Raw genomic sequence first — 72089 nt, 5'->3', positions numbered from 1 at the left:
GACAGGGAGAGGGAGAGTGGGAGAGGGGGAGAGACGGAGAGAGGGAGAGAGGGAGTGGGCTCATGATATCTTTAGAACGGAGAAAAAAATGCCAGCAGCACAAAATGATCCAAAAAGATAGCTCTGGGAATGCCAAAAATGGCTGGTCTTAAAATTATGTCACAGATTTCAAAAAGTCTCCCTAGGTGTCCAAAGGCCATTAGAATGGCACCTGTTGCCTAGAGGGGCGGGTCAGGGCCGGTCCTAGCTCCTTAACGATGCTGGGGTAATTAATTGCAATGGAAAGAGATCAGGTACTTCTCCCTCACCCCAGCATCTATCTTTTCATTTTTTGAATAAGTAGAGATAATTGAAATAATACCACAACCAACCCTGATTTCTCTTTACCTGCAATCAACACTGGTTAATATTTTGTCACATCCTCTCTCTCTCTTCCAAGGTAGATAGATAGATGATAGATAGATAGATAGATAGATAGATAGATAGATAGATAGATAGATAGACAGATAGATAATAGATAGAGATAGGTATACCTTCCCTATTCCATTTGAAAGTTGAGATCTGTATGGCCTGGCACGGTGGCTGACACCTGTAATCCCAGCACTTTGGGAGGCCGAGGTGGGCGGATCACGAGGTCAGGAGATCGAGACCATCCTGGCTGACAGGGTGAAACCCCGTCTCTACTAAAAATACACAAATTAGCTGGGCGTGGTGGCGGGCGCCTGTAGTCCCAGCTACTCAGGAGGCTGAGGCAGGAGAATGGCGTGAACCCGGGAGGCGGAGGTTGCAGTGAGCCAAGATCGCACCACTGCACTACAGCCTGGGTGACAGAGCGAGACTCCGTCTCAAAAAAAAAAAAAAGAAAAAAAAAAAAGAAAAGAAAATAAGAAAGAAAGTTGAGATCTGTAAAACTCTCTCCCCAACTTGAAAGTCGCAGATATGACATTACTCCATGTCATACCTAAGAAAATTGACATTAACATGCTGTCATATGCTAGTCTACATTCGAATTTTCCCCAATTGGCCTTAAAATGTCTTTTATAGTTGCTTTTAGTTTTTATTCTAAGTTTTTTATTGCCCATTTTTTAAATTTGGGAAGCCTGTGAAAAATATTTTAATAATTAGAAACTCCTAAATCACATTTAAGTTCTATCTTCTTAACATTTTGTAATATTATGAGCCTATACACCTAATTTGTTATAGTTTTCCAAAGTTTTATTTCTCTCCGGGTACCTTTTTCAGATCTCCAGGCCAAGGCTGTGTTATCATACACTCTACACGATCAGACAGAACCAGGTCCATGCACATTTGTGTTTTCCACAATGTTTAAAATCAAATAGGCCTGTTTTAACTTCCTGAATTTCTGCTTCTTGTACTGCTGAAATGACTAGTTTGAAATAATTCAAATTGCTACAAATATTTATAGAAATTTTCTTAAATAATATTTATCCAGTGGTGGTAAGTTTGGTAAAATGAGCTGTTTGTCACATCCTTGTTCCTAGAACTGTATACATTGTGCTTGAATATGTGTGACTTTAAACTGTTCTTCTTTTTTTTTTTTTTCTTTTTCTTTGACACAGAGTTTTGCTCTTGTTGCCCAGGCTGGAGTGTAATGGTGTGATCTCAGCTCACCGCAACCTCTGCCTCCCTGGTTCAAGCGATTCTTCTGCCTCAGCCTCCCGAGTAGCTGGGATTACAGGCATGCACCACCACGCCTGGCTAATTTCGTATTTTTAGTAGAGATGCGGTTTCTCCATGTTGGCCAGGCTGGTCTCGAACTCCCAACCTCAGGTGATCTGCCTGCCTCGGCCTCCCAAAGTGCTAGGATTACAGGCGTGAGCCACCAAGCCTGGCCTAAACTGTTCTTTTATCAAAAATATTTAGACTTTCCTAGGTGTTGATTTGTAAATTAATCTTAATAGGTTAATTAGAATAGGTTCTAAATACTTTAGGTGGAGGGTTTGTTCTTCCTTTGGTCCACTATGTTTTCCAGTGTTGTGTTCTTAAGCAATGTGTCTTATTCCAGCATCCTGTCAATTATGCAAGGTCCAGGGTCCCATCGTTTAACCTTGCATTTTGTAAAAGACATGTCTCTAGCTATAAATATAGGTAAGTGGAGACTAGTCTTGTTAAATTTTGGTAAATAGGGAGTTGAGCTGACCATGTAACCTTATTCCATGACCCACTGGATGGTTGGGTCATGGAGAAACACTAATTAGACACACCTGGGTCTGTTTTTGTGACTTTATCCATATTTATTTTAGTTCCTAGTGTTTCCCACCAGTCAATTGATTTAAATTGTATAGTGTCTCTACATCTTTGAAATAAAAGTTTGGATCATTCTGAATTTCCACTGGGCACATTGGAAAAACAACTTGATTTTGTACATATTTGGTTTTTCTAGTAAATTTGTCTAATATGTCATGTTTTTTGGTTCTTTTTATGTAAATAATGTGCTAATAATCTCTGTCATTTTGTGTGTGATTGTAAATGGTCCAAATACTGGGGTGAGCTAGATTGTAGCAGATTATAGGTCTGTAGTCTGTGAGTACATGTGAATATTAATTGTCCCCAAAAATCACATGTAATATTCACATGTACAAACAAAAGTTTTGTTGTAATTCATTAAAACAATACTTGTATCCAGCAGTGTCCAGGACCACCATGAGTTCCTGGAAGATGTTGACCCCCAGCAAACAATAAATTTAGTAGGAATTTTGTATGTTGTTGTAGCTACTGTGATGATTAGGAATTGGTGTGGTTTTCACGGTTGTGTCCAAAATGACCCTGTTTTAGTTTCTGTTACACGCCATCATAGAGTGAAGTTTCCAGTTATGATGACATCTCTGTCTATGTTTTCTAGAAACTCTTTGCCTAAATGTGGTTTGTGTATATTGTAGCCAAGCTTGCCATGGCTCACTGCAGCCTTGACCTCTGAGGCTCAAGTGATCCTCACACTTCAGCCTCGCCAGCAGCTGGGACTACAAACATGCACACAAATTTATTTAATATGTATACACAGGTGCCTTCAGAATAAAGACCCAGCCTCCCAATGCCTTACAGAAGCTTATATACCATCTTGAGGTTACAGAAATAATGGGGGCTTGGATCCTGGTAAAACAGGTTATGGGAGGGGGAGAAGAATTCTATTTAAGGAGCAATAAATGATTACTAGGGAGAATGATTGGATCAGAGAACAGAAATTAACTTGGAAATAGTTCTCTTTGGAATTTAAATAATCCTTGGCTGCAGTCATTATCTTGAGAAAGGATGTGTTACTATGATGGCTAATAGAGGGTGAATGAGAAAGGTGATAAAACCAGTTGAGAAACTACACAAATTTGTAGCCATGTTGTCTCAAGTGAATAAAGTATTTAATTATTCTGCTGATGGCTAGAAGTGATGTTGAGGTTAAAAATATGGGGTTAGTGGCAAGTAAAATTGGATTGAAGTACACTTTCCTTTAATTTTATGGAGAATATTAATGCAATGACTAAAAGAAACAGTGTAGCACCGATATTGCAGAAAGTGTGGTAACAAATCTAGGTCTAGTGAGAATTTGGAGAAAGGTTGGAGATTGGGGTAATTGTAACTTTCCTCTTTTTTTCTCTAGTCCAGTAAGTATTTCGGTGTCCATTGGCCACGATGTCCTGTTGGGAGATCATGTTGTCATTTAGATTAGTGCTCACCTTTGAGTTACACTATTTGTATCATTGTTTTCCATATCTTTTTTTTTTTTTTTTGAGACGGAGTCTCGCTCTGTCGCCCGGGCTGGAGTGCAGTGGCGCAATCTCGGCTCACTGAAGCTCCACCTCCCGAGTTCAAGCGAGTCTCCTGCCTCAGCCTCCCGAGTAGCTGGGACTACGGGGACCGCCACCACGCCCAGCTAGTTTTTGTATTTTTTGTAAAGATGGGGTTTCACTATGTTGGCCAGGCTGGTCTCGAATTCCTGACCTAGTGATCCGCCCGCCTCGGCCTCCCAAAGTGCTGGGATAACAGGAGCGACCCACCACATCCCGCTTCTATATCCTTTATGACCATAAAGGTAGTTGATTAAGGTAAGAGTGGGGGTTGCTTTTATAAAGCCTTTCTCTCTTATTTAGATTAAAACACCCCGGGTTAAGAGCTTGTTGGAATGTGCTCGTTTAGTCTAAGGTTTTAAGTTCTCTTTTCGGTCGTCCATTTAATCTCTCCTTATATTCTGCTGCACTGGGATTATAAGGGACTTGGAAATTCCATTGTATAACCCATTTATCTGCTAATGCTTCTGTAGTCTTTGATGTAAAATTAGTTTCCTGGTTACTTTCAATTATTTTAGAAGCTCCATAGTACACTGCCCAATTTTCTATGGCTAAGATGGTGTATTTGGCAAATGGGTGGCTCGCCACTATTGCTATGCCAATCTCTGTATATGTATCCACTGTTGTTACAGCATATTTTTGTGGGTTGGAGTGATTTAATGGTCCTATAAAATCTATCTGTAGACAGAAGTTAAAGGTGTTGGGTTTGTGTGTATCTATGCTTTAGTGTATCCATATTTCTCCAGGTTAGTTTTACATTGCTCACAATTAGTTATATGCCTTTTAAATTTGATGTCTTGTCACCTTTTGATTTCTGTCTTAACAGCCACCTCAACAGTGAGTGTGTGCCTAAATGTCCTTTCTGCTTATGTAATTATAAGAATGTTTGTAGAGTGTAAGCTGCTCACAGCACCTGTTTAATTTTAAATTCATCTTGCTTTTTTATTATGGCTACTGGGGGTACTTGGGGTATCTCCCATTCATAGTCTGATTTTCTTCTGAGTTGTAGAGGTGGCGATGAATGTCTTCATGAGTTGTGTGGATTTCAGTGTAGCTTTAATTTGGGTACATTTTGTGTGTCAATGGTTATGTTCCTTGTAAATTCATCTAATTATCTATTAAATTGGTGGCCTTTGAATGATCTTTTTATTTTTTGTTTTTTGAGATAGGATCCTTCTCTGTCACTCAGCCTTGAGTGCAGTGGCATGATCTCAGCTTACCACAGCCTCAACCTTCTGGGCTCAAACTATTCTCCTGCCTCAGCCTTCCAAGTAGCTAGGACTACAGGTGTGTGCCACCATGTATGGCTAATTTTTTTTCTTATCTTTCATAGAGACAAGGGTCTTGCTATGTTGCCCAGGCTGGTCTTCAACTCCTGTGCTTAAGCAATCTTCTCACTTCAGCCTCCTGAAGTGTTGAGATTACAGGCATAAGCCAATGTGCCCGGCCTAAGTTATCTTTTTGGTATGCTGATATGTGTCATAAACATCTTAATTCTGTTTGATTATTTATATAGTTCCTCTCAGTAAGATTCGGACCATCTGTCATTGTCATTAATTTAAAAATTATTTTGTTTCCATTTGTGTGATTATGGGGCTATGTTGTTGTGACTGCTCATGAATTTGTAAATATATACACATATACATATTCTTTTGATTTGCTGATACTGAGTGTCCAAATGCTCTAACAACTGCAATCAGTTCTGCATGCTGTGGAGAGAGTAATTCATTTGACTCCTTCAGGATTATATGGTCCTGGAGTCTGAGTGCTGCTGCTGTTCATTGGGTCTGGCCTTTGGGTCATGGAAGCTGATCCTTCCGTAAACCAGGTGTTAGGCAAGACATTAAACCAGACCAGGACCCATTTTCCTATATTGTCACAGATTTTTCTTGTCTTCAGAATAAATTCTGGCAAGTCTATTTTTGTCTTGTGAATCTGCTCCATGAGAAGACCTGGTTGACCCTCAAAGCCAGTGTCTCCACCCTGGATGTATCCATTCTGTGTGAGCAGTTTTGGACCAATTTGGATACCTGTCAGTTTTCCAGGACTCAATTTTATCCAGTGAAGAAAAGGCATATGACATTTTTTGTAATGTTGTTGTTGCCAGTCAGATGCTTAGTGTTTGTTAGGGCTTCATGTGTAAGCCGTATGTATTTTTGAATGGGCTGTATTTGTTGTTCGAGTATGGGAATTTTGTTATCTGAAATCCAACCAGTAGGAAAGATTTAGAATCTAATTTCTATGTCTGTAATGATTATGTTCTATATTCATCACTCATCAGAACTTTCAACCCAAGTTGTGAATCTGAAGATGGGTAATGCAGTGTTTGAAATGTGCTAATGTAGTCTTTGAGTGTTTCAAGTTCTTGTCCCTATGTGAAGTCTTGGGATTTTCTAGATATATTGGTTCCAAGATGACGTTTAAGTAAGGTGTATGCTGTCTCCAATATCCAGATAAAACTGTTAGTCTTTGTTCCTCCTGTTTGTTTTTGTCAGCTTAAGGGCTTTTATTTTATCTATTACTGTGGTTGAGATTTTTCTCCCTTCTGATGACCGTCGAACTCCTAAAAATTTGCAGTTGGTGTCTGGGCTTGTGTTTTTATCTATATTAATAGTCTATCCCAATAATCTTAAATGTGTTATTAATTGGGATTTTTTCCTGTTTAATTTGTTTCTAGTCATTATTTACCATTATGATGTTATCTGTGTATAATATTATTAGTGACTTGTAGCATGATGTGTCCCCCACCAGGTTACTTAAGGGTATGTGTCTGCTGCCTGAACCCTGAAGGCTGAGCAGTGAGCCAAAGCCATGGTGCCCAGCCTAGGAGCAGGTGTCCCTGAGAGCCCAAACATCCCATGGAGTATCTGAGAACCTTCCGAGAAAAACAGTCTCATTGCTTAAACACAGCAGGCAAAGAGCCAGAAAATTAGCTTAAGCAGTTTAGAAATGAGAGGTGGTGTGGATCTCTAGAGCTATCCTACCACCATCTGGGAGTCCCTGTATGTAAGTCCAAATACATTCATTTACTTCTCAAGCTGGACTTGTCCAGGTCATTCTTTGGTTTCTTGGTTTCTTTCCAGTTTGGGGGATGCACATAACAGTCCCAAGTTTTTCTTGTTATAGATGTATATTTTGATTGGTCTATGTGTGATGACAAAATGGAGTGAACTATTACCGAACTATTTAGATATCCCTGTGGTAATGTTTTGAATTGGTATTGTTTACCTTCCCATGTAAAGTTGTTATATTCCTGGCTTTCTTTATTTATTGGTGTGGCAAAGAACACATCTGACATGTCTGTGATTGTATAGTATTTGTCATTATGATTAATGATCTTACTAACTAGCTCTTCTACATCTGGTAATGCTCTTGGCATTTTAGTTGAGACTTTATTTAAATTTCTATAGTGAATAGTTAATCTATAGCTCCTGCTTCTTTTTAAGACAGGCCATACTGAACTATTAAAGTTATTTGAAATGACAATTATAATAATATCTTCCTTGAGGAGTTCTACAATCTTTGCTGTTATTTCTTTAAGTCCTTTCTTTAATGAGTACTGTTTGGTGCATGTAGCCTGCTGTGGTGTAGACAGTGTTATGGACTCCATTTTAATTTGTACTAGGTTAGAAAATTTTAGTTCCTTTAGTTTCCTTTAATATAAGTTAAAAAGATTTGGAATAAAATTCATTCCTGTAATGTCTTATAATTTGGGTAAGCAGTAAAAAGTGCAGGGTATAGCTGTAGAGTCATAGAGCAGTATAGAAGCAGAGGCAAGAAAGCTTCAAGTGTATTTACCTCTGAGTCCTTCTGTATGAATGTTTATTGTGGGATCTGGCCAGCAGCCCGCAACGCAATGGGGCTCTCTCTTTGTTCCCAGGCAGATCGGCAGGTTGAGAAATAATAGACACACACAAGATAGTGAAAGCTTGGTCCAGGGGGGTCACCGCGTTCTGGTCCCGCGGTGCCAACAATGCACTGGATATACCAACATTTATTATTAAGTTTAGTGAGGGCAGGGGTAGGTTAGTGAGGGATTTAGGTCATTTGATTATGAGGTGAGATAGTCACATGGGGATGAAGTAATTCTTTAACATAACATCTGTATGCAGAAGTACCGTATACAGAGATAAGAATTTACAATATAGTGTGTGCATCAGTAATTTCTAACACAGCCTTAAAACAGAAACACAGTATTTCCATAACCTATGATTAGCAAGATATTAATCAGCAGTAACAGTTGCAGCAAAAGCTGGTTACAAACAATCCATAGAAACAGGACATGAAGCTAGACAATCAGTTAGACCAGAAATTCTCAGAAGGGAGTATGCCTTAACCCTAAAGAGGCCTAGAAGAGCTGTGGCAAGATGAGGGCGTTTATAGCCCTGTCTTATCCGTATGGACAGGCACCCCTCATGCGTCTGTTTATAGGCTCTCCACAAGGGTTGCATTCCATTCCCAGAGCTATGAACATCTGTTTTCCTGGGATAGGAATCTTAGTGATGTGAAACCTCCATGACTGCACATCCATTCATAGGATCTCTGCAGGGGGAAGCACATCATGCACTGTTGGCTCATTCTGGCAGTCCAACCTGGCATTATCTTTACACAATCCTGCATGCAATTTTGTGTTTACAATAATCAGGAGCATTTCATCTTTTATTCCATAGCAATAGTTTCAGGGGGTCTCCCTACAAATGTTTATGTCAGAATGTGGTGCATTATATTTTAGAAAGCTTACTTGTGATCCACAGCCTTAAAAAAATGGTATGTATGTATATATTTGTCAATTTATATATAGCTAATTGTTCATATGGTCTGTTATCCCCAGGTTTGAGTGTTATATAGCCTGCACCTGGAGGGTTTCTAGTTTTTAAAGAATTTGTTTGTTTGTTTGTTTGTTTGTTTGTTTGTTTTTTGAGACAGAGTTTCACTCTTGTTGCTCAGGCTGGAATGCAATGGCGGGATCTCGGCTCACCGCAAACTCCGCCTCCTGGGTTCAAGTGATTCTCCTGCCTCAGCCTCTCGAGTAGCTGGGATTACAGGCATGTGCCACTATGCCTGGCTAATTTTGTATTTTTAGTAGAGATGAGGTTTCTCCATGTTGGTCAGGCTGGTCTCAAACTCCCAACCTCAGGGGATCCGCCTGCCTCGGCCTCCCAAAGTGCTGGGATTACAGGCGTGGGCCACTGCACCCTGTCCTTTGCCCATTTTTAAATGGAGTTATTTGTTTTTTGCTTGATGATTTGTTTCAGTTTCAGTTCCTTATAGATTCTGGATATTAGGCCTTTTTCAGATGTATAGTTTGTGAAAATTTTCTCCCAACCTGTCTGTTCACTCGGCTGATAGTTTCTTTTTCTTTTTTTGTTTTTGAGACAGAGTCTCGCTCCTGTCACCTTGCACCCAGGCTGGAGTGCAGTGGCACGATCTCGGCTCACTGCAACCTTAGCCTCCCAGGTTCAAGCAATTCTCCTGCCTCAAGTAGTTGGTACTACAGGCGCCCGCCACCATGCCCAGCTAATTTTTTTGTATTTTTAGTAGAGACTGGGTTTCACCATGTTAGCCAGGATGGTCTCGATCTCCTGACCTCGTGATACACCCGCCTCGGCCTCCCAAAGTGCTGGGATTACAAGCGTGAGCCACCACGCCCGGCCCTAGTTTCTTCTACTGTGCAGAAGCTCTTTAGTTTAATTAGGTCCCACCTGTCAATTTTTGTTTTACTTGCAATTGCTTTTGAGCACTTAGTCATAAATTATTTGCTAAGGCTGATATCCAGAAGAGTATTTCCCAGGTTTTCTTCTAGGATTTTTATAGTTAGAGGTCTTATATTTAAATATTTAATCCATCTTGAATTCATTTTTGTATATAGTAAAAGGTAGGGTCCAGCTTCATTCTTCTGCATATGGCTAGTAAGGCACAAAATTTGAGTTAAGCTGTGTTAATAAAAAAAACCAAACTCGGTAAAATATTTTAAAGTGGTTTATTCTAAGCCAATATAAGTGATTTCAGCCCAAGGAAACCAGTCTCAAGGAGTCTTGGGAAAGTGCCCTTGAGGTGATCAGATTAGTTTTTCATTTTTGTTTTTGTTTTTGGTTTTTTTTTGAGACAGAGTCTCGCTCCGTAGCCCAGGCTGGAGTGCAGTGGCGTGATCTCGGCTCATTGCAACCTTCGCCTCCTGGGTCCTGGTTCAAGCAATTCTCCTGCCTTAGCCTTTTGAGTAGCTGGGATTACAGGCACACACCACCATGCCCAGCTAATTTTTGTATTTTTAGTAGAGACGGGGTTTCACCCTATCAGCCAGGATGGTCTTGAACTCCTGACCTCGTGATCCTCCCACCTCATTATAGTTTTTTAAAAACACATTTTAGGGAGGCAAGAGTTACAGGCAAAGACATAAATCAATACATGGAAGGTGTACATGGGTTTGGCCTGAAAAGGTGGGCTATCTTGAAGCAGGGGCTTATGGGTTATAGATAGATTCAGAGATTCTTTAATTTCAATTGAATGAGTAAAGCTCTGTCTAAAACTTGGAGTCAGCAGAAAGAAATGTTTTAAGTTAGGATAATAATTCTATGTAGCAAGATTAATGACCCGCAGGTGTGCCTTAAGTCATGCCTCGCATGGTCTTAGGTCTTGTTTATAATTTGATATCTCATTACCACAATGAGTCTGTTTTGTCAATCTTATGATCTCTATTTTCAGATGAATCCTGGTCAGTTTTTGTGCCTCAAATTTAAAAGGAAGAGGGTAAAATGAGGTGTATCCTACTTCCCATCTCATAGTGGCCAGAACTCAGTTTTTTAAGTGAGACTGCAGACTTTTTTTGCAGTCCCCTTGGCCACAAGGGGTCTCTTCTGTCATTGGAGGACTTAGGATTTTATTTTATTATCATTTTTTTAGAGGCAGGATCTCACTCTTTTGCCCAGGGTGGAGTGCAGTGGCATAATCATAGCTCACTGTAACCTTGAACTCCTGGCCTGAAGTGATTCTCTCACTTCAGTTTCTTGAGTAGCTAGGACTACAGGCATGAGCCATGATGTCTGGCTAATTTTTAATTTTTTTTTTTTTTTTTTTTTGTAGAGATGGGGTTTTGCTACGTTTCCCGGACTGGTCTTGAACTCCTAGCCTTAAGTATCCTCTCACCTCAGCCTCCTGCATGGCTAGGACTACAGTTGTGTGACCCCATGCTCAGCTAAAAATTTTATTTTTAGTTTACATTTGTTACATCAGGAATAGAAAATTAATATGGTACCCAACAGAGCCACAATTATTTTAATTTCAAAACCCAGTCTTGGTTCAGAAGCTAGACCTCCTTCGAATTAGACATGGGACTAATGAATGCACCCCCTAACCAACTCTATCCCACTTAAAGATGGTGAGGGTAGGGACCCCAGGAGAAACAGTGCTTGACGAAGACAATCTTAACAGTTCTATAACCCCCACACTCATCCCGTTCTTTATATATTTGAAGCTGACCATAAGAGAGGAATCACGGACCAGTTCCCTGGCCATTTCCTTCCTAAATTCTGCATTGAGAGATCTGTGGTATCTGATGTATCTAAATTGGCAATTCAAAGTAAAGCAGAGATGCATTTGAATAACCTGCTACACATGCAAATAGTTGCTAAATAAACACATGCAGGCCTTGAGATGGAACTATGTATCACATTTTCACATCTGCCATTAGAACATAATGTCTTCCTTCTACAAAGCAAACTTTCCTACCCTGTCAGTTTACTCCTCAATAATTTGTCTAAAGGTGTTACAAGGATACAAATCATGAATGAAAAAAAAAAACAAAAAAACGTGTCTTATGATATTTTGTACAAATAATGGTTACCAAAGAAAGGCCTTGCTGATGTTAACTCTGGTTTGTACCAACTTGCCCCATGTCCAAACGAGGAAAGTGATGAAGACAGATCACAGTATAGTTTCCAAAACCAGAAAGTTATCACTGATACAATGCAATTGACTAAAATACAGGCCTTATTCAAATTTCTCCAGCTTTCTTACTAATGTCTAGTCCAGGATACCACATTGCATTTGATTGACACATCTTAATCTCTTTCCATCTCTGATGATTCCTCAGTCTTTCCTTGTCTTTTTTTGACCTTGACACTTGTTAGGAGTTCTACTCAGTTGTCTTGTTGAATGGCCCTGAGTTTGAGTTTGTTGGCTGCTTGTTCATTATTAAATAACTTCTGTGGCACTCATGCATTTGGCAAGAGTGCCACAGAAGTTATATTGTATGCTTCCTAGAGCATTATATCAGGAGGCATATAATACCAATCCATCTTGTTAGTAATGATGTTATTCTTAATTAGCAAAAATGAGTTTTCAGTTAGGAGATGATGGGAGCGAAACACACCAAACCAGTAGAATGCTCCAGTCTGCACAAGAAACTGGCTTGATGGAAGGCAATGGCTTTGTAAAAAATTAAATTTTAATTTTAGATTCAGGGGGTACTTGTGCAGGTTTATCATTAGGTTGTTGCAAAAGTGACTGTGATTTTTGCCATTACATTCAATGGCAAAAACCACAAACACTTTTGCACCAACCTAATACAAGGGCAGATTGTGTGATGATGAGCTTTGGGCTTCTCTTGATCCCATCACCCAAATAGTGGACATAGTACTCAATAGGAAGTTTTTCAGCCCTTGCTCCTCTCTCTCCCTCCCTCCTTTTGGAGTCCCCAGTGTCTGTTGTTCCTAACCTTATGTCCATGTGGACCCAGAGTTTAGCCCCCACTACTAAGTGAGAACACATGATACTTGCTTTTCTGTTTCTGTGTTAATTCACTTAGGATAATGACCTCCAGCTGCATACATGTTGCTGCAAAGGACATAATTCTATTCTTTTTTTATGGTAGTGTAGTACTCCATGGTATATATGTACCACAGTTTCTTAATGCAATCCACCGTGGATGGTCATCTAGTTGATTCTATGTCCATGCTATTGTGAATAGTCCTGCAATAAACTAATGAGTGCAGGTGTCTTTTTGGTAGAACAATATATTTACCCTTGAATATATACCCAGTAATGGGATTCATGGGTTGAATGGTAGTTCCAGGTTCCTTGAGAAATCTCCTAACTGCTTTCCACAGGGGCTGAACTAATTTACATTCCCACATAAGTATTCCCTTTTCTCTACAGCCTTGCCAGCATCTGTTATATTGTTACTTTTTAGTAATACTCATTCTGACTGGTGTGAGATGATATCTCATTGTGGTTTTGATTTGTATTTCTCTGATGATTAGTGATGTTGAACTTTTTTTACATATTGGTTGGCTCTATGTCTTCTTTTGAAAATTGTCTATTCATGTCCTTTGCTCATTTTTTAATGGAGTTATTTGTTTTTTGCTTGTTGATTTGTTTCAGTTCCTTATAGATTCTGGATATTAGACCTTTGTCAGATGTATAGTTTGTGAATATTTTCTCCCATTCTGTAGGTCATCTGTTTATTCTGTCAATAGTTTCTTTTGCTGTGCAGAAGCTCTTTAGTTTAATTAGGCCCAACTTGTCAATTTTTGTTTTTGTTGCAATTGCTTTTGAGCACCTAGTCATAAATTATTTGCCAAGGCAAATGTCCAGAAGTGTATTTCCTAGATTTTCTTCTAGGATTTTTTATAATTTGAGGTCTTACATTTAAATCTTTAATTCATCTTATTTTTTGTATATGGTGAGAAGTAGGAGTCTAATTTCATTCTTCTGCATATGGTTAGCCAGTTTTCCCAGCACCATTTATTGAATAGGGAGTCCTTTTCCCATAAGCACTGGCTTTGATGCATTCTAAGTGTTTCTTACTTTTGACAATGACTTATAATAGCAACAATAACAAGAATGATAAAAATAAAAAATGAAAGACATGGGGTGGTAACTGTGGCTCATGCCTGTAATCACAGCACTTTGGGAGGCCAAAGTGGGCGGATCATGAAGTCAGGAGTTCGAGACCAGCCTGGCCTCCCAAAGTGCTGGGATTACAGGCATGAGCCCCTGCACCTGGCCTGAATCCTTAAAAACTCTTACTCTGCAAAAGAGTGCAGCTTCTGCCCTAACTAGGTCAGAAGTCCCCACGGGTTTGTTTTCTGAAATAAACCTGTCTACTGTCGAGCCACCCTTCATCTTTCTCTCCTCTTTCTTTAATTCTTACAGGTACTATTATTGTGTTCAAGTTTTTATATGAAGAAACAGATGCAATGGGATTAGGAATCTTGCCCAAGGTCACAAAGTTCCTATGAGCCAGTGTCAAGATGCAAGTTTAGGCTGCCTGGCTCCTGACTATTCTACACAAACCATGTGGTCTCTTACCAGTCCAAGGGCTACAGAATTAATCCATGTCATGAAGGGACCCAGCCCACTTACAATCACTAACCCCACACACTACATGCACCACACACATACCACATCATACACATTATACACACGCCACACATACCACACATCACAGATACACACATGCACCACACACACCAACACTGACCCCCACACACACCCACACCCAGCTACACTACAGACCACACACATTACACATTATACACTACACACCTCTCACACCACACATCACAGATACACACATGCACCACACACCACACACACAACATACACCACACACACCCACACACACTGCACACCTCCCCACACATCCACAGCCCCCCATCACACTGCAGATGCTATGCATCACAGATACACACATGCACCACACACCACACCTCCCCACACCTCACACACACACCCCACTCACAAACACTACACCTCCCACCCCCCACACACCCACACCTCTCTACACACCACAGACATCACACATCACAGATACACACATTCACCACCCACCACACACCCACAATATACACGCAGTCATGCACATACCACTCACAAATCACTCACAAACTGACGCATGCACAGTAACAGAGACATACTCTTATAGTTACATAACTGAAGAAAAGTTATGCAAACAAAATTTGTCTCTGTCAGATGTGTTGCTCCAAGATTTTGTTTTGTCTTTCATTTTATTTTTTAGAGTGCTGGACACTGCCCACTACATTAATGGTTCTCTCAAGGTGGGGCAGCCCTGCCTGTAGCCGACTAGACTGAGATAACAGTAATCGCCTCTTCTCTACAAATCCAATTTGACGCCAGACAACAGAGGGAACTGGGTGGGTGAGGACAGTGTAGACTGGCTGTGCTATAGATATTTTTGAGAAAATTTGTGATTGTGAGTGGGGCATATGGGTTATACTTTTTGGGTTTCATGATATAAATTTTCAGAATGCTTGATTCAATGATTTGTCATCTCTTTTGCTTAATAAGAGATATATACTTTGATGAAGAGCTACAGGAGAATGTCTAAAGTACTTTTAAGAAATATTTTTGGGCCAGGCACAGTGGTGCACACCTGTCATCCCAGCCCTTTGGGAGGCTGAGGCAGGTGAATTGCATGAGCCCAGGAGTTCAAGACCAGCCTGGGTAACATGGCAAGACCTCATCTCTACTAAAAATTTAAAAATCAGCCAGGCACAGATGCCTGTATTCCTAGGTACTAGGGAGGCTGAGGCAGGAAGATGGCTTGAGCCCTGGAGGTTGAGGCTGCAGTGAGCCAAGATTGAGCCACTGCATTCCAGCCTGGGCAACAGAATGAGAGCCTGTCTTTTTAAAAAAAAAAAAAAAGTGTTTTTGAAGAAAAGTCCAATCTCTTGTAAATAAAGTCTTCACAGTTAATTTACACTTTCTAGGTAATGACTAACACAATGAAAACTAAGCTCTTTATGAAGTCTTTGCAGTAAAGGGTTGATTCAGCAGAAAAAAAGGCCTTGCCTGTGTCAACCCCAAATAACCAAAAGGATCAGAATCTAGTTTAAAGAGAGTTTATTCAAGCACAAAGTTGAGGACAGGCCTGCCTGGGAAGCACAGATTCCGAAGAATGGAAGTCAGTGCTCCAAACTGTAGAATTTGAGATTGGTGATATAAACAAAGCATGGGGAAGTTTAACAGACTTTCAACATCTTTCTATATAACGGTTAATGCATAGTTACAACAATCTGAGTAGGTCAAGGTAGTCTTGTTCCTTCCTTCCCTCCCTTCCTCCCTCCCTCCCTCCCTTCCTTCCTTCCTTCCCTTCCTTCCTTCTTTCCTTTCCTCCTTTTACTTTCTTTCTTTCTTTGAGAGGCATATTTAGCATTCTACCCTGAAGATGTACGGTCATAGAGGGACTTGGGTGTCATCTGGTCTGAGTTAGGTACAGGACAATAAAGGGGCAGTTAATTAAAAAAAAACAAAAACAGTGATTGGAAGGAGGCGAGAAGGTCTGGTTTCTGGTCTCCTAGTCATTTATAGAACAAGAATAAAAATGAAGAGAGTTAAGCTGTAATCTAAGAAGCACAATTGTAAACATTCTATGTGATTCAATCTCGGGGACTTAACTTCTCCTTTGGCATAATATATTTAGAGGGTCCTGAAATTTTATTTTCTTTCACACCTGGCCATTAACAGGCTACCTTTGAGCTCTTGGAATATCCTGCCTGATAAAAGTGTTTTTATTTACTTGCAGCTTGGGCTACCCCAGACAGTCTATGTGAACAATATGATTTATGGTGTGGGCCTTGGCTCATGCAGTACCAGCTTGACCTTTGGATGGGTTGGAGACTTAGGTTAACCACTCAGGTAGTCAATCATGTCTATTTGACTCACCTCTGAGGGAAACTCTGGACACCCAGGCTTCAGTGTCCTTCCCTGGTTGACAGTTGTCTATATGCATTGTCATACATTGTTGCTTGGAGAACTAAGAACTGTCTATACAACTGCACAGGGAAAAGACAACTGGAAGTCTGTTGTGGTCTTTTCTGGATACTATATATGTTTTACCTTTGGTCATTTATTTTTCCCAGCTTTATTGAGGTATAATTGGTATCCAGAAAATGGCACATAATTAATGTATACAATTTGGACATAGGTGCATACTCATGTTACCATCACCTCAGTAAAGGCAATGAACACATCCAACAATTTCAGAAGTTTCCTTTTATCCCTTTGTTGTTGTTTTTGATAAAAACATTCAACATGAGAAAAATCCTCTAACATTTTTAAGTGCACAATACCTTATTGTTAACTTATGCACTATGTTGTACAGCAGTTCTTCGGAACTTATTTTATGTAACTGTAACTTTATATCCATTGAATACCAACTCCCCATATCCCTCTCCCCCATCTCCTGGTAACCAGGATTCTATTGCCTACTTTTATATGTTTGACTATTTTAAATACCTCATATGAGAGGAATCAGGCAGTATCTGTCATACTGTAACTGACTTATTTCATTTAGTATCATGTCTTTCAAGTCCATCTCAATGACTGCAAATGGTAGGATTTCCTTCTTTTTAAAGAGCTGAATAATATTCTGTTGTCTGTATGTTTGTGTATACACATGTGCATTTTCTTTATCCACTCATCTCTCAATGGACATTTGGGCTGTTTCCATATCTTGGCTATTGTGGATAATGCTACTATCAACGGGAGTGCAAATACCTCTTCAAGATTCTAATGTTTATTCTTTTGGCTACATACCCACAAGTGTTATTGCTGGATTATTTGGCAGTTCTAGTTTAATTCTTTTTTTCAGGAAACTCCACTCTATTTTCCATAATAGCTGTATCAATTCACATCTCCACTAACAATGTATAAGGGTTCCCTTTTCATTACATCTTTGACAATATTCTTTTCTTTTTTGCTGATTAATTAAAGACATTCTAACAGGTATGAGATGATATTTCATTGTGGTTTTGATTCCTGTTTCTCTGATGATTAGTGATGTTGAGCATCTTTTTATATGTCTGCTGGCCACGGCCATTTGTAGGTCTTTGGAGAAATGTGTGTACTCAGGTCGTTTACTCATTTTTATATCAGGTTATTTTTGTTTTTGCTATTTATAGAAATTCCTTATGTTGGAAATTAACCTATCATCAGATATGTTCTTTGAAAATATTTTCTCTCATTCTTTGGGTTGTCTTTTCATTTTATGGGTTGTTTCCTTTGTAATGCTGAAACTTTTTAGTTTGATATAGTCCCACTTGTCTATTTTTGCTTTTTTTTTTTTTTTTTTTTTTGCCTGTCTTTTTGCTGTCAGATATGTGAAATAATTGCCTGGACCTAGAAAAGTCAAGGAGCTTTACTTCTATGTTTTCTTCTAGGATTTTTAGGGTTATATAACTTATGTTTTAGTGGTTAATCCATTTTGAGTTAATTTTTGTGTATGGTGTGACAAGACTCCGATTACATGCTTTTGGATGTGGATATACAATTTTCCCTATTTATTGAAGAGACTATCATTTTCCTATTGTGTATTCATGGCACTCTTGTTAAACATCAGCTGACAATGTATGCATGGGTAACTTTGCTGATTTTAACCTGTATTCTTTCACTTTAACAAGTCAAAACTCACTGTAATGAATATACACATTTTCTTTTTTCTTTTTCCTTTTCTTCCCTCCCTCCCTCCCTTCCTCCTTTCTTTCTTGCTTGCTTGCTTTCCTTTCCTTCCTTCCCCTTCCCCTTCCTCTTCTCCTTCATTCCTTCCTTTTCTCTCTCTCTCTTTCTTTCTTCTTTCTTAGATGAGGTCTCACTCTGATTGTGTCACTGGCTGGAGTGCAATGACACAATCATAGCTCACTGCAACCTCAAACTCCTGGGCTCATGTGATCCTCCTGCCTCAGCCTCCTGAGTAGTTGGGACTCCAGGTGTGCATGGCCTGCATCTGGCTATTTTGTTGTTGTTGTTGTTTTAATTTTTGTAGAGATGGGATCTTGCTATGTTGTCCAGGCTGGTCCCTAACTTCTAGTCTCAAGCTATCCTCCACCTCAGCCTCCCAAAGTGTTGGAATTATAGGCTTGAGCCATCACACCCAGCCTATAACAAGTTTTCTGAGTTCTGTAAGTCCTTCCAGCCAATCACTGAACCTGAGAGTGGTCTTTGGGTCAACCAACAACAGGCTGATGTTTGGGAACTTAACAAAGAGAAAGAAGCCAGAGAAGTGTGACTGTGGCCACAGTCTGGTTTTCCTCTGATTTCACAGGGACCAGTCCTGCCCACAGAGTGCTAGGCCTCCTCTTTGGTGGTGAGTGGCCCCCATATTTGTGGCTATACTGCCAGCCCAACCTGGCACACAAAGAGGAGGAAGGACAAAGAGGAGGAAGGTCTGAGTAGCAAGGGGTCTGCTGCTCAAGGAAGCAAGACTACCTTTAAGAATTGGCTCCTGTTCTGTTCCCCAATCCAATCATCCTCATGTCTGGTGCTGTTAGACATTTAAGGAACTAAATATCTTAATGATATTTAAGGCTTGCAGGGTATTTTTTTTTCTTCATTATTTTGGAGGAAACAGGTAGTTCTTGGTTACATGGATAAGTTCTTTAGTGGGATTTCTGAGATTTTGGTGCACTAAGATTTTGGTACCTGAGCAGTGTACACTGTACCCAATGTATAGATTTTTTTTTTATAGCTATCTTGAATTTTTTTTTTTTTTTTTTTTTTTTTTTTTTTTTTTTTAGTATTTATTGATCATTCTTGGGTGTTTCTCAGAGAGGGGGATGTGGCAGGGTCATTGGATAATAGTGGAGAGAAGGTCAGCAGATAAACACATGAACAAAGGTCTCTGGTTTTCCTAGGCAGAGGTCCCTGTGGCCTTCCACAGTGTTTGTGTCCCTGGGTACTTGAGATTAGGGAGTGGTGATGACTCTTAATGAGCATGCTGCCTTCAAGCATCTGTTTAACCAAGCACATCTTGCAATGCCCTTAATCCATTTAACCCTGAGTTGACACAGCACATGTTTCAGAGAGCACGGGGTTGGGGGTAAGGTTATAGATTAACAGCATCCCAAGGCAGAAGAATTTTTCTTAGTACAGAACAAAATGGAGTCTCCTATGTCTACTTCTTTCTATACAGACACAGTAACAATCTGATCTCTCTTTCTTTTCCCCACATTTCCCCCTTTTCTTTTCCACAAAACCGACATCGTCATCATGGCCCGTTCTCTATGGTCACTGACTCTTCGGAGCTGTTGGGTACACCTCCCAGATGGGGCAGCTGGGCAGAGGCGCTCCCCACCTCCCAGATGGGGTGGCCGGGCAGAGGCACTCTTCACATCCCGGACGCGGCGGCCAGGCAGAGGCGCTCCTCACATCCCAGACGATGGGCGGCCGGGCAGAGGCGCTCCTCACTTCCCAGATGGGGTGGCAGCCTGGCAGAGGCTGCAATCTTAGCACTTTGGGAGGCCAAGGCAGGCGGCTGGGAGGTGGAGGTTGCAGCGAGCCGAGACCACGCCACTGCACTCCAGCCTGGGCAACATTGAGCATTGAGTGAGCGAGACTCCGTCTGCAATCCCAGCACCCCGGGAGGCCGAGGCGGGCAGATCACTCAAGGTCAGGAGCTGGAGACCAGCCCGGCCAACACTGCGAAACCCTGTCTCCACCAAAAAGACAAAAACCAGTCAGGCGTGGCGGCGGCTGCCTGCAATCCCAGGCACTTGGCAGGCCAAGGCAGGAGAATCACGGGAGCCCGAGATAGGGAGGTTACAGCGAGCCAAGATCACGGCAGTACAGTCCAGCCTCGGCAACAGAGGGAGACCATCGAAAGAAAGAAAGGAAGAAAGGAAGGAAGGGAGGGAGGGAGGGAAGGGTTTTGTTTTGTTTTTTAGACAGAATCTTGCTCTGTCACCAGGCTGGAGTGCAGTGGCGTGATCTTGGCTCACTGCAACTTTCACCTCCCAGGTTCAAGCGATTCTCTTGCCTCAGTCTCCCAAGCAGCTGGGACTACAGGCACGTGCCACCACGCCCAGCTAATTTTTGTATTTTTAGTAGAGACAGGGTTTCACCATGTTGGCCAGGATGGTCTCGATTGCTTGACCTCGTGATCCGTTCGCCTCGGCCTCCCAAAGTGCTGGGATTACAGGCCTGAGCCACTGCACCCGGCCCACTGTATAGTCTTTTATCCATCACTCCCCTCCAACCCTTCCCCCTGCCCCGAGTCCCCCAAGTCTGTTATATCATTCTTGTGCCTTTGCATCCTCATAGCTTAGCTCCCTTATAAGTGAGAGCATACAATATTTGATTTTCCATTCCTGAGTTACTTCATTTGGAATAATGGTCTTCAACTCCATCCAAGTTGCTGCAAATGTACGGCTTGCAGTTTTATGCAGTTTTAAATAGGCTCCCTGGTTCTCAGGCCGTTGACTCAAATTGGAATTACAACACTGGCTTTCCTGGGTCTCCAGCTTGCAGACAGCAGATTTTGAAACCTCTTAGTCTCCATAATCCATAAGCCAATTTCTCATAAATCTTTTCATATATATATGTATATATTGTCTTGGTTCTCTTTATCTGGAAAACTCTAACTCTCACAATCACGCATACATTTATCATTCCTTATGGATATTCTTTTTGTTTTAGAGATGGGGTCTTGCTCTGTCACCTAGGTTGGAGTGCAGTGGCACAATCACAACTCATGGCAGCCTCAAGCTCCTGGGCTCAAGCAATCTTCCTGCCTCAGCCTCCTGAGTAGCAGCACACCTATAGCTCCAGCTGCTTCTAATCGGCCATCTTGGCCCCTCCCTCCTACAAAAAACTTTTAGAGGGAAGGGACAAAATTACTGATTAGAAGCAGCTGCAGTCTTCAGTGCTCACCAAGAAGAATGAAAATGGTAAGTGCATTCTATACCTTCAACTGAGGTATCCAGTTGATATTGGATGCTGGCTAGGCAGTGACCCATGGAGAGCAAGGAAAAGCAGGGTGGGGTGACAGCCCACCTGGGAGCTGCATGGAGCAAGGGGATCACCCACTCCCAGGCCAGGGAGGCGGTGAGGGATTGCACTACCCCACCCAGGAAATCACACTTTTCCCATGGATCTTTGCAACTCATAGATCAGGATGTAAAAAGTAAAGTAGAGGTTCCTCTTCAAAGATTTTCCTCCCCATTTAATTAGGAATAAATAGTAACTTCTCTTAGAAGCAAAATTTATTCAAAGACCTGTGCTAACATTCTTAAATATCTGCTAGCCATGGTAAAGAAATCAGTGTACTTTATGTCACAATTTAGCCTAAATATTTGCCCTAGCATGCTTATACTGGTCCAAGCAAGCATTAGGTCATAGCCTGTTCCTCTTCCTTATGTGAAGGTGTTTTTACCTTTCTCAGCATTCCACAAGTTACTTCCTCCTTCCTTTGTTCCCCTCTACTTTTGCCTCTTTAAAAAAGTTCTAAGTTGCTAGCCAATCGGAACAAATATAGGATGTGAGGTCCCGTTCCAGCCAATGGAAACCAGACACAGCAGTAGGGTGGATGCATCAGGTTATAAATGACCCTGTCTTCTTTGTTTGGTGTACTCTCATGGCAAAACTGCTGGCAAGCATACCTTTTCTGCAGTAAGTAAAAATGGCCTTGCTGAGTAAATTAAATTTATGTTTAAGTGCTATTTCTTTACAGCACTGGGGAACAAGCATTTCAAACAAGGAGATTCCCTCTTGAGCCTATGCCACCAGGGCCTTGGGTCCCAAGCACAGAGCTGTGCAGACCTGGTGGCCACTCCAGTCAGCAGCTGCTCGGGAAGGCACAGAGATGCAGGAGTTTTTGCATACTGAAGCTTGAAAATTCCTGTGAGGCAGGAGATCTGTCTGTTCCTGTAGGAAGGGGGCTGAAGCCAGGAACCCAAGAGGCATCTTTCAGTGGGCTCCAATCCCACAAAACCTTACCAGCTAAGACCCACTGGCTTAGAAATCCCCATGGGCCAGTGGCAGCAGACTGGAGACTGCCTGAGATGACCGAGTTCCTGGGGAAAGGGGCAGCCGCCATCTCTGCAGCTCCAGTTGGCTATTTTGCCCTCCTAATGCTGGGGAGACTGGGTGGTTTGGACTGGGAGGGATTCCCCACAGTGGAGCTCAGCAGCTACAGCAGGTTGTGGCCAGATTGCTTCTTTACATGGGATCCCGACCCATTCCTCCTTACTGGGTGAGGCCTCCCTGTGGGAATTTCAGCAACTCCAGCCAGGGTTTTATGGACAGAACTCTGATCTCCCTGGGATGCAGCCCCTTGGGGGAGGGGCAGCCACAGTCTCTGCAGTTCAGCTGACAGCCTTTCCTGCCTGCTGGCTTTGGAGAGTCTGGGCAGTCCAGATGAGGGGGGTTCTCCCCAACAGTGTACCAACTCCACCAAGGGGCAGCCAGACTACTTCTTCAAGCAGGTCTCCAATCCTATTCCTCCTGACTGAATGAGACCTCCCAACAGGGGTCGCCGGACACCTCCAGGAGCCTTTGGGCTTGAATCAGGTCAATGTTCCTCTGGGAAGGAGCAGGCTGCCACCTTTGCTCTCCTGACCTCATGATCCACCCACCTCGGCCTCCCAAAGTGCTGGGATTACAGGCGTGAGTCACCGCACCCAGCTCAAAATTTTTAAAGAAAAGAATTTCAAACTCAGAATTTCATATCCAGCCACACTAAGCTTTATAAGCAAAAAAGAAATAAGACCCTTTTCAGATGAGCAAATGCTGAGGGAATTCATCACCACCAGGCCTGCCTTACAGGAGCTCCTGAAGGAAGCACTAAATATGGAAAGGAAAAACTGTTACCAGCCACTACGAAAACACACTGAAGTACACAGACCAACAACACTATGAAGCAACTACATAAACAAATCTACAAAATAACCAGCTAGCATCATGATGACGGGAACAAATTCACAAAGAAAAACATTAACCTTAAATGTAAATGGGCTAAATGCTCCAATTAAAGGACACAAAATGGCAAACTGGATAGAGTCAAGACCCATCAGTATGCTATATTCAACAGACGCATCTCACATGCAGAGACACAAATTGGCTCAAAATAAAGGGATGGATGAAAATGTACTAAGCAAATGGAAAACAAAAAAGCAGGGTTTTTTTGTAGTTTCTGACAAAACAGACTTTAAACCATCAGAGATTAAAAACACAAAGAAGGGCATTACATAATGGTAAAGGGTTCAATTAAACAAGAGGAGTTAACTATCCTAAATATATATGCACCCAATGCTGGGGCGCCCAGATTCTTAAAACAACTTCTTGGAGACTTACAGAGAAACTTAGACTCCCCTACAATAATAGTGGGAGACTTTAATACCCCACTGAAAATATTAGACAGATTAAAGAGACAGAAAATTAACAAAAATATTCAGGACCTGAACTCAGATCTGAATCAAGTGGATCTTATAGATATCTACAAAACTCTCCACCCAAATTCAACAGAATATACGTTCTTCTCATCACCACAAAGAACTTACTATAGTTGAACATGTAATCTGAAGTAAAACACTCCTCAGCAAATGCAAAAAACTGAAATCATAAAAAAGTTTCTCAGAACACAGTGCAATCAAATTAGAACTCAAGATTAAGAAACTCACTCAAAACCACACCACTACATAGAAATTGAAAAACCTGATCCTGAATGACTCCTGGGTAAATAATAAGGCAGAAATCAAGAAGTTCTTTGAAGCCAATGAGAACAAAGAGACAACATACCAGAATCTCTGGAATGCAGCAAAAGCAGTGTTAAGAGGAAAATTTATAGTACTAAATGCCCACATCAAAAAGCTAGAAAGAGCTCAAGTCAATACCCTAACATCACAAATAAAAAACTATCCCCAAAGCTAGCATAAGACAAGAAATAACCAAGATCAGAGTAGAAATAAAGGTGATAGAGACATCAAAAACCCTTCAAAAAATCAGCAAATCCAGGAGCTGTTTTTTTGGAAAAAAAAAAAGTAAAATAGATAGACTACTAGCTACATTAATACAGAAAAGAAGGAGAAGAATCAAATAGATACAATTAGAAACAATAAAGGGGATATCACCACTGACGCCATGGAAATATGAACAACCATCAGAAAATACTACAAACACCTCTATGCAAATAAACTAGAAAATCTAGAAGAAATGGATAAATTGCTGGATATATACACCCTCCCAAGACTGAACCAGGAAGAAGTTGAGTCCCTGAATAGACCAATAATGAGTTCTGAAATTGAGGCAGTAATAAATAGCCTACCAAAAAAAAAAAAAAAAAGCCCAGGATCAGAAGGATTATAGCTTAATTCTACCAGAGGTATAAAGAGGAGCTGGTAACATTTCTTCTGAAACTATTTCAAACAACTGAAAAGGAGGGACTCCTCCCTAACTCATTTTATGAGGAAAGCATCATCCTGTTACCAAGACCTGGCAGAAATACAACAACAACAAAAAAACAGAAATCAGGCCAGTATCCCTGATGAATATCAATCCAAAAATACTCAGTAAAATACTGGCAAACTGAATCCAGCATCACATCAAAAAGTTTATCCACCATGATCAAGTTGTCTTCATCCCCAGGATCCAAGGTTGGTTCAACCTATACAAATCAATGTATGTAATTCATCACATAAACAGAACTAAAGACAAAAACCACATGGTTGTCTCAATAGAAGCAGAAAAGATCTTTGATAAAATTCAACATCCTTCATGTTAAAAACTCTCAATAAACTAAGTATTGAAGAAAATACCTCAAAATAATAAGAGCCATAGATGACAAACCCACAGTCAATATCATACTTAATAGTCAAAAGGTGGAAGGAATCTCTTTAAAAACTGGCACAAGACAAGGATGTCCTCTCTCACTATTCCTATTCAACATAGTATTGGAAGTTTTGGCCAGGGCAGTCAGACAAGAGAAGGAAAGAAAAGTTATTCAAGTAGAAGACAGGAAGTCAAATTATCTTTGTTTGCAGGTGACATGATCATATATCTAGAAAACCCCATTGGCTCAGCCCAAAAGCTTGTTAAGCTCATAAGGAACTTTAGCAAAGTCTCAGGATACAAAGTCAGTGTGCAAAAATCACAAGCATTGCTATGTACCAAGAACAGACAAGCAGAGAGCCAAACCATGAATGAACTCCCATTTGCAATGCCCACAAACAAAATAAAATACCTAGGAATAAAGCTAACAGGGGAAGTGAAGGACCTCTTCAAGGAGAGCTACAAACCACTGCTCAAGGAAATCAGAGAGGACACAAACAAATGGGAAAACACTCCATGCTCATGGATAGGAAGAATCAATATTGTGAAAATGGCCATACTGCCCAAACTAATTTATAGATTCAATGCTATTCCTATTAAATTGTTATTGACATTTTTCACAGAAATAAAAAAAATATTTTAAATTTCATATGGAACCAAAAAAAAGTCCTAATAGCCAAGACAATCCAAAGCAACAAGAGCAAAGCTGGAGGCATCAGGCTACCTGACTTCAAACTATACAAGAAGGCTATGGTAACCAAGACAGCATGGTACTGGTACAAAAATGACAAATAGATCAATGGAACAGAATAGAGAACTCAGAAATAAAACTGCACACCTACAACTATCTGATCTTTGATAAACCTGACAAAAACAAGCAATGAAGAAATAATTCTCTATTTAACAAATGGTACTGGGAAAACTGGTTAGCCCTATGCAGAAAACTGAAACTGGACCCCATCCTTACACTTTATACAAAAAATAACTCAAGATGGATTAAAGGCTTAAATGTAAAATCCAAAACTATAAAAACCCAGAAGAAAATCTAGGCAATACCATTCAGGACATAGACACGGGCAAAGCTTTTATGACAAAAATGCCAAAAGCCATTGCAACAAAAGTGAAAATTGACAAATGGGATCTAATTAAACTAAAAAGCTTCTGCACAGCAAAAACAAAACCAAACACAAACAAACTATCATCAGAGTGAACAGACAACCTCCAGAATGGGAGAAAAATTTTGCAATCTATTCATTTGACAAAGGTCTGATATCCAGAGTCTACAAGGAATAAAAACAAATTTACAAGAACAAAAACAAACAGCCCCATTAAAAACATCATTGATCATTAGAGAAATGCAAATCAAAACTATAATGAAGGCTGGATGAAATGGTTCATGCCTGTGATCCCAGCATTTTTGGAGGCCAAGGCAAGCGGATCACTTGAGACTAGGCGTTCAAGACCAGCCTGGCTAACATGGTGAAACCCCATCTCTACTAACATTACAAAAATAGCCAGGCATGGTGGCACACACCTGTAGTCCTAGGTACTTGGGAGGCTGAGGCAGGAGAATTGCTTGAACTCAGGAGGCGAAGGTTGCAGTGAGCCGAGACCATACCACTGCACTCCAGCCTGGACAACAGAGCAAGACTCCATCTCAAAAAAAAAAAAAAAAAAACTATAATAAGATACCATCTCATGCCAGTCAGAATGTCAATTATTAAAAAGTCAAGAAACAATAGTTACTGGCAAGGTTGCAGAGAAATCGGAATGCTTTTACACTGTTGGTTCAAATGTAAATGACTTCAACCATTGTGAAAGACAGTGTGGTGATTCCTCAAAGATCTAGAATCAGAAATACCATGTGACTCAGCAATCCTATTACTGGGCATATACCCACAGGAATATAAATCATTCTATGATAAACATAACATGCATGCATATGTTCATTGCAGCACTACTCACAACAGCTAAGACATCGAATCAACCCAAATGCCCATCAATGATAGATTGGATAAAGAAAATGTGGTACATATACAACATGGAATACTATGCAGCAATAAAATGGACTGAGATCATATCTTTTTGCAGGGAGATGCATGGAGCTGGGAACCATTATCCTCAGCAAACTAATGTAGGAACAGAAAACCCAACACCACATGTTCTCACTTATAATTGGGAGATGAACTATGAGAACACACAGATGGGGCAGTGGGGGTGGGGTGGTGGGGGACAACACAGTGGGGCCTGTCAGGGGCCTATGGGGAGGGGGAGCATCAGGAAAAGTAGCTAATGCTTGTTAAGCTTAATACCTAGGTGATGGGTTGATCTGTGCAGCAAAATCAGCATGGCACATATTTACCTATATAACAAAGCTGCACACCCTGCACACGTACCCCTGAACTGAAAATAAAAGCGGAAGAAAAAACAAGTTTTTTTTGTAGAGATGGGATCTTCCTATATTGCCCAGGCTGGTTTCAAACTTCTGTGCTCAAATGATCCTCCTGCTTTGGCCTTCCAAAGTTCTGGGATTTCAGACATGAACCATTGCTCCTGACTCCCTATCAACTAATTCTTAACTTTAATTTATTTTTATTTTTTGTTTTCTTTTAGAGACAGGGTCTCATTCTGTCACCTAGGTTGGAGTGCAGTGGCATGATCATAGCTCATTGTGGTCTCAAACTCCTGGGCTCAAGCAGTCCTCCTGTCTTAGCTTCCTGAGTATCTGGGGCTACAGGTGTGCACTATCACGCCTGGCTAACTTTAATGTAGCATAGTCTTACTATGTTGCCCAGGCTGGTCTTGAACTCTTGGCCTCAGGCGATTCTCCCACCTCAGCCTTCCAAAGTGCTGGGATTACAGGTGTCAGCCACCACTGCCCAGCCTGATTCTTAACTTTATGCAGGACATCAAATCCTTAATCATACATAGTGCGTCAAATCAATTCAATTGTCATCGGAATGCATGCCACCTCCATATCATTTCTTAACAAGCAAGCTTCAAGAAACCAGCAATCTCTTCTTATCCTGGGCCCATTAATCATGGGCGCTTGGGAGTTCTAGCCTGAAATTATTTGGCATCTGGTTCTTTCTTCAGGTCCGGCTCACCTGATATCTCTAGTAATTTCCTTAACTAAAATATCCTGATGGACTAATGAGTATCTTCTCATAATTCCATACAACTGTGGTTTCATGTATGTGACATTCTTAATTGTTGGGTAGGCTGTGATACTGCTATGGCTGTCAAAAACTTTAATATAGTCAGCAACTTGTAGCTGAGCTTTAATTGCTGCTATGTACTAACATCATTAACCATAAGGTGTTATTTAGTCAATGCGACATGAGAATTTTTATATGTAAAATCTCACCCCATACATACACACAAAGACATGTACAGGTGAAATAAACTAAATGAAATAAATTAATAAATATATAAGTTTAATTCCCTAAGTCCATTTTCTTCTTCTTATTTTTTTTTTAAATTTGTTAACTCCCTAAAGCAAGATAGTATCTATAAGCAAACTAGGCTGCAAGGCTTTTATGAAATTTGCTCATAATACACATAATTTAAATATTTTTCCCCCAATTTTTTCCTTAAAGCTTATTTAGCCTATTTCTCAATTAAAGACAACTTCAAAATATGTATTTTCCTCAAAGGATTCTAGCTTAACGGGCTAAGTTTTTTTTTTTTCTCCCAATTCCTATCATGCAGTTCTTCTGCCATTCTACCCCAAATTTGACATTGTTTTCAAAGATCTGACTTTGTTTTTAAACGTAGCTTTATTCAAAGCAATGCACTGAAAATGTCTAGATGGGCCCTTTGCAGCTCCATAAACACTTACACTTGGTTCCGATCTTTTTATTAACTTTAAATTACATATGCAAGTATCCAAATTGCAGTGAGAATTCTCTCTGGATCATAAAGGTATGGAAGAAACAGCCAGCAAGCACCTTATTACTCCTTGTTCAACTTACCGCCTCTTTGACCTCATTTCTTTGACTCTCTTCTTTTGTCTCCAGCCATTCTCAAATGTGCTAGGCTTGCTTCGCCTCAGAGCATTTGCACATGCCATTCTCTCTGCTTCAAATATTTTCCCCCTTGAATTCTGCATGGGGAATTTGCTCTTCATATTCTTTGGCTTTTCCCTCAAATACAACCTTCTCACTTACCAACCTTCTCTGACCAAATTATTTAAAACTGAATTCACAACAGTCTTTTTGGTCCCCTTTGCTTCCTTTATTTTCTTCCTAGCACTTTCCACTTTGACATACCATATATTTTGTTTACTGTCTGGTTCTCCCACTGAAACGCAGGCATCATGACAAGAGGGTTTTTCTCTGTGCCTTTTTTTTTTTCACTGTTCTAACATCACTGCTCAGAGGAGTGACTGTCACAGACAGGACACTCATTTAACACTTGAATGAATGAATGAATGAGACAGGATCTGGGGAACAAAGCAAGTTAGAAACACCACCCTACCTTACCTAGAGTAGCACTCCTATTTTCCCAGGGCTTATTATCTGTTTTCTCAATTTGCTCATATGTGGAATGAATGACAAACTAATACGTGCCCTTCACTCCAGAATCTCACAAATGAGCATGATTTTTTTTTTCTTCTGATCCAGGTGTTTTGGAATACACTTTACAGTGACGAAAAAACCTTTGTGAAGTGTCAGGGTGGAGAAGCAAATACAAACTCTTCACTAAGTGGCCCTCTTTTTGAATGTTAACAGGGTTTGGTCCCAGGGATTTCTGTGTTCAAAGCCTTTCAGGGCAAGGCAGTTTTCTGTGGAGTACACTGTCCTATATACCTAATGGGCTACTGGGTTTCAGCTGGCCAAAGTCCTTATAGAGCCGTGATTCTCAAGAAGTAGGGGGAGATACTTTTATTTGTCATAACTAGAGTGGAGAGAGTGTGGTGTGCTACTGGAATTTAGTTGCTAGGGATGCTCAATATCCTACAATTAGGGTTCTATTTTTACCAAGTAAAAATATAGGTAGGCAAGGTAGCCAGATGAAAGACAGGGATTTCCAGTTAAATGTGAATCTTAGATGAACAACACTGTTACCTGAAACTGAAATTTAACTGTATTTTATCCATGACCCTGCCTCCTATAATGCACAGGACAGCCTCCTTCCCTCTCAACAAAGAATTATCCAGGCCCAAAATGTCAAGAGTGGAGGTTGAGAAACCCTGCCATATAGCAGTGGTTCTCAAGCCCTAGTTTGTACCACAATTACCTTCAGGGTTGGTAAGGCCGATTATTGGGCGCACCCTCAGAGTTTCTTATTCAGTAGGCCTGTAGTGGGGTCCCAAGATTTGCATTTCCATCAATTTCCCAGGTGAAGCTGCTGTTAGATTGGTGGCACATTTGAGAACCACTACCCTAGAAAGTCCCCATGCTCTCCTGATTAGGAAGGAGCGAGGAAGGTTTCCAAGGTAGGACAGAGGTGGGAGGGTAAGGGAAAGTGGCGGGAAGAGCTGGCCCGCTGGGGTGGGTTATTTCGGCTGTTCTGGCCTCGCAGGCGTTTTTTGGGATCCCTCTAGGCGCCGCGGAGGTCCCGGAGTCTCGATGGTCGCTGGGGCCGGGGCGTGGCCTGGCCCGGGGGCGTGGCATGGAAGGCCGGCCGAGGTGCAGCGAGCGCTCTCGTGCCGGACGTTGCGCGGCCGCGACGCCCGACGCCAACGCAGGCGCAGCGCTCCGGTTCGGCGCGGCTCATGGTCCGGTTCGGGCTCGCGAGTCTCCGTCTGGGGTAGGGCAGGTAGGCATCATTGTGCTCGCGCTGCAGGCAGGGCTTCGCTTGAGTACAGGAGCGGTTGGCCTTGATGTTGCGTTTTCTCAACGGCGGCGTCCAAGGAGTTGGTCCTCATTGCTGCGCGCCGACGGTGGGCTGCCGGGACCAGGACAGGAACAATGGGATTCCGAGGGCCGCAAGGGGGCGCTCCTTCTGCGGGTTGGAGTGCGAGGCCGGAGGCCGGGCCGGCTGAGCGGAGGCGGAGCGGGGTGGGTGGGGACCAGGGCGGGGTCGGGCTAAAGAGGGATGGATTCAGGGCGGGGTGGGCGGGACTAATGAGGCGGGCCGCCTGAGGCTGGCGGCCGGGCTGCGAATACGACGTCACATCCTGGGGCGGGGTGGCTCCCTGCCGGGGCGCGCTGAGGGCGGGTCGTTTTTATCTCCGTCTGTTAAAGCGGTCTGGGAAGCCGTTGAGGTTTCTGAGGGTCTTTGTTTGCCCTTCTTTCTCTTTTGCTATTGAGGTGAAGAGAAGGGTTCCTCTGTATCCCACAAAAGCCATTCTGAGCTGTTGGGTGAAGGGGTGGCCTGCCCTTCCACACCTGTGGGATATCTTGTCAGTTGCGAGGAGAGACTGAGAAAAGAAATAAGACACAGAGACAAAGTATAGAGAAACAACAGTGGGCCCAGGAGACCGTCACTCAGCATACCAAGGACTTGCACCAGCACCAGTCTCTTGAGTTCCCTCAGTTTTTATTATTGTTTTCATTATCTCAGCAAGAGGAATGCGGTAGGAGAGCAGGGTGATGATAAGGAGGTCAGCAGAAAAACATGTGAGCAAAAGAATCTATGTCATAAGTTCAAGGGGAGGTACTATGCCTGGATGTGCGCGTAGGCCACATTTATGTTTCTCTCTGCCCAAACATCTCAGTGGAATAAAGAATAACAGGGCAGTATTGCTGCCAGCGTGTTTGCCTCCCGCCATAGGGCGGTTTTTCTCCTATCTCAGAATTGAACAAATGTACAATTGGGTTTTATACGGAGACATTCAGTTCCCAGGGGCAGGCGGGAGACAGTGGCCTTCCTCTATCTCAACTGCAAGAGGCTTTGCTCTTTTACTAATCCACCTCAGCAGAGATGGGTGTCGGGCTGGGGGACGGACAGGTCTTTCTCTTCCCACGAGGCCATATTTCAGACTATCACATGGGGAGAAACCTTGGACAATACCCAGCTTTCCAGGGCAGAGGTCCCTACAGCCTATCGTGGTGCATTGTTCCCCTGGTTTATTGAGACTAGAGAATGGCGATGACTTTTACCAAGCATACTGCTTGTAAACATTGTTAATAAGACGTGTCCTGCACAGCCCTGGATCCCTTAAACCTTGATTCCATACAACACATGTTTTTGTGAGCTCAAGATTGGAGCAAAGAGGTTGGGGCAAAGTTACAGATTAACGGCATCTCAGGGCAAAGCAATTGTTCAAGGTACACGTCAAAATGGAATTTCTTATGTCTCCTTTCTACGTAGACACAGTAACAGTCTGACTTCTCTTTCTTTTCCCTACAGTTAGGCACCTGGCTCAGCTTTGGGGTGTTTACATCTATAAAATGTCTTTTGAATAATTTTTATCTTGAATTAATTTCAGAATTTCAGAGTGTTGTAAAACAAGCAAAAATTCCCATGTACAGTTCGCCCGGATTTCCTAGGGGTTAACATCTTGTTTTACAGAACAGTCAACAAAACCAGGATATTAACACCTACAGGCCGTACTCAAATTTCTCTGCTCTTACCTATTTCTGTTTTGTAATTTAGGTTCCAAGACAGCATTTAGTTGTCCTGTCTTTCCATGGAGAAATTTACATTTTAAACAGCAGCTCTCCCACCTCCCAATCCCCTAGGACCCTTTAGAGTGGCCTGGGGAGCTCCAGGTCTCACACCAAGTTGCTTTTTCTTTGCCGAGTGCCTGGGCCAGTTTAGTTGAGAATGCCCAGTTGGACCTCTGGGCAGCCCGTGACCACCCTCTGTTCCTCCTCCCAGTGCTGCTAGGCTTAGTGAATGGCACCTCTGTGCACCAGAAATCTAGGAAATCTGTGCCTGAAATCTAGGAGGCTGCCACGATCAGCTTTCTCCCCTGCCCTACCCCCTCAACCAATTATCCAGACTTGATGGTTTTACATTTTAAGTCCTCCTTAGGTGTGTCCATTTCTCTCCATAGGCCCCACCCTTTTGCCGTAGCCTTTTTGTCCATCTCCCTGCATCTGTGTTGGGGCCTGCATACTCAGCTGTCCATACTGCACCCAGAATAAGCTTGTTAACATACACCCTTCATTCTGTTATGCTCTGCCTGTAATTTTTTTTTAACTTCCCATTGCTCTTATAAAGACAGGCCTCCTTAATAGGGTCTTCAAGTCTCTGCAGGGCTGGTACAGCCTCTTGTACCCTCTCCCGCAGATTCCTTACTCTGGTCTGACTGCTTTGCTTCTCCTGTGCTGTGCCTTTTGCCTGGGGTGCTATTCCCTGCCTGCTGAGGGAATTGTTACTCTTTCTGCAGCTCTCCATTATTTTGTCTTTTCCTCAGGGAGATATTCTCTGATCTCCCTGACTAGATCAGTTTCTGTTTTACGGGTTCTGATAAACACCTCCTTTCCTTCTTAGCCCTGTCATAGTTACAATTTTATGCATATATGCCTGGCACCCAGTAGATACTTCAGATGTTTGCCAAACGAATGAAAAAGTGATAGTGTGGCTGCCTAACAGCCTCTATCTAGACATTATTCCCTTTGTGAGTTTGCTTGGTATGTAGGGGCACTGGCTATCCATGTCCCCTTCCTCTGTTGGTTGTCTCAGGCAGGGCAAGAAAGATGGAGGAGCCACATGTGAGGGGATGGAGGGCCTGGGTTGCACAGTCTACAGACTCCTGAAAGGTAGAATGGGTTTTTGCTGAGCTTCTTACGTATGTAAGACCTCTGACCTGGTTGAGTCCACTGTATTAGATTCTTCACTGACAGATATTTCCTATGCATGGTTTCAGAGACTCTTTTAGGAGTATATTTTAGTTAGGGTCAAGCATATATCAAGAGCTTCTGGTTCTTTTCTAAATAGTTGTCTCAAAGCCAAATAGTAAAGATGAAAATGAAAGTCTGCAGCAGGTTGAAATGGATGGGGTGCCCTGGAGTGTGGCCATTTGGCTCTGTGGCATGATTAATTTGGTTCAGCGAGTATTTATTGAGGGCCTGCTGCATGCCAGATGCCATGTTGCCTTCTGGGGATACAGAGGTGGGGTCGACCTGAAGATGGATTATTAATTTCAGTCTATTTTGGTGAAAGCTGTGATAAGAGGAAGACTTGATTGGAAGCTTGATGGATGAGAAAGACATTGCAGGGGATCCCATAGGCAGGGAATAACACCCCAAGCAAAAGGCACAGCACACAAGAAGGAAGCAAAGCAGTCAGGCCAGAGTAGGGAACCTGAGAGAGACAGGATACAAGAAACTGGACCAGCCCTCAGGAGTGGTCTGAACCTAGAGGCAGAACTGGGTGGGGATAAGGCTGGGGACCAGGCTGTGAATGGCTTTGATTTTACTTCAGAGCTTGGTTGGATTGTGACCCAGAGCAAGTTCTTGGTAGGCTGTGAAGATGGGCTCATGCCCTAATGGCTGGAGGCTGTCAGTCTGGATGTTAGCAAGTGGATGGGGCCAGCCTGAGGCACAGTGGAGGAAAAGGTGGTAAACTGCTGAGAGGTGGAGCAACTGTGAAATGGTAACACAAGTCAGGCTTCTTGACCCAAACCTGGCTGGAGCTAGGGAAGAAGTCAGACTGTTTGAGTTTTATCAGTCATACTGACGCATCCTTAATCAAACATAATTTCTGCAGCAAAATGTATGGATATTTATAGTAACAGAATTAGACATTATGAAGAGCCTCAGGTCAGTCCAGGTTTTGCTTCCAAAGAGTTTGTTGCAAAGTTTTGAAAGAAAGTTCAGTTTTTAAACCATATTTGACTTTTGGATTTGCAGGTGAGGGGTTGTGGACCTGAAATTATAGTTAACACTTGGGAATCCGGGCTTGTTGTGTCTGCTTTACACACATTGACTCTTACTGTTTTCACAATGCAATGAGGGTAGGTACCATGATGATCCCATTTTAGATGTGAAAGACAAGGGCACCAGGAAGTCTCTTTGGTAAGTGACTTTCCAAAATCTCACAGCTCATCACTGGTGGCTCCACATTACACATTTTTCCTGGGCTACAGACTTGTGAAAGAGGGTGGGGAGATTGAGGGACTGAGGTCTTTCTTCTGCACCTTACACACCTGGCATCTGCCTGCAGCAAGCCTGCCTTAGTGCCAAGAAGGTCAGAGCAGAAGGGGAGCTGGAGCCCCACAGACATCACAATCACACACTTGGGCCATGAAGGCCCATGGGGACTCATGCCTGTGATTACTGGAGCTTATGATCTAATCAGGTGATGAGCTTTTCTTACAAGCCATAGAGGAATTTAAGTGTGATGTCATGTGGACCAGAGGTGATCAGAGGCCCTGTGTATGGATAAGTTGGGATGCAGGCTGGCTGGGCTTTGAAGAAATTCAGGTAAACAATTTTATAAGGATTTCATAAAGAGATTCTTTATAAGGGACACAGACTGTTACATGTGGAGATGACCTAATTTTCTTCTTTTAGCTGTGCAAGATGTGTGTGTTCTGGAACATCACAGATGAACATCTTTTGCTTGCGACTCCCTCATCACTGCAGAGCAGCATTCCCATCAGGCACTGACTGGGTCAGCTGGAGAGTGTTTGTTCAGGTGTTTCTTTGCAAGTGTCCCTGTGCCTGTGTGTGTTTGTGTGAGTGTGTAAAATATACATACCAAAATATATAAAATGCACAGGAACAGTTTAAAGAATAATGAACAACTCTGAATATCCTACTCAGTTTAAGAAATTGAACCTTATGAAAACTTTATTTTTTATTTCCATGTTTTGGGGGAATAGGTGGTATTTGGTTACATGATTTTTTTTGTTTTGTTTTGTTTTGTTTTTTTGAGACAGAGTCTCTCTGTCGCCCAGGCTGGAGTGCAGTTGTGCGATCTCGGCTCACTGCAAGCTCTGCCTCCTGGGTTCATGCCATTCTCCTGCCTCAGCCTCCCGAGTAGCTGGGACTACAGGCACCTGCCACCATGCCCAACTGATTTTGTATTTTTAGTAGAGATCTGTGTTAGCCAGGATGATCTAGCTCCTGACCTCATGATCCGCCCGCCTCTGCCTCCCAAAGTGCTGGGATTATAGGTGTGAGCCACCGCGCCCGGCCCAAAAGTTCTAATTTTTCTACATCCTTGCTGATACCATTTTCTGTTTTCTTGATAGTGGCCAGCGTAATGGGTGTAATGTGATATCTCATGGTTTTGATTTGTATTTCCCTTATGACTTTTAAAACTTTTCTTAGGTAGTTTAGTTTTTATTCCTATTTGTTGTATTTGGTTCTTTTTAAGTGTGCTTGACCTTTTTTTTTTCATTTCAGATTTTGTTTCTTGTTCATATTGTTTCTTACAATATATTAAACTATATATTTTGTATTCTATGATAATTATGACATCTGTAGTCCATGGGTCTGATTATGCTGTCCGTTGTTTCTGCTGACTCCCATTCATGGTACTTTATTTCCTTGTTTACTTTTTTATTTCCTTGTTTATGACTTTTTTTTTCAGAATGTGAATTCATCTTTGGAACTGTTATCAGTGGAGCTCTTCAATGTTTTTGTTGGGGATATAGTCCTCCAGAGAGGTTTTATCTGTTTTCACTATTCCTGGGGAAGCACTGCTAATGAAGGGCACTTAGGGTTAAAATTTTTACTTGAGGTTATTGAGTCCATTAAGCAGTATCAATTGGCCTCATAAACCTTCATAGTTACAAGTTCTTAGGAGACACTCCGTCCTCGACTTTTATTCAGTGGTATGGTTAACTCAAGCATGTTTGTTTTCTGGCCTCTTCTTCAGAGTTGGGTTACTTTTCATTTATCCTTGTCTCTTGGGTGCAGCCCTTTGGTAGGCCCTTTGTGCAGGCCTATTTTCCTAGCCCTTTGTGCTGGCTTGCCTTTAGTTTCCTCTAGTTTTTATACTCCATGTAGTTCAGAATAGGAGGCTTAATGTCACCACAATTCATGAGAATGCCTCAGAGTGAAAGCTAGCTGAAGACTCCCTTGCTCCTTAGGGCTCCCAGATTGATTTTGCTTTTTGACCCAGTGAGATTCCATATTTTCTTGTCAGGTCAGTGCAGCACTTAAAATTTTATCCAGCTCTTTAAGTTTTCATCAGGAGAGATTTTTTGGGATCTGTGGTCTGCCATACTGCTGGAAATGGAATTTAGGCATCTCATTTGGTGGGTGTCTTTTCTACTTCCCCTTACTCCTGAGAGCCACCTTGAGGCAGGAGTGAGGGGCCCATAGGAGTGGAGGTCACTGATTGCAGGAGCTACATTTTCTCTTATCTTCTGTGTCTGCGGAATCCAGGCCAGGATCCACCCCACAGGACATGCCAGCCACTGTTACTGCCTGACCACAAAAGCTTGAGAATGAACCTACAGAGACTAGAAATTGGGTAGTTGGGGAGAGGAAGTAGAATAACATCAGGAGGATAATATACTTGTCATCCTTTCTGGAGGGCTAGGGGGGCATAGGAGGTGTGTTGGAGCAAGATTGATTGTATGTATGTGCATGCATAACACTTAGAATTGGCTGCAAAGGGGCGGATGGAGTCAGAATTTGCTGAGTTTGGTTTGCTTTTATGGGTTCGTAGGTAGACGATTCAGTGAACTTCCTGGCAGGCTGGCAGGGTAGAAGTTCATTGGTGAGGTTGGGCTTAAAAGCTTCCTGAGATAGCATGGGGAGTCTGTGGGATTAGTCCTTTGGTAAGGGCTCTTGCCACACAACATTGAAGTTGTATTTTCAGGTTACCAGGACAACCAGTTGATGATGGGGTCATTTGGGCCATGGTTTGCATGTAGGGTACTAAACAACTCCTAACACCCTTTTTCCTGGCCACATAGCATTTTCACTTTATCGCTATGTGCCTTGTGGTTTGGGAGCTGTTGGTTGGCCCCTGAGAACAGCCCACTGAGCATCCATTCACCTCCTCCTGGTGGATAAAGGAGAAGAGGCTGGAGGCATTAGTGTTCCCCTGCTCTGTCCCTGTTATGGGAGGAAATGGACTCGAGGAGCTACTTTACTGAGTATTTTTGCATTCAAGGCCCTGGGTTCTATAGTCGAGTCTGAAGGATAGGGGCAAGTGACCCATTGGTGATACGTGCCTGGAATGGGCTCAGCTAGGCAATAGCAGAGGGGGCAGAGGCCTGGTGTGTCTAATATATTAGAGAAGACTAGGAAGCAGACCTGGAGAAGATTAGGAAGATGATGCTGAGGGTTTTATTTTAGCCTTTAGGAGAGGCCTTTGGATTCTCATAGAAAAAAAAAATTCTCAAGGCCTCTCCTGAGGGTTCTGGCCCAGCTCCTGTGTCTGCTGGATCCTGTAAGCAAGCACTGTGTGTATATATAATATGGATCAGACCCAGCTACTATGTAAGTGTTGTATATACAGTTGTGGTTAGGCTCAGCCTCCCTCTGAGTGTGCTTTGGTATACAGTGGAGATCAGACCCAGACCAGAGCAGATAGTATTCATGAAATGGTCTCACAAACAACAAAAGGAGACTGGTCTGTGAAGGGCATGCTCTGAGTAGCTGACAAAGGGGCCCTTGGCTCAGTTATCGAGAATTGGTCAGAAGCAGTGTGACTGAGCTGACTTCAGGGCCAAGTGGGGCTTCCTTTGGTGGGGGTGAGGTAGGAATTTAAATGAATTTTAGACAAGGCCACATTCACCTGAAGAGTGTTGGCACTTGTTCTTTGTATCTGGCACTGTTATAGAAGGGTTGCATATGCATATGTCAAGCAACCATGAATGCGATAGCTACAGATACAAAAGGACCTATGTGTGTTGCATTGATGGTGACTTGCATCACAAACATTGAAACTATTGGTGATGTAATTTTTCAAAATGGTCAACAAGTGTTGGTAAAGCTCTGATAAAAAGATCTTCATTTTCTCTACTATTAGGATGTTTACTATATTAAAATTGTGCAAAAGATGTTTTATATTTATATAAATCTGAGTTTGATTCTAAGCCCAAGTTAAATCATTGCACTTAGGTTTTGGCAGGACAGATGGAAGTTGTGAGGGTATGAGACAGGTGTGGTTGTGGGACTGACCCACACATTGTGGGACTGCTGTAACCCTTTCCACCCCTTCTCCCATTGTGACAACTAACCTTCTCCCCCAACAAATTTTAAAGCACCCTCTGGGTGCTCTACTTCCTTCCTCCACTAACTGCCGCTGTTCTGGGTGCAGCAGGGAGACAGAGAAGGATATGACGCCAGGTGGGAGAGCTGTTGGAGATGTGCAGAGAGGGGTTGTTGGTCTATTCTTGTGGTTGTAAAAGTGGCCCAGAGTGAGTTGTCCAGGGAAATTAAAATGCATAGAAAGTTTAATATCTTAAAATGAGAAGTTAACTTGAATCAGCTGTCCAGGTGGCTTGCTAGCAGTCATCACCGTTTTGAAAATATTGGCATGGGGTCCCTGTGGTGCTGAGATATTTGCGTAGCTGGAATCCTTGTGGAAACTCCCATCACCATTGTGCACACGTGCAAATCCCCCTACTCCTATAATTAATTTCTGTGAGCTCTGGATAAACAGGGATGCCTCCTGACTTCTGTTTGTATTTCCCCCCAGTATTACTGCATTTTATCAGTGTATTGACAGGCTCAGGGCGACTGGTTTTCCATTAAATTATTCAAGCATGACTGTCTAATCTCCTGGAAAACTAATTAGATGCCCTTGGACACTAACACTTTCCAAATCTGTTGTGATTTTGTTCTGCATCGCTCGGCAAGTCACTTCTTTCCATGCCTCAGTTTCCTCAGTGGTTAAATGGGGGTTATTACAACCTCAAGAAGATATGAAAGGAATGAAATGCATTGACATCGGTAAAAATGCTTAAAACAGTACTCTGCACTTAAGTGCTCACTTGCTAAAAGGGTTTCTAATGTCTTTACTCCAAAATATTTCAAACATACAAAAAATACAGAGAAAAATATATCAACATCCATGTCCCCACCTCCCAGATTTAACACATAGTAACACATTTTGCCATATTTGATTCAGATTTTTTTTAAATATGGAACTTATGAATTTGCATGTCATCTTTGTGGACAGGCTATGCTAATCTTCTCAGTATTGGTCCAATTTTAGTATATGTGCTGCCGAAGTGAGCACTCAGATTTTTTTTTGTTGTTGTTGTTGAGATGGGGTTTCACTCTTGTTGCCCAGGCTGGAGTGTAATGGCGCGATCTTGGCTCACTGCAACCTCGCCTCCTGGGTTCCAGCGATTCTCCTGCCTCAGCCTCCTGAGTAGCTGGGATTACAGGCATGTGCCACCACGCCTGGCTAATTTTGTAGTTTTAGTAGACACAGGGTTTCTCCATGTTGGTGATGCTGGTCTCGAACTCCCGACCTTAGGTGATCCACCCACCTCGGCCTCCCAAAGTGGTGGGATTACAGGCGTGGGCCACCGCGCCTGGCCAGAGCACTCAGATTTTATAAAAAGAACTAACAGATCTGGTTGGCCTTCCTCTCCCCCCTCACCCCATCTCATCTTCCACTTCCTCACTCCAGTTTCCCTCCCTCCCCTGTGGGTACCCCTTCTGTAAAGAGCTAGCGTGTAGCCTTCCAGTTCTGGTTTTATACTCCTTCTCTGCCCATAGTATCCACTGAGAACACAGGGAATTTCTTGTGGGTATTTATAGTTATATAAGTGGTGTTCTACACTTTCTGTCTGCAGCTTTGTTTCATTAAGTGTTGTTTTCAGGATCTGTCTGCTGTCTAGGTAGTTCATTTTTTTAAACTTCTAATTAATATAGTTATATTCATTTCCCAGTTGGTAGTCTTTTAGGTTTTTCTGATGTTTAGCTATTATGGACAGTGCAGTGGGATGCTCTACTGGCATCTATTAGTAGAAGCCAGGGATGCTGTTAAACGTCCTAGAATGCAGTGGAAAGCCCCTTGCCACCCCACAAGGAAAGACTCATCTAGCCCCAAATGTCATCTACTTTAGAATGTATTTTGGTGTGAGTTGTGAGATGAAGGAGTTTGTTCTTTTCCCTCTGAATAACCAGTTGACCCAGACGCTATTAAGGTAGTGAATCTTAAGTCAGATATATTTTTCCCTTAAATGGTAGAAAAGATCCTGTTGCCTTGCTTCTTAGGATACAATTTTTTTTTTAAATTGACTTTTCTTGTCTTACAGGTTCTTAGACTCTGTGAGCAAAGACAGCTTCGTCTTCCTGGTTCATCATGGCTTCAGCATCCAGGTAGGAGTGCCGTTTGATCACATGTTTTAGTGAAGAATTTATTCCCCTATGCTTTTGGAAGGCCAAGTCCATGACATTTTTAGCTCTTGGCCTCAGTATAACAGTTGGTGTCCAGGAAGAATAAAGGAAGAAGGGAGAGGAGATGGGAGAAGAATGGGGAAAATGGGAAAAGGCCGACGGTTGTGTGGTATGGGTGTGGTCATGTAGCACTAATGTTTACACTCGATAGAAAACCGTGACTTCACTTTCCTCATCTTTCAAGATAAAGACACCAGATGGTTACTCCTGGGGCCACCTCAGTCCCTGCAGGCTTTCTCATGCCTGGGGTTTGAACAGTCATGTGCAGAAGTTGTTTGAGAGTCTGGAGGTGAGCAGGAGCTTGGGCAGTCAAACCTGGTAGAGACCTTGAGCTTGCAGCCTTGGATCTGCCCCTGTGAACTGGGTGAGGACAGGTCAGGAAAGTTGAAGATGGCTGCTGTCCCCTGAGAACCTTACTCCAAGGCCCATGAGAAGGGCTTTTAATTTCCTTCCCCTTCAAACTGGTCTCTTTTCCTGGCCCATGCAGAGCTTGGATGAGTGAATACCTCACCTCCCTGGAGGTCAGCATGGCAGCTGGCAGTCAATCTCCAGGAAGTGAGGTTGGAGGGAATTTCTTGCAGCCTGAACCCAAAGTCCATGGGCAGGTCTGCACTGATGTAGCCTCTGTGGTAAATCCTGCATCCTTCCTTTGGGATGGAGGGTCCTCACGTAGAGGTTGGGGCCTGCAAAGGGGCACAGGGAAGCTGCAGGGACCTCTGTGCCTACCCTCCCTGCTGAGTCCATTCTCATAGCCAGGGTGATGTGTTTACAGCCTAGATATGACTCCTCACTACCCTGTTCCATGGTTCACCCCCACCCCTGGGGTACCTATGGCAGCTGAACACTGGAAGTCCTGGCCAGGGCCTGTGGAGTCCTGTGGGGCCTGGTTCTCTCTGGCTCTGCTCTGCTCTCTTGTCCTCATTGCACCTGTAGCCTCGCTGATCTCCTTGCCATTCTGTAGATGTCGAATCCCTTCAGTGTCTTGGCCGTGTGCCTGTGGTTCTTTCTGTCTGCCTGCGACAGCTTGTCTCCAGCTGTCTGCAGGGCTCTTTCTCTCACCTCCTTCAGGTCTCCCACCCTGTGAGCCTTCTCTCACCATTCTGTCCAAAATAGCAGCCCTAGCTCTACCCCTTTGTTGCATTCTGTCCCTTATCTGGGATGGCATTCATTGCTACCTGACACCATCCTGCATAGCTACTTGTCTGTTGATTTGTTGTCTGACTCCTCCAATTAGAACTAAAATACTGTGCAAGGTGGGAGTGGAGTTTACCCATCGCCAGCCCCTGGGCAGCACCTGCTCACTGTCTGTGCTCAAATGCAAGTACAGAGAGTCTCCCACTTAGCGTGGTTCAACGTAAGATGGTGTAAAAGCCAGATACATTCTGTAGAAACTGTACTTTCAGTACCCATACTGTCACTCTGTTTTTCACTTTCAGTCCAGTAGTCAATAAATTATATGAGCTATTTAATACTTTATTATAAAATAGGCTTTGTGTTAGATGACTTTTTTCCCAACTATAGGCTAATGTAAATGTTCTGAGCATGTTTAAGTTAGGCTAGGCTACACTACGATGTTTGGTAGGTTAGGTGTATTAAATGCATTTTTGACTTATGACATTTTTAACTCATGATGGGTTTATTGGGATGTAACCTGATTGTAAGTCGAGGAGCACCTATATCACTCACCATCCATTTGGTTCCTATGTCCACAGGGCCAGAGAGTATCAAGAGTTTCCATGTTTTCCAAATTGATTTGGCTTCTGAATTGCAGTTAGCATACAGTAGGATAGCCGCAAGGGAGCTATCTGAAAATCCAAATCTGTTCAGTTCTTGAATTTGGGTAGTGAGAGTTCAAGTAGGGAGGGTTTGAGAATTTGGGGAATGAGGGAAACTTCTATTTGTCAATAAGAGAGGGAAGGTATAGTAAGACAAATGTAATTGCAGAGCTCCTAGGGCCATTGAGTCTGAGGGGACAGGAGTGGGTGTCACTCCAGCTGACCAGGGCTCCCTGTTGCCAGTTTCTGTTACCTGGGGTGATGACAGCAGTGTCTGGATTCATCACTGAAGGGGATCCTCTGTTTTAGAGCACATCATTTAAGAAGGAAAGGAAGTAGGTAAGACCTCTTTATTCTGTCTCCCATTGTTAAAAAACTTCTGCACTGAAAAGCAAAATCTGTGGGCCAGGTGCCATGGCTTATGCCTGTAATCCCAGCACTTTTGGAGGCTGAGGCGGGTGGATCACGAGGTCAGGAGATCGAGACCATCCTCACTAACACGGTGAAACCCCATCTCTATTAAAAATATAAAAAAATTAGCTGGGCTTGTAGTCTGGCTTGTAGTCCCAGGTACTCGGGAGGCTGAGGCAGGAGAATCACTTGAACCTGGGAGGCGGAGGTTACGGTGAGTTGAGATTGCGCCACTGCACTCCAGCCTGGGTGACAGAGCGTGACTCCGTCTCAAAAAATAATAATAATAATAAAAAAGCAGAATCTGTGGGCCGGATGCCATGGCTTACGCCTGTAATCCCAGCACTTTGGGAGGCTGAGGTGGGTGGATCACGAGGTCAGGAGATCAAGACCATCCTAACACGGTGAAACCCCATCTCTACTAAAAGTAGAAAAAATTAGCCGGGCATGGTGGCACGCACCTGTAGTCCCAGCTACTCGGGATGCTGAGGCAGGAGAATCACTTGAACCCAGGAGGCGGAGGTTGCAATGCGCCACTGCACTCCAGCCTGGGTGACAGAGCATGACTCCGTCTTAAAAAAAAAAAAAAAAATTATGATAATAAAAAGCAGAATCTGTGTTTAGCTGGAAAATTTACTTACTAAATGCTGTGCCTTGTGGTGCCAGATCTGTGAAGCCATTCAAGTGAAAGTGTTTTATAGTGGGAGCACCCTCCTCTTTTCTGCTGAAGCACTGGCTTTCTGGCATGGCCTCTTCCTGATTCTGTTTCCTGTCATAACAGAGATGTCATTGCTGGGAGAGGTATCCACTCAAAGGTGAAGTCTGCAAAGCTGCTTGAGGTTCTGAATGCTATGGAGGAGGAAGAGTCCAACAACAACAGGGAAGAGATTTTCATTGCACCTCCCGACAATGCTGCAGGGGAATTCACTGATGAGGACTCAGGTGATGAAGACAGCCAGCGAGGTGCTCATCTACCTGGCAGTGTGCTGCATGCTTCAGTCCTGTGTGAGGACTCTGGCACCGGGGAGGATAATGACGACCTGGAGCTGCAGCCGGCCAAGAAGAGGCAGAAAGCAGTTGTGAAACCTCAGCGCATTTGGACCAAACGAGATATTCGTCCAGACTTTAGCAGTTGGACGGCATCAGATCCTCATATTGAGGATCTGAAAAGCCAAGAGCTGAGTCCCGTGGGACTTTTTGAGTTGTTTTTTGATGAAGGAACAATTAATTTCATTGTTAATGAAACCAATCGTTATGCTTGGCAGAAAAATGTCAATCTGAGTCTTACAGCTCAGGAATTGAAGTGTGTTTTGGGCATTTTGATTTTAAGTGGGTACATCTCTTATCCAAGGAGAAGGATGTTCTGGGAAACCTCTCCCGATTCACATCATCATCTTGTGGCTGATGCAATTAGAAGGGACAGATTTGAACTAATCTTCTCATACTTACATTTTGCAGATAACAACGAACTTGATGCAAGTGATAGGTTTGCCAAGGTCAGACCTCTCATCATCCGGATGAACTGCAATTTCCAGAAGCATGCACCCTTGGAAGAGTTCTACAGCTTTGGCGAGTCTATGTGTGAGTACTTTGGGCACCGGGGGTCCAAGCAGCTGCACAGGGGGAAGCCTGTGCGACTTGGCTACAAGATTTGGTGTGGGACAACCAGCAGAGGCTACTTGGTGTGGTTTGAGCCCTCACAGGGCACATTGTTTACCAAGCCAGACAGGAGCTTGGATTTAGGAGGCAGTATGGTAATAAAATTTGTGGATGCGCTTCAGGAGCGTGGTTTTCTGCCATATCATATATTTTTTGACAAGGTTTTCACAAGTGTTAAACTGATGTCCATTTTGAGGAAAAAGGGGGTGAAAGCCACAGGAACTGTTCGTGAGTACAGGACTGAGCGATGTCCCCTAAAAGACCCCAAAGAACTGAAAAAAATGAAGAGGGGTTCATTTGATTACAAAGTCGATGAGAGTGAGGAGATCATTGTGTGCCGCTGGCATGATAGCAGTGTGGTCAACATTTGCTCCAATGCTGTGGGCATAGAGCCAGTGAGGCTGACCAGTCGTCACTCTGGAGCAGCTAAAACGCGGACTCAGGTCCACCAGCCATCACTGGTGAAGCTGTATCAGGAGAAGGTGGGCGGTGTTGGTAGGATGGATCAGAATATTGCCAAGTACAAGGTGAAGATCCGAGGCATGAAGTGGTACTCAAGCTTTATTGGCTATGTCATTGATGCTGCCCTCAACAATGCATGGCAGCTGCATAGAATCTGCTGCCAAGATGCCCAGGTGGACCTCCTTGCCTTCCGGAGATACATTGCCTGTGTGTATCTGGAGAGCAATGCTGACACGACCTCTCAAGGGAGGCGAAGCAGGCGGTTGGAGACTGAGAGCCGCTTTGATATGATTGGACACTGGATTATCCATCAGGACAAGAGGACCAGGTGTGCCCTCTGCCACTCACAGACCAATACCCGGTGTGAGAAGTGCCAGAAGGGTGTCCATGCCAAGTGCTTCAGGGAGTACCACATCCGGTGACATCATGAGACATGCTTGTTTGGTTTATAATGAGATGTTTACAGTTAAATACAGATAGCAGTTGAGCACTTCTGTTTTGTGTTGGAAAAAAGACCTGAATTTCTGATGACTTGATTTTCTATTTTCTCCCTACCCACAATACAGTTATCTTTTTTATTGTATTCTATTATGCCTACATGTGATATAAATTAATATTTATATTCATTTATATTTATATTTTTGAACTTATTTATTTAAAGTTATGGATCACTTTTTATTCAAATAAAAGTTGTGCTTTGGGGTATATTTGAATCCTAGCAAGAATAATCAAAGGAAAACTTGCAAGAACAGTAAGAAGACTACCATTGCATGCCATGGTTTATAATCTAAGATAGGCAATAGTGTATAAATATCATGTAAATGTGATGGATTTCTTAATCATATTTATTTCATATTAATCCAAGGTTATCAAACTTTCGAGGGATAGATAATCTGCCTTGTATTTAGTCAGAGGGCTAGAGGTGCAGAGTTCATATTTTCTTGATGAAAATATTTTCCTAATACACATATATCCATGTGGGATTCATTTTTGTAAAATTATTTTTTTAATTTTTGTGGGTACATAGTAGGTGTGTATTTTTATGGGTTACATGAGATATTTTGATACAGACATGCAATGTGTAGAAATCACATCAGGGTAAATGGGGTATCCATCTTGTCAAACACTTGTCGTTTGTGTTTCAGACAATCCAATTATACTGTTATTTTAAAATGTACAATTAAATTATTTTTAACTATATTCACCCTGTTGTGCTAGCAAATACTAGGTCTTACTCATTCTATTTTTTCATAACCATTAACTATTCCCACACTCCCCCACCCCCTAACTACCCTTTCCAAGCTCTGGTAACCTTCTTTCCACTCTGTATGTCCATGAGTTCAGTTGTTTTCATTTTTAGCTCCCACAAATAAGTGAGAACATCTGAAGTTTGTCTGTCTTTCTTGGCTTATTTCACTTAACATAATGACCTCCAGTTCCATTCATGTTGTTGCAAATGACTGAATATTTTTTTGTGGCTAAATATTAATAATACTTCATTGTGTATATGTACATTTTCTTTATCCATTCTTCTGTTGATGGACACTTAGGTTGCTCCCAAATCATGACTATTGAGAATAGTGCAGAAAATAAACATGAGTTCAGATCTTTCTTCAATATACTGATTTTTTTCTTTTGGGTGTATCTTAGGAATGGGATTCCTGAATCATATGGTAGCTCTATTTTTAGTTTTTGAGGAAGCTTCAAACTGTTCTCCATAGAGATTGTACTAATTTACATTCCCACCAACAGTGTTCAAGGGTTCCCTTTTCTCCACATCCTTGCCAGCATTTGTTATTGTCTGTCATTTGGATTACAGCCATTTCTGCCCGGATGAGATATCTCAATGTAGTTTTCACTTGCATTTTTCTGTTGATCAGTGATGTTGAGCACCTTTTTTATACCTGTTTGCCATTTGTACCTTTTGTTTTTGTTTTGAGATAGAGTTGCCTTGTCACCCAGGCTGGAATGCAGTGGTGTGCAATCTCGGCTCACTGCATCCTCTGTCTCCTGGGCTCAAGTGATTCTCCTGCCTCAGCCTCCCAAGTAGCTGGGATTAGAGGCACCCACCACCACACCCAGCTAATTTTTCTATTTTTAGTAGAGATGGTGTTTCACCATGTTGGCCAGGCTGGTCTTGAACTCTTGAGCTGAAGTGATTTGCCCACCTCAGCCTCCCAGTATACATCTTTTTTTTTCTTAATTATACTTTAAGTTCTGGGGTACATGTGCAGAATGTGCAGTTTTTGTTACATAGGTATACACGTGCCATGGTGGCTTGCTGCACCCATCAACCCGTCACCTATATTAGGTATTTCTCCTAATGCTATCCCTCCCCTAGCCCCCCACCCCCCGACAGGTCCTGGTGTGAGGTTCACCTCCCTATGTCCATGTGTTCTCATTGTTCAGCTCCCACTTATGAGTGAGAACTTGCAGTGTTTGGTTTTCTGTTCTTGTGACAGTTTGTTGAGAATGATGGTTTCCAGCTTCATCCATGTCCCTGCAAAGGACATGAACTCATCTTTTTTTATGGCTGCATAGTATTCCATGGTGTATATGTGCCACATTTTCTTTAGTCTATTATTGATGGACATTTGGGTTGGTTCCAAGTCTTTGCTATTGTGAATAGTGCTGCAATAAACATATGTATGCATGTGTCTTTGTAGTAGAATGATTTATAATCTTTTGGGTATATGCCCAGTAATGGGATTGCTGGGTCAAATGGTATTTCTAGTTCTAGATTCTTAAGGAATCGCCACACTGTCTTCCACAATGGTTGAACTAATTTACACTCCCACCAACAGTGTAAAAGCGTCCCTATTTCTCCACATCCTCTCCAGCATCTGTTGTTTCCTGACTTGTTAATGATTGCCATTCTAACAGGCATGAGATGGTATCTCATTGTGGTTTTGATTTGCATTTATCTAATGACCAGTGATGATGAACATTTTTTCATATGTCTGTTGGCTGCATAAATGTCTTCCTTTGAGAAGTGTCTGTTCATATTCTTTGCCTACTTTTTGATGGGTTTTTTTTTCTTGTAAATTTGTTTAAGTTCTTTGTAGATTCTGGATAGTAGCCCTTTGTCAGATGAGTAGATTGCAAAAATTGTCTCCCATTCTGTAGGTTGCCTGTTCACTCTGATGGTAGTTTCTTTTGCTGTGCAGAAGCTCTTTAGCTTAATTAGATCCCATTTGTCAATTTTGGCTTTTGTTGCCATTGCTTTTGGTGTTTTAGACATGAAGTCTTTGCCCATGCCTATGTCCTGAATGGTATTGCCCAGGGTTTCTTCTAGGATTTTTATGATTCTAGGTCTTATGTTTCAGTCTTTGATCCATCTTGAGTTGATTTTTGTATAAGGTGTAAGGAAGGGGTCCAGTTTCAGTTTTCTGCATATGGCTAGCCAGTTTTCCCAACACTATTTATTAAATAGGGAATCTTTTCACCATTGCTTGTGTTTGTCAGGTTTGTCAAAGATCAGATGCTAGTAGATGTGGATGTTGTTTCTGAGGTCTCTATTCTGTTCCATTGTCTATATATCTTTTTCCCCAGAACTGTCTTGGCTATGTGTGCTCTTTTTTAGTTCCATATGAAATTTGAAGTAGTTTTTTCCAATTCTGTGAAGAAAGTCAGAGTTAGCTTGATGTGGATCGCATTGAATCTATAAATTACTTTGGGCAGTGTGGCCATTTTCACGATATTGATTCTTCCTATCCATGAGCATGGAATGTTTTTCCATTTGTTTGTGTCCTGTCTTATTTCTTTGAGCAGTGATTTGTAGTTCTCCTTGAAGAGGTCCTTCACATCCCTTGTAAATTGTATTCCCAGGTATTTATTCTGTTTGCAGCAGTTGTGAATGGGAGTTCACTCATGATTTGGCTCTCTGTCTGTGTGTTATTGGTGTATAGGAATGCTTGTGATTTTTGCACATTGATTTTATATCCTGAGACTTTGCTGATGTTGCTTATCAGCTTAAGGAGATTTTGGACTCAGACGATGGGGTTTTCTTTTTTTTTTTTTTCTGAGACAGAGTCTCACTCTGTCGCCCAGGCTGGAGTGCAGTGGCGCGATCTCGGCTCACTGCAAGCTCCGCCTCATGGGTTCACGCCATTCTCCTGCCTCAGTCTCCCGAGTAGCTGGGACCACAGGCGCCCGCCACCACACCCAGCTAATTTTTTGTATTTTTGGGAGAGATGGGGTTTCACTGTGTTAGCCAGGATGGTCTGGATCTCCTGACCTCGTGATCCACCCGCCTCAGCCTCCCAAAGTGCTGGGATTACGGGTGTGAGCCACCGTGCCCAGCTGAGACAATGGGGTTTTCTAAATATACAATCATGTCATCTGCAAACAGAGACAATTTGACTTCCTCTCTTCCTGTTTGAATACCCTTTATTTCTTTCTCTTGCCTCATTGCCCTGGCCAGAACTTCCAATACTGTGTTGAATAGGAGTGGTAAGAGAGGGGCATCCTTGTGCCTGTTTTCAAAGGGAATGCTTCCAGTTTTTGCCCATTCAGTATGATATTGGCTATGAGTTTGTCACAAATAGCTCTTATTATTTTGAGATACGTTCCATCAATACCTAGTTTATTGAGAGTTTTTAGCATGAAGGGCTGTTGAATTTTGTCGAAGGCCTTTTCTGCATCTATTGAGATAATCATGTGGTTTTTGTCTTTGGTTCTGTTTATGTGGTGGATTACATTTATTGATTTGCATATGTTGAACCAGTCTTGCATCCCAGGGATGAAGCTGACTTGATCGGTGGATAAGCTTTCTGATGTGCTGCTGGACTCGGTTTGCCGGTATTTTGTTGAGGATTTTTGCGTTGATGTTCATCAGGGATACTGGCCTGAAATTTTCTTTCGTTCTTATGTCTCTGCCAGGTTTTGGTATCAGGATGATGCTGGCCTCATAAAATGAGTTAGGGAGGATTCCCTCTTTTTCTATTGTTTGGAATAGTTTCAGAAGGAATGGTGCCAGCTCCTGTTTGTACCTCTGGTAGAATTCGGCTGTGAATCCATCTGGTACTGGACTTTTTTTGGTTGGTAGGCTATTCATTGCAGCCTCGATTTCAGAACTTGTTATTGGTTTATTCAGGGATTCGACTTCCTCCTGGTTTAGACTTGGGAGGGTGTATGTGTCCAGTAATTTATCTTTTTCTTCTAGATTTTCTAGTTTATTTGCATAGATGTGTTTATAGTATTCTCTGATGACAGTTTGTATTTCTGTGGGATCAGTGGTGATATCCCCTATATACTTTTTTATTGCGTCTGTTTGATTCTTCTCTCTTTTCTTCTTTATTAGTCTGGCTATTGGTCTATTTTGTGGATCTTTTAAAAAAGCCAGCTCCTGGAGTCACTGATTTTTTTTGAAGGGTTTTCATGTCTCTATCGCCTTCAGTTCTGCTCTGATCTTGCCACCAGTGCACCTCACATCATCGTTTACATGGAAATGTTGGGACTGAGGTGACCTCATGCCTCTCAGTTCCCAGTAAGCTTTCTCTCCCACTGGCTCTTAGCCAGCCTGTTAAACAGAAAATAATCAGACAAATAAAAAACACCCTAGTGTTCTAGCAAGTTACACATTATTGCTTGCTTACCAATTGTCTACCTTACAACTTTCTTTTCCTCATACAGTCAATATAATCATCCGTTTTAAATTTGGCTTTTGCCATTTTACAGTCCAAGATGCAGGACTTTGCATAGGGCATGGATGGATTTCCACAGTCAGTATGAGGATGGGAGGAGAACAGGGCAGATCCAGCCCCACTCAGTGAGAGTTCTGGCTAGAGTTACTTGGCTGGACCTCACTCCAGGGAGAGGAGACCTTCCTCTGGACCAGCTACCAAGACAGCTCCTAGTTGGAAAATGTTTTCTTCTAAGGTGAGATGCAGCCCCCACTGGACAGGAAAACACCAGAGAGTTTTAAAAAGGAAAAACCAAGGTAAGCCGTGGAGCTTCTTGACAGGGGACACAGCAGAGTCCACCCAGCTGGGGTGAATCTCCATGGTTCCCCAATGGGACGGCGTGTGGGAGCCCCAAGTCACTGGCCCCTACAGTGTGGGAGCAGCGTGAGCCATCTGCAGTGGCATTGTCTCCTCTGGCAGCAGCCTCCATCCAGAAATCCATCTCAGGGTCTGTCCTCACAGGAACCTGATGCCAGAGCTGTGTGCTGAAAGGATTTGGACACAGGTATTTTGTGGAACTCAGCATTTTCCAGGTCTTGCTGGAGGTCATTCTGTGCGAACTTGATGGAGCTCTTTCTTATGCGCTTTTTTACTAAGTGTGGGAGAGCATGGCCTGCATGACTGCTGGCTTCCAGCATGTGGCGTGCAAACCCAAGCCAGGGTGTGTAATTCACTGTAGCCCTTGACAGAATAACAGGATAAAAGTCATTTTTTAATCTTCTATTTATTACCCTCAGCCAATTAACTTGTATCTACAGTAGAAGATATGTTGCCAAATTTTTTTTTCAAAATGGAGAAATACCTTGCTCTTAAGTCTTTTAGAGGCACAGACTTCTCAATTTCATTAAATTAAAATCACTAAAAGATATAAAAAAGTGAAATTCACATATCAAAAGAAGTTCTCTTTTGTCAAAATACTCTATTTTGGTTTGAAATGTTTGTGAATTTTCCATGCATGTGTCCAGATGCATAGGGAGTTCATTCATTCAATTAAGTTAAAACATTAGACAAGATGGTAAATTCAAAAAGTAGCGAAGACACATTTTGTTTCTGACTCTTTAACTGAGAAAACTGGTTGATGCCTCTTGTGTGCGAGCACTATGTAGCTGATGCAGATACAGAAACTGAGGTTTTCTTACTTGCTGCCACTGGCCCCGGCACTGGAGGTTGGCTCTGGGAGGGCAGGGTGTCTGTTTTTCTTACCACTCAGCAGGTGCCACACAAATATACATGGGTGTCTCTGCCCTCTAGTGGATTGTGGCAGGCACTGGGAGCAAATGTGACTATAAAAAAAGTGAAAGATTTAAAAAATACACATTATCTCCAGAGGGGATTTAATTCTAATGGGGGGCTTTTTTTTTTTTCTTTTTCAAATGGGCTGATGGGTAAAAATGCAAGACTGATGTTTGAAAAAAGCCCACTGCATTTGCTTTTCGGCATCTGTGATGACTGAGTCCTTCCTCAGCGCTGCCACAGGGAGCACATTCACACGTGTGTCACACAAATACCAGGGTTAGGTCAAAAAACCAAGTGTTACCTGGAGGAAGCCACAAAGGCTATGAGACCAAGCCTTCACCTGGAAGACACCTGACAGTTCAGTAGCTGAGATCCTGTGAGGTGTCTCGGAGAGCTCAGCTGTGACCCCGCACTGTATGGAAGGGTGGGCAGTGGGGCCCAGGCAGGGGAATAGAATTGTCCACTGTTGAGCATCATCAGCCTAAAACCCACATGCAATGCTATTGCTGCAAAACCGCTGATGTTGAAGCTGCAAACCACAGAAACAGACTCCCTTTATGGTCCTCACTGTGCAACCAGTGGCTTTTCAGAAGATGAAGATTAAACATATTAATCATAAATTCAAAGCATCAGAAGAAATACTAGGAGATTTTCTAACCTCTGCTACCATGACTTTCTTTTTTTTTTTTTTTTTGGCGAGATTTGTGAATTATTGTAAATAAGCTCACAGAAGCCAAAGTGCTCCCCTGAGGTCATCCAGAAAGAGGCAGGCTGCTAATCCCCACGTCTGAGACATCTGTGTTTTCTTAGGATAATAAAAAGTTAAGGGAAAGAGAGGGACAGAAAGAGACAGAAAGACAGAGAATTGGAGCTAAGAGGAAACATTTTCACGTTTGCCCCCCAAAATTCCCAGTGAACATTCCCATTGCTAGCAGGTGAAATCCAAGGCCCTGGCTCCAGGATCCTGCTCTTTGGTGACTCCTGTGCAGATTTGGCATAGAAACAATATGGAACTTGTTACACTTCTCTGGACAAGTCATTATGCTTTTGGCTCACAGGCTCCACTTTTCTGGACACCCCTTCACCCTAAGCTTCAAGTAATTCAGCTTCACCCTTCGGAGAGGAGCTCAGATGTCACTTTCTCTAAGGACCCTCCCTAGCCACCTCTCCAGCAGAAGGGCCTCCACCTTGCTCTTTGCACATCTGTCCCTCGAGGTGCTGCTGTTCTCTGTGGAGGGTGGGACCCTGGGAACTAGGGCCCCTCTCGTGCTGGAGACACTTGGCACTCAGTAAGTGTGTGCTGAGTGGATACAAGTGCAGCGAGCTTGCACAGCCTTACAATGTATACTCTCATGTCTGTAATTGGTAAAATGAGTAAGTGGGGCTGAGTGACCCATACTCTCTTTTCAACTCAGAAGTCCACATTGAGCCTGACATCAAATAGCTTCCCAGCCAGCGCCAGGCCAGGACCCAGGTTGTTCAATGTGCGTGTGTCCCCCACAGAGTGGAGAAAGCATGGAGAAATGGGACAAGCTCTGCTGCCTGCTGCTCAGTGCCAGCCAGCAACTCCAGGCTCACAAAGCCAAGGCAAAGGCACCTGCAGGAGATCTTGGTTTTTTTTTGTTTTTTTTTCTTTTATTATTATTATGCTTTAAGTTTTAGGGTACATGTGCACAATGTGCAGGTTAGTTACATATGTATACATGTGCCATGCTGGTGTGCTGCACCCATTAACTCGCCATTTAGCATTAGGTATATCTCCTAATGCTATCCCTCCCCCTCCCCGCACCCCACAACAGTCCCCAGAGTGTGATGTTCCCCTTCCTGTGTCCATGTGTTCTCATTGTTCAATTCCCATCTATGAGCGAGAACATGCTGTGTTTGGTTTTTTGTCCTTGCGATAGTTTACTGAGAATGATGATTTCCAATTTCATCCATGTCCCTACAAAGGACATGAACTCATCATTTTTTATGGCTGCATAGTATTCCATGGTGTATATGTGCCACATTTTCTTAATCCAGTCTATCATTGTTGCACATTTGGGTTGGTTCCAAGTCTTTGCTATTGTGAATAGTGCCACAATAAACATACATGTGCATGTGTCTTTATAGCAGCATGATTTATAGTCCTTTGGGTATATACCTAGTAATGGGATGGCTGGGTCAAATGGTATTTCTAGTTCTATATCCCTGAGGAATCACCACACTGACTTCCACAATGGTTGAACTAGTTTTCAGTCACACCAACAGTGTAAAAGTGTTCCTATTTCTCCACATCCTCTCCAGCACCTGTTGTTTCCTGACTTTTTAATGATTGCCATTCTCACTGGTGTGAGATGGTATCTCATTGTGGTTTTGATTTGCATTTCTCTGATGGCCAGTGATGCTGAGCATTTTTTCATGTGTCTTTTGGCTGCATAAATGTCTTCTTTTGAGAAGTGTCTGTTCATGTCCTTTGCCCACTTTTTGATGGAGTTGTTTGTTTTTTTCTTGTAAATTTGTTTGAGTTCATTGTAGATTCTGGATATTAGCCCTTTGTCAGATGAGTAGGTTGTGAAAATTTTCTCCCATTTTGTAGGTTGCCTGTTCACTCTGATGGTAGTTTCTTTTGCTGTGCAGAAGCTCTTTAGTTTAATTAGATCCCATTTGTCAATTTTGGCTTTTGTTGCCATTGCTTTTGGTGTTTTAGACATGAAGTCCTTGCCCATGCCTATGTCCTGAATGGTAATGCCTAGGTTTTCTTCTAGGGTTTTCATGGTTTTAGGTCTAACGTTTAAGTCTTTAATCCATCTTGAATTAATTTTTGTATAAGGTGTGAGGAAGGGATCCAGTTTCAGCTTTCTACATATGGCTAGCCAGTTTTCCCAGCACCATTTATTAAATAGGGAATCCTTTCCCCATTGCTTGTTTTTCTCAGGTTTGGCAAAGATCAGATACTTATAGATATGTGGCGTTGTTTCTGAGGGCTCTGTTCTGTTCCATTGATCTATATCTCTGTTTTGGTACCAGTACCATGCTGTTTTGGTTACTGTAGCCTTGTAGTATAGTTTGAAGTCAGGCAGTGTGATGCCTCCAGCTTTGTTCTTTTGGCTTAGGATTGACTTGGTGATGTGGATCTTGGTTTTTCATTAGCTGTGATTGGGCTGGGAGGAGAGTGTGTTCACTTCTAATTTTCCAGGGACTAGCATGAGACAGTAAAGTTTGAAATGTGGTGTTTTTTTGTCTTGGCCAAAACAAAACAAAAGGCCTTTTTACCTTCTCATCCTTGGAGCCACTGGCATTAGCTTTGGGCCTGATAGTTTAAGAAAACTTGAACTATGTGAACCAGTATTCTCCAAAGTAATATTTTGATAAATAGTGTAATTCTTTATTATAGCAAAACCATTGCTTAAGTGGGCAAAATTCTAGAGGATAGGAAAACACACTCTTGAAAAAAGGTGGTGATGCTCTGAAATTCAGCAAACTGCAGGGACATGTGTTGTTCTACCCCAGGTCAGAGTGTATCGGTCATCACTCAATGCCACTCAGAGACCACCAAATTCAGAATATCTAGGTGTAAAGCTCTGTACAAAAGTCATAACATAATAGTGTAAATAATTTTACATTCTTATTAATAAATTATTTAACGCTATTACATAATGTAAAGGCTATTAAAACATGTTTGTCTTCAAAGAATGGCCTTGGTTTCTGTGGGCAGTGTCTCCTTATGGAAAGGTAGTGCATTCCTGCTAAGTCATGGACAAAACGGGCCTCCAGGAGCTGCAAGCTGTAGTAGCAGCTTCTCGTCTACGTCCTTCACTGCATGATACTGTTGATTTTGAAAGCTTCTTTCGGTGTAGTTTTACCAACAGAGCTAGTATTTCATGAAGATCTACTGCATACCAGGTTCCAGAAAGCTAAATGCCTTTTGTTATTACTCACTAAACACAAACCACAACTCTCTTCTCATTACTCACACAACAAAATTTAGCTGAGGAAGATGGAGTGACTTTCCCAGGGTTGCACAGCTACTAAGAGCAGAGTTGTGTTTAGATTCATGTGGGAATACTGAACACTGAAATGAACCAGCAGAAATATCCTACATTTCAAAAGCCTACTCAAGCCATATGTTCTTATTTTAAGGAAAATCTTTATGCTAATTTTAAACTCCAAATACTTATGAATGGCAGAGCTCTACAGATTTGATTCTGATATAAGAGATGATGCTCACCAGCTGGTTACTGCTACCACCCCACAACCCTGAGCATAAAGGACAAATGTCTAAGCCTCCTGGTTAGTGGAGACAATGCTGGTGGAGTCTGAAGTTGTCATGGAGTGACTCATGCAAGCTTAGGCAGATTTGGTGATATATGACACAGAGATGCTAAGAAATGCTGTAGCTGACACACACAGGCTGGCTCTGGGAGATGCAGAAGGAGCATGTCACCCAAAATAGAGCCAGACAGACATCCTTAAGAAAGGGGCAAAGGAGCTGCATCTTAAAGAATGATGAAGAGATTTGTCATGAGAGATGGGACAGGGAGTTCTTGAGAGGCAGAGGGAGAGCATGAGAATGTCAGGAAGGGAGGAGAGATTCTCGCACATCTGGGAAGCTGACAATCCATCAGCATGACCAGAAGGAAAATAAGGAGGAGGAGCGGAAATAATAGATGACGCTGGATATAGAACCAGAGCTGAAGCTGTGTCGATTGTGGTAAAGAGTTGTGATTCTATCAAGAAGGCAATAGGTAGCATTCTAAACAGAGATCTTTTAAAACAAAAGTCAGCAAATATTTTCTGCAAAGGGCTAAATGTTAAATATTTTAAGTTTTCCAAGCCATGTTGTCCCTCTCTCAACTACTCAGCTCTTCCATTATACCATGAAAGTAGCCAGAGACATTATATAACACATGTATGTGGCTGTGTCCCATTACAACTTTACTTACAAACGCAGACTGTGTCAGACATGGCCCATGCATTGTAGTTTACCACAGCCTGTTTTAGAAAGCTCAGGTTTATGATGTGTTAGAGAATGCCTACAAGAGCTCTTGTTTTAAATGGTAGAGTGAACATACACTGGAATTCTATCCTGCTAGACCCAAAGTCTTGATAGAGAAAGGTAGAAAAAATAGATAGTAAATAGATGATAGGCAGGTAGATAGATAGATGATAGATAAAGAAAATACATAGCTGTTCCAGAAAACAGAAAGGGATAACGTCATGAACCAAAAACAAAGTAATATACTTTAGAAAGGGAGCAGGCTGGGAAACTCACAGTTGCAAAGCAAATAGAATTTCCAGCTGCCTCTTGTATGTAGCCCCTTCCTGGAAGTAGTCACAACCCATGGTGTTTTGACTTCTTCCTGTGTCTTTTGTTTGTTTGTTGTTTGTTTTTTGTGGGTTTTTGTTGTTTGCTTTTTTTAAAAAAAGTCCCTTTCCCTGCTTTTTTGTCACAGCAGCCTTTGTCACTTCAAACACTGCAAGTTTTCTTTTTTAAAAAATTATATCAACCTTTCAATTAAAATGCAACATGTCTGAAACTTGGTATCTAGAGAGGTGAGATGGACAAAGGAGCCCTTGTGAGTGCACATTTTCTTTTTCCAGACTTCATCTTGCACACAGCAACAGACAATGCACAAAGCCACTTCCTTATGGACTGAAATTCTGAAATCCTTTTATGACTGGCCTTTCCATCCTTCAACTTCCCCTCTCCCATGCTGTGAATGATTCTATTGGACATTTTTGTTTTAATCTCAGTGACAAGGGAACACAGGTAGCTCTAATATAGCTGTGACCCAAATGCTTCTGTTTCTAGCATGTATTTATTTTGTAGCAAACATTTACATCCATCATTTTTCACTGTCTTTTGAAAACAAGTAAGCAATATCTCATGTGAGGTAGGATGTTTCTAGTGGTTGTGTTCTGAGGGAGAAAAACTAATCTGTTCTCTTCCCACTGCATTCCAGGAACAGTAAGAGGACCTTGTGCATGAATAATTTGTTTCCACACTACAGAGTGGGTAATAAGCAGATTAGTAAAAACAATTCTGCTTCACTTCAATAACAGCCTCCTCCAACTCATTTTTTCTCAACAAACTTATTTTTCCAGCAGAAGAATCCCAGACTTCTGAGAGAACCCAGTGACTTTTCGCACCTTAAATCTGTGAGATCCTCATGTTTTCTTCTGCCATATGCATAGTTCAAACATACAAAGAGGAGGCAAAGCCAGACACATTCCTGAAGGAACCTAAGAAATTCCTCTCTTTCTCTCTCTGGAATGAAATGAATTCTCTAGACCATCAGTTCTAACCTTCAAAACCCAAACCTGTTTGTGAGATCTCCTTCAAATACTACTGTAGACTCCAGTGTTTATTCATTAAAATTTTAAAGTATTTGTTTTATTTGGAATCCATTTATTTGTAATTTTAGTATTTGTATTAATATAAGGGAGAAATGTTTAAATCTGTCTACGCCATATGTGCCTCTGGCTTATTGCCCAATTAATTGTAGCCTCAGGCTAAACTTTGGTTTCTGTCTTTATTTTTTTCAGAGCAAATATAACTGATCTCAAAACATCTGCTTTTATTGTAGGGAATTGTGCTGCCATCTCCATTCCTCTCTCTTTCTTTGCAATCTGGGTGGAAGTTCTTTAATATGAACATTCCAACCACCTTCACTCTACCATGTCCACTATCAGCACATTCAAACATATCCAGCCAAGGCTGTCATCCTAGGACAGGGATTTTTTAGGAATCTATTTTGCTGTGATGAGGCTGGCACCCCTTTGACTCACTTTATCACCCCAGGGTTCTTTTCATTTTGGGAGCCCAAGAGGGCAGAAAAAGAAGTAGGTGAGCAATTAAACCCTCTGAGTCAGGAGCATCTCCCCTTGTGTTAAGCAATGTTGTAGAACATCATATTTAGTAAGCTCTTAGCAGATGAGCCACATGGCTGCTGAGCACACATGCCTGCTTGCTGCTGTGAGCTCAGACACCATCATCATTGGTCTTTTCCACCCTGGAGGGAATTATAAGGGCCACTTAATAACCTGTAAATCATAGAGAGTTTAAAGGTGCTTCCCCAAAACACTGATGACAGAATGAAAGGTGAAGAGTGTTAGCCACGGGTCAAAAGTGCAGGGAAGTCTCTTAGTGTGGGTTGTTGAAGAAATGCAGGTCTTTTTTCTTTTGGAAGTCTCCCTAGAATGGGTTCAAGGACTCTGTCCATTCTAGGATGAAAAATTGGGATATTAGACACCCTCAGATATTTATCCCGAGCCTTCATTTTGGGCTCTTAGTTAGTTCAACCATCACAATCTCAAATGCTAAGCAGGACATTTGAATCTCTCCACAGTCCAAATCAGCACCATCTTTTAAAGTTGAGTTTCTCATTTTCACCTGAAATACCTTATTTATCCCACACCCACCCCAATAATATATCATGCTCACTGTTATCTTTGAGCCAACACTTGAATTTTACTCAGCCTGGAGTGCTCTTCACATGTCTTGTCCGGATTCAGTTCGGACTCATTCTTCAGCACTGCATCAGTCAATGGGGGCTAGGTTAAACTGTGGTGACAAACAACCTCCAAATTTCAGTGGCTCAAAAATCTTTTTCCTCATTTATTTACTTCTCATCATGGGTCAGGTGAGAGGTAGCTCTGTGCTGTGTCATCCTAACACAGGAATCCAGATGGAAGGAGGGACCATCAATAAGATCCCTATTGCTATAGAAAAGAGAAAAAAGCATGCAGAATAGAACGCTGTTTCTTGGGGATTTCTCCTGAAAAATTCACATGTTATTTCTTCTCACCTCTATTGGCAGAAAAAAAAAAAGTCGTGGCCATGCGAAAATTTAAGTAGGTGGGATGGAACAGTCAGAATGCATTCATAAAAAATGAACTGAAAATATCTGGAGAACAGCACCAATGACTATCATGAATGCCAACATGCATCCCTAACAAACCAGTTCTGTTACCCTCCAAACTTTTTATGTCTTGCAAAGTATAAGAACTTCTTATCTGAAGCCATACCACTGACAGGGAATGCAGAATACATAATGACATCTCCTTTAGGATGTCCTTAGAGAATTCAAGGAAAAGAAGTTAAATACTTTAAAAGTGCTTTTGGGTACAGCTATTTAGCACTAGACGGTAAGATTAGAGATAGATCGTAAAGATAATAATAGGGTTAGGGTTAGGATTAGGATCTGGGTTGGAGTCAGGGCCAGAAGTATGGTTAGAGGTGGGGTCATGGTCAGGGTCAAGATCAAAGCCAGGGTCAAAGTAAGGGTCAGAATTAGGGACCAGGGTTAGGGATCAGGGTTTAGGTTCAGGGTCAAAGTTTTGGGACAGGGTTAGGGTTAGGGTTAGAACCAGAGCTTTGTTCTCCTCAGGACCCACCTGAGGGTGGGTCACCATGGTTTTGGAGCACCTGGTAGTGTGTCCACAGTGAAGACCAGAGTTTCGTTGTCCTTAAGACTGACCTGGGAGACGTGGCTGCAGGCCATTGAAGGTGAGGCAAAAGCTTCATGTCTGCTCCCTGTGTGCTGAGGTTGGAGCTCTGCCATGGGCTTTACTTTCACATGTTACATTCTACAAGTCTTGTTTTACAAAAGCATCCCTTCCTTGAGGCTTTGGCTGCTCATCGCTGCTCAGCATCATAGCGTGCCATAACATGGTAATATTTTGGTTTGTTTCTGGGAGAGATCTTCATATAGAGAAAGGAGAAATGCTTCGAGCCACCATCAGGACAGTTGGGATGAAAGCTGGGGATGGGCAGAGGCTGGAGGAAGCATGTGCACCCCTTGTAAACACTTTTATTCATGTTTTAATTACTCACTTTTCTTACAGTGTTAAAGTAGTAAAAACAGTATTGAAAAATTGAAAAGTAGGCATATTTAAACTTGCAACATTATTTAAGTTTAAATCTATTATTTGTACCTCATGAACATTTTTTATTTTGTTGAGAATGTCTAAGGTTAACTGGCAGCATATTTGTAATAGTAGATAGAATAATGTCTGTTTTATAAACATTGACATCCTACATTACATGTGTGAACCTTGAAAATCTGAGAGAGCTCTCAGATTTTTTAGAAAGTTTATTTTGCCAAGCTTGAGGATGCTTGCCTGTGATGCCTCCTCAGGAGGTCCTGACAACATGGGCCCAAGGTGGTCGGGGCACAGCTTGGTTTTACACACTTTAGGGAGACATGAGACATCAATCAATATGTGAAAGATGTACATTGGTTCGGTCCAGAAAGGTGAGAAGGCCAGACAGGGGGCTTCCAGGTCATAGGTAGTAAGAGACAAATGGTTTCATTCTTTCGCGTTGCTGATTACCCTCTCCAAATGAGGCAATCAGTTATGCATTTATGTTGGTGAGCAGACAGGTGACTTTGGATAGAATGGGAGGCAGATTTGCACTAAGCAGTTCCTAGCTTGACTTTTCCTTTTAGCTTAGTGATTTTGGGTCCCCAAGATTTATTTTCCCTTCACAAGGTCTAACATGTTTTCCTATGAGCATTAGTTATTCATTGTGTATTTTATTACACAAATAAGGCACAGATTTTTAAAAAATCATGGCTAGCTACATAGACATAATTACATAGAAGCTCAACTAAATTTGCAAACATTCCAGAGTTTAGGTTTCCAATAATTCCTTGTGATTCTTTAAAAGGTGAAGTATTTTTTCCCATAAAACATAGCAACATCTAAAATCACCCATAGAATGTCCTGCCATTTTTGTTTCTCTAGTTTCCTCATTTTCTGCAAAGCCTCACTGAGGAAATTGACTTTGAATATCCTTTTATACTATTCTGTTTTAGAAAGCATTGTGGTAAAACTTTGAATCATCATGGTTATAAGTTCTGTTCACATTCTTTCTTTCTTTGAATATTTTTTTCAAACTAAAATGGCCAATATTTGATTCTGTTGTATTATGGCTAAAAGATAGGCATGGGAACAAAATAAAGACAAGAAGCCTTTGGAATAAGTGATCCCATCACAATGAATCAATTTGCCATTGGAACATATTTTTACAAAGTCACTCTTTTGAAAATATTTAGGTATGAATTGAAACAGAGTCTGTAAGGTTATTTTTTTTTCCTGGTCTAAGGTGAACAGCATTTTAGAGAATGAACCCAGGACACAACCACAGCACAAGAAGAAAATATGATAATTAAGTTTACACATATGTGTTACTACTGTAACAGAAAACATGTAAAGAGCATTTGTTTTGATTTATTTATCCGTCTGTACTGTTTCATTTTTTGTGTCATAAATGCTCTTATTTAAAAAAACAGGACTAGTTAACAGTGTCAATGACTAGTAATTCATGGTTTAAATAATTAAATAAGGAAGTGTTCACAAAAATATAACAATGTTTTAAGTAAAGTTTTATTTTACATCTTTTTTTTACTTACACAGAAATTGCCACACACACACACAAAAAAGAGATTTCCCATGTGGCCGCAATCTAGTTTCCTCTCTTATTAACATCTTCTATCAGTGTGTCTCACATGGCTTATTAATATCTTATATAATTTGTCACAGTTAATGAACCAATACTGATAGACTATTATTAACTAAAGTTCACATTTCATTTGGATTCCCTTAGTTCTGTCTTACTCTGACCCAGGATCCCATCTAGGATCCCACATGACATGAAGTCATCACGTAGGCTCTTCCTGGCTGTGACAGTGTATCAGGCTTTCCATCTCATGATGACCTTGATAGTACTGAGGAGGATTGGTCAGGCATTTTGTAGAATGTCCCCCATTGTCACTTCATGTCCTCAAGGTGAACTGTCACCTTTGATGTTCACTGGGATCATTTGGCAGAGCTACTGTTTGTCAGGTTTCTTCACTGTGAAGTTATTTTTCTTCCTTGTCCATACTGCATGTGTTCTTTTGGAGCAAGTCACTATGCAGAGCCTCACTCCTAACGGAGTGAGGAGTTGGCTCCACCTTCTTGATGGCTGAGTGTCTACATCAATTATTTGAAATTGGCAAAGGAGATTTCTATGCAACTCCATTTGCTTATTCATGTATGTATACAAATACAGACACCTAGATAATTACTTTATGCTTTAGTTATTATTCAACACTGCAGCATTATGTTGCACAATTCATTCCTGTGTTGGCCATCGGTAGCTGTTTTTATTGGCTCTTATTTTTCTTTGATATATGTTAAATTTGTTTAGTACTTACTTACTTTCTGATACTTCAAGATTATCCTGGCTCCTATATTTACTGTCCCAGTTCTAGTATCAGACATTTCTTCAAAGAGCCTGATTCCTTTCAGAATGGTAGGAAAACTTACATCTGGCTGCCGAATGAGCACATTGTATCTTGTCCCTCATTAGCAATGCTAGGAAGTATATGTGTGTATCTAACCTACCTACACACACCTAATTATAAAGGTTTCTAGGTGGAACTGTATGTATCTATATTAAACTACACATAAGTTTACATTTGAAGGGGTGGCCTGCCCCTCCACACCTGTGGGTATATCTCATCAGGTGGGACGAGAGACTGAGAAAAGAAATAAGACACAGAGACAAAATATAGAGTAAGAAAAGTGGGCCCAGGGGACTGGTGCTCAGCATACCAAGGACCTGCACCAGCACTGGTCTCTGAGTTCCCTCAGTTTTTATTGATTATTATTTTCATTATCTCAGCAAGAGGAATGTGGTAGGAGAGCAGGGTGATAATAAGGAGAAGGTCAGCAAAGAAACGTGTGAGCAAAAGAAACTATGTCATAATTTTAAGTTCAAGGGGAGGTACTATGCCTGGATGTGCACATAGGCCAGATTTATGTTTCTCTCCTCCCAAACATCTCAGTGGAGTAAAGAATAACAAGGCAGCATTGCTGCCAACATGTCTTGCCTCCCACCATAGGGTGGTTTTTCTCCTATCTCAGAATTGAACAAATGTACAATTGGGTTTTATACCAAGACATTCAGTTCCCAGGGGCAGGCAGGAGACAGTGGCCTTCCTCTATCTCAACTGCAAGAGGCCTTTCTCTTTTACTAATCCACCTCAGCACAGACCCTTTACGGGTGTTGGGCTGGGGGACGGTCAGTTCTTTCTCATCCCATGAGGCCATATTTCAGACTATCACATGGGGAGAAACCTTGGACAATACCCGGCTTTCCAGGGCAGAGGTCCCTGAGGCTTTTCACAGTGCATTGTGCCCCTGGTTTATTGAGACTAGAGAATGGCGATGACTTTTACCAAGCATACTGCTTGTAAACATTATGTTAGCAAGGCACATCCTGCAGAACCCTAGATCCGTTAATCCTTGATTCCATATAACACATGTCTTTGTGAGCTCAAAGTTGGGGCAGAGTGGCTGGGGCAAAGTTACAAATTAACAACATCTCAGCAAAGCAATTGTTCAAGGTACAGGTCAAAATGGAATTTCTTATGTCTTCCCTTTCTACATAGACACAGTAACAGTCTGATCTCTCTTTCTTTTCCCTACATATCCCCCTTTTCTTTTTGACAAAACCACCATCATCATCATGGCCTGTTCTCGCTGGTCGCTGTCTCTCTGGAGCTGCTGGATACACCTGTAGACTAACAACAGAGAGAACAGACATACAAGGATTAATACAAAATTTGCAATAGTGGATCTTCCAATGGTTTTAACCCAAGTGATGGGGGTTAAGATGTGTGAGGCTATCAACAGCTTTTACCATTGCCTCAGTTTCTGGTACCAGATTGAATTGGGCTTTTGATGCCTCAAAAATTTGTCCTTTTAATTTTGAAATATCTAAAGTAAGATTATCTTCTCTTCCTTGTAGATGGCATCTAACCATGTCTCAGTGATGTTCAGATTCATTATAGGCTCGAGGTGTAATACAAGAATCTGATGTATTCCAGTCACAATGTAACTGAAAAAGATATTCCAAGCTCATCAGCCTATCTCCCATCCAAATGACAGTTTGTCTAAGGTCATTAATTTGGTTTGCCAATTTTTTATCTATTTGGGTCTGAGAATTCCACAATTTTGAGGAATTCTTTTGCCAATTATTCACATATTCTGCAGTTTGAACAGAGGAGTGTAAAGCAATTCCAGCCACTGCAGCAGTAGCTGTGACTGCAATAAGACCCATAATCACTGCAATCAAAGTAAAAATGAATCTTTTGGATCTATTTAGAACTCATTTTAATACTTCTGTTAAAATATGATGGATGGGGAAGCCTCCCACAGTCAGTCCATGGACACAGGGATCCACACGTCCTCTCTTGCCCTCACCAGCAGAATACGGTGTTGCCAATCAAAAGTTGAATCAATGCAAGTAAACAATCTACAATTTTCACAGGTTATAGTTTGGGAATCTGGTTTTATAACTATGTTTCCTACAACCAGCATATAAGGGGATTTTACACACCCCATTTCCATGGATAGAGTGATTCTAACCTGCTATAAACCTGGTCCAGCCTTTCAGTTAAATCACTATCATAGGCCAGATTAATGGGCCAGATGGATGGGACCTGTAAATATGATTGAGTCTGGCCCATACAATTATGATATAATTGGCATCGAGGGGCCCAGTCTGTAATAGTTCTGAATTCATTGTTTTGTAGTACCACTGCAGTATCAGCCACACATTCTTCCCAAAGTAAGACTTCCGGGCTTTTTGATTCTTTGGGAATTTCCTTTGGGGCAAGGCTTCCCCTTAGGCCTAGATTGTAATGATCTTTGATAAGAAGGGTCCTGTAAATTATTTATCTGTGGCCCCAGTGACATTCCACTTACCATGTGATAAGTAAATCTGCTGGTGGCACTGACAGTAGGCACTTCTACCAACCAATTTTGGGTTGTAGGCATTAAGCATCCTGGTGCTTTCCCCAGGCAAATAGGAGGATAATGATACCCAAAGGAAATTCCTTCTTCTTCAGGTTGGGCAGGGCCACGGTCATCTGTGGGGCCTGGTACTCATGCACTATTATTAACATATAATTCAATAGAATTATCCATCCAAGTCACTGCCCGAATTAAGGGTGGGAAAGGCACATATGTCCAGTAGGTATAATTCACTGCAGCTACTCTTGCAGACATAGGGAGACTTTCCACCGTTGATACAGTCATTAAAGCTGCAAGCAGCATATTCTCTGGAGTTTGTGTTACCCTTGTGTTCTTCAGGCTTTTTTCAGCTAACTGTGTCAACTTCTTTAGTTGGGCCCAGGTCAGCGGCTCTGCTTTCTTTGTGGATGGCAACTTCATCTGTTCTTCTGATATCACCATATTGTTCACCTGGTGAGCCAATGATGCTCGGTTGTGGGTTTTCTCTCTCTGCGCAGGCACTTTTCTTTGCATCTCTGATGGGTTCATTGTAGAACTTTAAATGGCTAGTGGGTATCCAAACAGGAAGCTGATTTTCTCCTGGTGAAACACAAGCAAAACCTCTCCCCCATGTTATCACCTTACCTGTTTCCCATGTCTTATTTTTTATGTCTTTCCACCAAATCAGTTTTCCCTCATGTGGGGTGTTCTTTTTGCCAGTAAAATGTTGTTCTGCAGAAGTAGTGGTCTGATTTCTATAAATGTTTTTAAAAATTAAAATATAGAGTGCTAGATTAAGTTGCATCTAGGAAGTGTTATACTCCTTACTCTCTTTTTCCTTTTTTTGTTTAACCAATTGAGCTTTGAGTGTTCTATTAGTTCTTTCAATTATGGCCTGTCCTTGGGGATTATAAGGGATTCCTGTTGTATGTGTAATTTTCCACTGATTTAAGAATTTTTGAAATGCTTTACTACAGTATCCTGGCCTGTTATCTGTTTTAATTTTTTCTGGAACTCCTATGACAGCAAAACAAGACAAAAAAGTCTTTTAACATGGGAAGGAAGTACTTTCTCCTGTCTGGCAGGTTGCCCATATGAAATGTGAATAAGTATCAACTGTCACATGGACAAATGACAATTTTCCAAATGAAGGTACATGCGTGACATCCATTTGCCATAATGCATTAGGACGTAAACCTCTGGGATTAACTCCTGCCTCCTGAGTGGGCAGGTGTAGGACTTGACACTGAGTACAATGTTGTACAATATTTTTTGCCTGTTTCCATGTGATATTAGATTTATTTTTTAATCCTGTTGCATTTACATGAGTCAAGGCATGAAGTTCTTGTGCTTCCATGAAGGCAGATGATACTAGCAAGTCAGCTTGTTCATTTGCCTTAGTTAAAGGCCCTGATAAATTAGTATGTGCTCAAATATGAGTAATATGAAATGGGAAATTTCTTTTTCTTACAGTTTGTTGTAACAAATTAAACAGCTGATTCAACTGATGATCCATACTATATTTGATTAGGGCTGTCTCAACATCCTTTGTAACCTGTACTAAATATGCAGAATCTGAAACAATGTTAATAGGCTGATTAAAATCTTGTAACACTGAAATTACAGCAACCAACTCTGCTCTTTGAGCTGAGTGATATTGAGTTTCAATGACTCATTCTTTTGGCCCAGTGTAAGCCGCTTTTCCATTGCTGGAACCATCTATAAACACCATCAGAGCATTTTCTAAAGGTTTATATCTGGTAATTTTAGGTAAAATCCAAGTCGTCAATTTTAAGAACTGGAAGATTTTTGTTTTTGGGTAATGATTATCAATAATTCCCACAAAATCAGCAAGGCCAATCTGCCATGCAGCAGAATTGATAAAGGCTTGTCTAACCTGTTCCTTGTTTAAAGGAACAATGATTTTATCTGGGTCACTTCCACATAATTTTACTATTCGTAGTCTTGCCTGACCAATTAATGTAGCCATTTGATCTAAGTACAATGCAAAAGTCTTAACTGTACTGTGAGGAAGGAATGACCACTCCACAAGATCTGTATTTTGAACAATAATGCCTGTTGAAGAATGTACAGTAAAAAAAAAAGTGGCTGGGGCAAAGTGGCTGGGGCAAAGTTACAAATTAACAGCATCTCAGCAAAGCAATTGTTCAAGGTACAGGTCAAAATGGAATTTCTTATGTCTTCCCTTTCTACATAGACACAGTAACAGTCTGTTCTCTCTTTCTTTTCCCTACAATGTTGATGTCTCCATCTCTGATCTACTATCACATGAATCATTCTAGCCTTCTCACCTTGCCAATTTGTAACCTCCCAATTCAACAGTGAGAGACCTGGTTCCTACCATCTGCGACTTATGTAAGTCATTGTTTTATTCCAGATACAGATACTGTGGTTTTACAATTGTTCACAATTGCTTCTTTCTGTTGGAAAGAACTTTATAAAATGGAATCCAGTGATGACGTATAGTTCATTTGCCTTCAGCCTACAGATTCTATTCATTTTCAAAGTGACTTGGGTCAACACCATTTTCCCTACACCTTCAGTGAGTTTTTACCTACATTTGTGTCTTAGTCCATTTTGTGCTTCTGTAACAGAATACCTGAGGCTGGGTAATTTATAAGTAAAAAAGGTTCATTCGGCTCACAATACTGGTGAGTGGAATGTCTGAGATTGGGCAGTTGCATGTGGTGGGGCCTCAGTCTTTTTCACCTCATGGTGGAAAGTGGAAGGGGACCAAGGGGTACACCAGAGATCACATAGCAAAAGTGAAAGCAAAGGGAAGCCAAGGAAGCCAGACTCTTTTTAACTACCTACTCCTGCAGGAATTAATCCATTCCTGTGTGAGCAGAACTCACTCACCCCCATGGGAGTACAATAATCTATTCATGAGGGATCCATCCTCATGATCCAAACACCTTCCACTAGGCCCCAGTGCCCCACACTGCCACATTGGGGGTCAAATTTCAACATGAGTTTTTGCGAGGACAAACCACATCCAAACCATAGTAATTTGTAGCATAGTTAAATTCTTTTTTACATGATGTATTCTGTGCTGGGATACTCCACATCCTGAGTAATTTTATTTAATTTGAATAGAGTTTGATTTAACCATTTGGCTGTAGAATTCTGTGTATTTTGACAAATGCAATGTGGCAGGTATCCCACTATTAAAGTATCATACGGAATGCTTCAAACCCCCACCCCATGGAGCCAATGGCTTCCCATCTGTGTAGTTTGCCTTCTCCAGTGTCTCATTAAATGAGGTCACACTGTGTGTATCCTCCTCAGACTGTTTTCTTTCACTTAGCAATGTGCATGCAAGATTCACTCATGTCTTTGTGTGAGTTGATAGCTTGTTCCTTTCTATGGCTAAATAGTATTCCATTATATGAATGTACCACAATTTGGTCATGCATTTTGGGGAGCAAAGCCTTCCTCTTCTAACTTTGTTCCAGGGTTGGAGACCTTCAAATTAACTGACAATAGATACATTAGTAGAAGAGACAATACTTGGCTTCTTGTTCCCCAAGTATAATTGTGGGACAAAATGCAGCAGATGGCAGGATCCAGTTTACAAAGAGGTAAAAATAGCCCAGAAACAAGAAACAAGACTAGAATGTGATAACTCACAATGGCTATAGTTTTCCTCTAAAAAATTTTTTTTGAGACAGGGTCTGGCTCTGTCGCCCATGCTGGAGTGCAAAGGTGCAATCTCAGCTCACTGCAACCTCTACCTCCAGGGTGCAAGTTATCCTCCCTCCTCAGCCTCCTGATTAGCTGGGACTACAGGCACCTGCCGTCATGCCCATCTAATTTTTGTATTTTTGGTAGAGACGGGGTTTCACCATGTTGCCCAGGCTGGTCTTGAACTCCTGGCCTACCAAAGTGCTGGAATTATAGGCATGTGTCGCCATGCCCGGCCATGTTATAGTTTTCCATTGAAACATAAAATATCTCTCTGTAGTAACCATCATTTTTTATCATAATCAAAGTAAGACTATTCTTGTTTTAAAAATAAGTCTAGTTTTGTTAGATTATGCTTGATTTTTTATGTAAGTGCAGCAAGAACAGGAGATGACCACATAGGTGCTTTCAAGTTTCTTTGCTGGAAGTTTTCATACAGAATCTCAGATTTGACTTTTAAAAGCCTTATTCAGGCTAAAAGCCAAGCTAAGAACATACTATCAGATTTCAGCTGCAGTCCTTATAGCTTTGTGTGAATTCCTCTCTTCTTGAAGCCCCCAAAATATCCCTAATTTCCTGGGCCTACCAGGAAATGACCTTCTTTACTAACCTGTAAGGCTGTGAACCCTGTAATCTAGGTATCAGTCTGGCTTTGCTCAGAGTGCTGTTGGGAATGAAGTTTTTGGTGTTAAAAAAAAAAAAAGAATTAATGTGGGAGCAAACGATCTCTTAGCAAGGCGAGCTTTACTTTCTGTAGAAAGGGTTCTACTCAATAGCTGTCCAGCCAGAAGAGCACACCAAACAAAGGAGACAGAGTCACTTATAACCTGATGTGTCTACCCTACTGCTGTGTCCAGTTTCCATTGGCTGCAATAGGACCTCACATTTTACACTTTACCCAATTGGCTATTAGTTTAAAACTTTCTTAATTAGGTAAGGGGAATAGAACAAAGAAAGAAAAGGAAGTTGCCCAGGGATAGTTAAGGAAGCATCTCCAAATAAGGAATGGCATGCTGTATGGGCTGGGGCTTGTCTAGTTCTGTCCAGGCATGCTTGAGCAAGCTAGGACAACTGATTTGGAATACACACACACACACACACACACACACACACACATATATATAAATAGTGGATAGCAATCTTATAGTAAGAAATTGTGACTTTATAATCTTTGAAGAACTTTCCCATTTCTCACAGTGCTTTGTAAGCATTGTCTCCATAAAAGTCAACCTTACGTCCTTAAAATTGCTGGTCATAACTGATCTTAGGTACAATTCCTAAATATGATATTCCAGTAAAAACCTTGATAATATAACCAAAATTTCCAATTATATCCGTTATAAGGTAAACAGATTCTTATTGGACTTTTGCTAACAACTATATCATCATGAAAATATGAGTATTCAGTAAGGATTTCAAAATTCTGGAAAAATCTTGCAGAAAAAAAGATAAATGCCTCGTTTCTGTTTACAAAAGTATAATCTACTAAATTGTTGTAAGTTACAGTTAGATTAAGAGAAAGAGGTTTCTTAAATCCAGAAACTAGAACATTAAAGAACCAGCAATGCTCCAAAAAGCTATAAAATTACAATCAATTTTCATCAGTTCATTCAGTGCCATGTAATCAATTCCAGTCTTTTTGGATCTTGGGTTAGCAGTGTCATGAACCCATCAATTTCTCAACCAGACTTCTGGAGATCTTCACCGAGTCAAATGCATGGTCTTAAAGTTATTTAAGCAATATCATCAGAAGCCTATAACCAGAGTACCTGTCATAGTCTTTTCCGTGAGTCTCAGAGGGAGTCCTGT

The 72089-nt window shown here is 41.7% G+C and overlaps 1 protein-coding gene and 1 non-coding gene across 10 annotated transcripts; one reads left to right on the top strand and one right to left on the bottom strand.

Annotated features, from left to right (window-relative positions):
* The first annotated feature begins 30980 nt into the window (after positions 1-30980).
* Positions 30981-47502, top strand: PGBD2 (piggyBac transposable element derived 2). Of its 9 annotated transcripts, none has more exons than XM_054560448.2 (4): positions 31007-31121; positions 41437-41500; positions 44546-44706; positions 45223-47502. In XM_054560448.2, exons 2-4 carry the CDS (start codon positions 41484-41486, stop codon positions 46305-46307), a joined length of 1263 nt encoding a protein of 420 aa, XP_054416423.1. In that variant the 5' UTR covers positions 31007-31121; positions 41437-41483; the 3' UTR covers positions 46308-47502. The 9 variants fall into 9 exon arrangements, with proteins under 9 accessions (XP_009239841.3, XP_054416423.1, XP_054416389.1 ...); XM_054560430.2 differs by adding an exon at positions 43597-43692 and having other exon boundaries at positions 31100-31121; positions 44546-47502; XM_009241566.4 differs by lacking the exon at positions 44546-44706 and having other exon boundaries at positions 30981-31121.
* On the bottom strand, positions 40303-40406 carry LOC129052805 (U6 spliceosomal RNA). The gene has a single exon (XR_008517950.1). It is a non-coding gene; the product is annotated as a U6 spliceosomal RNA (small nuclear RNA).
* Positions 47503-72089: the final 24587 nt, after the last annotated feature.

The sequence above is a fragment of the Pongo abelii genome, chromosome 1 (genome assembly GCF_028885655.2).
Source record: "Pongo abelii isolate AG06213 chromosome 1, NHGRI_mPonAbe1-v2.0_pri, whole genome shotgun sequence".
Lineage (NCBI taxonomy): Eukaryota > Metazoa > Chordata > Mammalia > Primates > Hominidae > Pongo > Pongo abelii.
The sequence above is the reverse complement of the archived record's forward strand: the minus strand, read 5'-3'. Positions and strand labels throughout refer to the sequence as shown.